General features: G+C 42.4%; 2 protein-coding genes and 1 non-coding gene across 10 annotated transcripts in view; all 3 read right to left on the reverse strand.

Annotated features, from left to right (window-relative positions):
• Positions 1–548: 548 nt before the first annotated feature.
• LOC128772559 (U6 spliceosomal RNA) lies at positions 549–654 on the reverse strand. Its single transcript, XR_008416739.1, has one exon. It is a non-coding gene; the product is annotated as a U6 spliceosomal RNA (small nuclear RNA).
• A 12,451-nt stretch (positions 655–13,105) lies between these two features.
• On the reverse strand, positions 13,106–54,756 carry ALDH18A1 (aldehyde dehydrogenase 18 family member A1). 4 transcript variants are annotated; one of them, XM_053909773.1, is made up of 18 exons: positions 54,587–54,756; positions 51,688–51,803; positions 42,899–43,119; positions 39,272–39,421; positions 39,077–39,181; positions 35,302–35,454; positions 34,792–34,882; positions 30,926–31,050; positions 29,369–29,513; positions 28,674–28,747; positions 27,438–27,531; positions 24,798–25,018; positions 22,106–22,243; positions 20,063–20,258; positions 19,836–19,957; positions 17,626–17,812; positions 16,511–16,606; positions 13,106–14,092 (listed from the first exon to the last, which is right to left on the reverse strand). In XM_053909773.1, exons 2-18 carry the CDS (start codon positions 51,773–51,775, stop codon positions 13,911–13,913), a joined length of 2,388 nt encoding a protein of 795 aa, XP_053765748.1. In that variant the 5' UTR covers positions 51,776–51,803; positions 54,587–54,756; the 3' UTR covers positions 13,106–13,910. The 4 variants fall into 4 exon arrangements, with proteins under 4 accessions (XP_053765748.1, XP_019300747.1, XP_019300750.1 ...); XM_019445202.2 differs by having other exon boundaries at positions 35,296–35,454; positions 54,587–54,755; XM_019445205.2 differs by having other exon boundaries at positions 42,899–43,113; positions 54,587–54,754.
• A 3,073-nt stretch (positions 54,757–57,829) lies between these two features.
• TCTN3 (tectonic family member 3) overlaps positions 57,830–72,089 on the reverse strand; it is a 25,738-nt gene continuing 11,478 nt past the window's right edge. For 3 of the 5 annotated variants that reach the window (XM_019445208.2, XM_019445207.2, XM_019445206.2), the window contains 2 exons: positions 71,299–71,436; positions 57,830–58,735 (listed from right to left, as the gene is read on the reverse strand). In XM_019445208.2, the coding sequence (XP_019300753.2) occupies positions 58,499–58,735; positions 71,299–71,436 (375 nt within the window). In that variant the 3' untranslated portion in view covers positions 57,830–58,498. Of the gene's footprint in view, positions 58,818–71,298; positions 71,437–72,089 lie in introns of those variants that run through there. The other 2 variants (XM_019445209.2, XR_002078834.2) reach the window with 2 other exon arrangements.

Consider the following 72,089-nt stretch of genomic DNA (forward strand, 5'->3'; position numbering starts at 1 on the left):
GTGTGACCCCCTCAATAGTCACATCTGTGTGACTCTGACCCTAGGCCATAGCTGATTACTCTTGGTGCAGACACCTCACCCAGACTCTCTCATCTGAGAAATCCTGATGGAGAGATGCAGAGACATACATTTCTGAAGCAGTCACATCAATGGCATGAGGTGCATGGATGCTAGCTGCTGAGGTGTCTGGAGTTGTCCTAATTCCTTCCTTGCCTAGATCTTCTTTGTTAATCTCTTCCTTTAATTGAGTGACACACTCAACAGTCTTTGAAAAGATTATTTTTTTGCTTATTAGTTTGCGCTAACCCAAGTTAGTTCCTATTGCCTGTGAGTGCATGCATGCACGCGTGCGTGCGCGCGCGTGCACGCGCACACACACACACACACACACACACACACAGAACCCTTAATTAAAACCATTGTTAGAAGGAGCACTGGGCAAGGAGCCAAAGCACCTGGATTCATTCCTTTACCTCTGACACCCCATCCCTATCATCACATCTATATCTATCTATCTATCTATCTATCTACCTATCTATCTATCTGTTTAAAATATGGAACGCTCATGAGTTTGGGTGTCATTCTTGCGCAGGGGCCATGCTAATCTTCTCTGTATCATTCCAATTTTAGTATAAGTGCTGCCACAGTGAACACTATCATCACATCTTTAAATGTCAGACTTATTATCCTCCCCTATAACCAGAGCTGAAACTCTAAGTGAAATAGAAATAATAATGATAAAAAGCAATGATGATAGCAATAATAATACCTGTAATTTCTTTTAGCACTTTTATACCAGGAACTGTGCTAGGTGCTTTACTTAAATTATTTTATGAACCGAATCCTCAAAAACAATATGGGCTCAAAGTAGCTTAAACATAAGGAAATGAGTTATTTTATTTGTAACGAGCAGTTCCTAGCAAGGGCAGCTTGAAGCTTGGTTAACTTAGAGGCTCATGATGTTATCAGGGACCCAGGTTCTTTCCACCTTTTTGCTCATTTGGCTCTGGTCTCCAGGGTAGTACCCCTCATGACTGCAGAATAGCTGTTGAATTTCCAGGAGCCACATGGAACAAGACAAAGTTTAGCAGAGGGATAGTGTCTTCCTTGCATCTCTTTTTTAAGTACAAGAAAAGCTTTCCAAGAAGCTTCCCCTGGATCATCCCTCTCATCTCAATGGCCAGAACTGCACCGTACACACATACCTAATCCAATCATTGACACGAGTAAGATCACTGCAATGGGCTTAGATGAAGCGCAATTCAACCCAAGTTGAGAGGGAAAGAAGTGAAACACTCTGAGAAAAAAAAATGAGGGCTCTCCCAGCAGAGAAGGGAAGAAACTGCTAGTTAACCAACAGTGCTTGCTACAAACTTTGTGAGATGCACAGGGGAGATAAAGTGACTTGCCCAAGGTCAGAAAACCAGTTAATGGCAGATGTGGGATTTGAACCTAGAGCCGTCTGTCTCTAAAACCTGCTCTCTTAACCTATGCTGTGGGAAGCAGTTGTTCTCGCTAGATTCTTTTGCCTTTGAGGAACTTAAGTCACTAAAGCTATCCTGGCTGCTTCTGGAGAAGAACTGGTGTGGGGACTACCAGTCAGTCAGATACAAGAGACTTAGCAACAGAGCAAACTTACCCAGCTACGCGGACACCTCATTCAACCCCTTCTCCCATGGCTTGCTCAATTCTCTTTAGCCACGGTGGGGAGCAAACATAAAACATGCCAACTAGCAAACAGCAGGCTTCAGTCTCAGATTTCTGGCTTTCTGAGTATCATAAATGAACAAATATCCCTTTCCATGTCCTTCCATTTTTCCTCTTATGCTGGTATTGCCTCCTTCAGGGAATTCTTCCTAAACTTCAATCATTTGGTTCTGGTAGGGACTTTCAATGACAGTGCCAAGAAGTGACATCAAAATACAGCAAAACCTTGGTTTGTGAGCATAATTAGTTCTGGAAACATGCTTGTAATCCAAAGCACTTGTATATCAAAGCGAATTTTAAGAACCATTGGCTCAGTTATGATCTCGTGACATTTGGCATAACATACTACTCATATTGCAAGACATCGCTCATTTATCAAGTTAAAATTTATTAGAAATGTTTGCTTGTCTTGTGGAATACTCACAGAACAAGTTGCTCGAAACCCAAGGTTTTACTGTAGTTGACGATGGGAAAGTACAGATGCCAACCAATCAGAAGGGACATTTGCATCAGTGGTGTAGCAGGTCCTGGAGGCCCCTGGCTGGATCAGCCCTAAACTCTGGAGTTGCTGGATCATGAGGAAGTCCAGGCTGTCCAGGGAGGGCCACATGGCCATGGAGGGGGAGGATAGGAAACTCAAGAGGCTTAGGCCAGTAGGTATTAATTAACAGGTATGGAAATATTTCTTTTAATCAGTTCTTAATTTCAGATACTGCATTTATCAGTTCTAGAATGTCTACTCGATTTTTATAAGATTCTAATTCTCTGTTGAAATTCTTTATCTTCACATATATCGTGTCCTTTTCCTTTAGTTTCTTAAACATGTTTTATAATACTTATAATAAAGTCCTTGTCTGCTAACTCAAATATCAGAATCATTTGTAGGTCTGCTTTCATAGTCTGATTCTTCTCTTTATTATGAGTCATATTTCCCTGCTCCTCACATGTCTCATAACTATATAAAGGAACCATAAATGCTGTAGATGATATTATTTCCCTCCAGTGGTGATTCTCTTTTTCTTCTGTTACCAGGTGGGGTAAGAGGCAGATTGTCCCAATCTAGTCAGGGATTCAGCCACATGGGGGCTTGACTGCAGCTTTATTAGTCCAGTCCAACACTGGGTTATCTTGTTACTTGGAGGGAGTCCATGCAAGGTTTTGATTGATAGCCTGGCAGGTCTCTGTCTTTCCAACGCTCAAAGCCTATAGAAGATTCAGTCTGTTCTTAGGAGCTCAGGCTCTTTGGTCTCTTGCCCCACACAGTTTAAAATTTTAGCAAATATTGGGGCACCTGGGTGGCTCAGTCGGTTGAGCGTCTGACTTCGGCTCAGGTCATGATCTCACAGCTCGTGAGTTCGAGCCCCGCGTCAAGCTCTGTACTGACAGCTCGGAGCCTGGAGCCTGCTTCAGATTCTGTGCCTCCCTCTCTCTCTGCCCCAACCCACTCTCATTCTGTCTCTGTCTCTCTCAAAAATAAATAAACATCAAAAAAAATTTTTTTTAATTTAGCAAATATCTTGAAGGGGACACCCATCTTATGTTTGATGCAGCCCTCCTCCTTCTAATAGGACTTTGTTTCCTATGTATTGAAAGTCTGGGAAATTTCCCTGTGCTATTAGATACTTCTAGTGCAGTGTCTCCCACTCCATCTTGGAATTCAGCAAATGTCCCCCATGGGGAAAACTAAGCGTGTGTTTAGAGCTACTCTAGATTCCACTATTAGGCTCCTCCAGATCACACCGTCCAACAAAAGCTCTACTGACTTCTTTGTCCCAGTAAAAACCTTATGCCTGGGTCAACCTCTATCCTTGGCCTGTGCCCAGTTTTGGCAATTTCCCCAAGGGGAGAAAGTGGTCAGAGATTATCAGCTCATTCAGAAAAGGCTCTTTTCTCTCCAGAATTTTAGCTCATCAGTCCTTGTTGCTACCAAAACTCTCTAATATCTTTTAAAATAGTATTTCTGTAACTTATCCAGCTTTTTTTCTAGTTGTTTCAGCAGGAACATTGAATTGTTGCTACCTACTGCATTCTATCCAGAAAAGTAAGTCCTATTAAATCATTTCAAAATTTAGCCATGGCATGGTCATAAAGGCATATGTGGCTGAATTAGCCCAGATCATGCCATGGCCCCTCTTCTGCATCTCTACTACAGCAAGGACAGGTGGCCCAAGTAGACCAACTAAAGTTCTTCTGCACTGGAAGGGGAAGCCAGAACCTTTTTATTTTTGCAGTAGGTGGGAGGTGTGGGACTAAGGCATGAGAATAAGTCTGGAATATTCCACTGGCTCAGCCTTTCATGCTCATGGAAGAAGCCAGTCTCCAGTAGGAGGAAATGAAGTCTTCACGCAGAAAGGAGAGGCATAGGAGCGCCCAGACGATGGTGGAGTCCCTGGTTACCTGAGCCACAAATTTCTTTTCCGCCTGAGCTAGTTCCAGTCTCTTGAGAGGCTGGGCCAGCTTTATGTTTTTGCCCTTGGCTTTATGAGAGCCTTTTCTTCTTAAGCAAGGTAAATGTGGCTTATGTTACCTGTAACTCAAACAGTCTTAGCTAAGACTGCTCCTTTAATGATGGGCGGGTGTAGAAGGGCCGAGTGAAAGGGGTCTCCCTCACTGCACAGAAGGAAGAAATGGAGGATGGGTGGTGATAGTGCTGAGACCTCAGTTTGAAATCATGAATCCTTACCCCAAGGACAGATGGTGCTTCTGGACTCTGTACACCCAGCCCACTGTGGGAGGAACATCAGACTTGCCCAAGTTATCTGAGTCTGTCTGCCAAAGCCACGCTGTTTTATGCTAACCAAACTGGGAAACTGTTTCCCACTCTCAACAATATTCAACAATGGGAAGGAATGGAAACAGGAAGATTCCCGTGTTTGCACATTTTATCTACTCCTAGGGCTCCTGACTTGCAGATGAGCCTGAAGTTTACACCAGAGGGTAAACAAGATAGCTATTTGGACATCACACACCACTTTGCCAGTTTCCGTTCTCTTGAATTATTTACCATCTAATTGTCTGCATTGAAACAGAATCTGGAAACACAGAGTCAGAGATGTAGCCTTATTTGTGAGTCAGAGAAGGAAAACTAGAGTCCAGAGAAGTACCTGGAGCAGGAAAACTTCATGGCTTATTGAAGTTCTCTTGCTTTGGGAGGGCTGTGAGTACAAAAGGGTAGGGGAACCAGAGCATTAGCTGATAGAGCCACAGGCTGGAATTGTCCTAGAACTAACTGGTTCGGTCTCTCCTGTGGGGCCACATTCCCTAAGCACCAGTCTGGACGTACCCTCTGAGCCTTGATTTCTTGTCTGCAAAAGACAGACTGCAAAGGGGGGTGGGATGGAAAAATAAGCCTCTCTTATTTGTTTGTTTGTTTGTTTGTTTTTAATATTTATTTATTATTTCTGAGAGACACAGAAAGAGAGAGAGAGAGAAACAGAGCATGAGCAGGGGAGGGGCAGAGAGAGAGGAAAACACAGAATTGGAAGCAGGCTCCAGGCTCTGAGCTGTCAGCACAGAGCCTGATGCGGGGCTCGAACCCACGAACCACAAGATCATGACCTGAGCCAAAGTTGGACGCTTAACTGACTGAGCCACCCAGGTGCACCCCTCTTTAGATTTAAAAGATGTTATGAAAAACTTTATTTTCACCATTGTACCAATAATTTCCCATAGGAATAGATACTAGTAGCTGTAAAAAAAAAGAGAAAAATATTCTAAAAATAATTCAAGCAGTAACACAGAAATTTAGAAAAGCTTAGAAAAGTATAATAATAAAACTCATTAGTAGTCTCATTGCTTGATAAGAATCAATCACTCATTATATTTTGATGTATTTTCTTCCAGTCTTTTTTTCTAACCAAATATCTATAATATAATTGGAAAATATTAATTATATTATTTAAATATTATTTAAAAATTTTTTAATTTTAGAAAGAGAGGGGAGAGGAGCAGAGGGAAAGAGAATCTCAAGCAGGCTCCACATTCAGTGTAGAGCTGGTTGCAGGGCTCGATCCCATGACCCTGGGATCATGACTGGAGCCAAAATCAAGAGTTGGATGCTCAACTGATTGAGCCACCCAGGCGCCCTAATATAATTATACTATTTAAAAAAATTATACTATTATATTGCCTAGTTTTTTCTATTCAACATTTTGTAGTGAACCTCCCCCCCCCAGGTCAATAAATATTCTTTAAACACAAGATTTTTAATGGCTAATTGTTCTCAAATAGTTGGTTGTAAAGAGATCTATGATTAAAATATTATTAGCTAGGATTCAATGGATTCAGTTTGACTTCACATAAAATCTAATTGGGGTACTGTGAAGGATGCTGATAATAATACGGAGTCACAGATTGGATACAGAGGATCAGGAGCAGAGGTGGAAATGACTCTTCACTACCAGGGCAATTGCCCTGGTGAGAGAGAGAACATGATGGATGGATGGTCAGGGCAAGGGGTGGATGTGAGCACCCAGGTGAGTGGGGAGCAGATCCTAGAAAACCCGTGACCCTAATCATTGGATTTAGTAATAAGTGCTATTGTGCTATTTCATATGCTATTATGGGCTAAAATCTAGAGTCCAAGTGCCACCTTTATATTCGTATTTCCTTCCAGTCTTTTTTCTAAGCATAATTTTTTTTTTTACATAGGTGTAACCTATACTATGAACATTTTTATTAGTTGCTGTTTTTTTTATTTATACATATGCAGTCTTCTAGTTTGACTTGTATAAGCTTAGGATAGGGGAAAAGATACTGTATATCAATAGAAAAAGACAATTTATCCATTTACTAGTTAGGGTCTTAGTTACACCAATTTCCACTCAAATCAACATGATTTTGAAATTTGCAAGGGAAACGGTCCACAATTTTTGGGAGGAGAGAGACGTACACATTGTGGAGAAGGCTGATAGTTCCTTTTCCTCATAGGCAAGTATGTGGAGGGAAAAGGGATAAGTAAAGGCATGTCAGGGAAAGGCAGAGAAGCATCCACACCTGCTCATTATATCAAATGTCTAGAGACTCTCTAAATAATTCAGGTGCAGCCAGCTCCCTCCAGGGGCAGGTGCTGCGGAGAGTTTCCAGACAAGCATCTCCTCTTGCAAAACTGGAGCAGACCTAGGATCTGATTACTTGAAAAGGGGTCTAGTTAGTAGCCATGGTAACCCCCTTCTTCAGCCTTACTACTTACCTTGGGTTAAGGTACAAGAAACTACTACTGCTACAGCCCGCTGTGATGGGGAAGAGCTCTGAAGCCCAGCTGCCTGGGTTCTAATCTAGGTTCTACTACTTCCTCACTGTGTGACCTTGGGCAATTTACTCAACCTCTCTTATCCTCGGTTTCTGTACCTGTAAACTAGGGATAACAATTCCTTCATTCACATTGTGTGACATCGTATGCAAGGCTCCTACTATAGTGCTGATACACAATAGCTATCTCCTTAGCGGGTCCCCAACCACATTTCCTAGGAAGAGATGTATGGACTTTAAATAAAAGAGGAGTATCCAGAATTAAGAGAAAGATATTCCTTAGAACAAAATAAATATAACAGCTAACAGTTATTGAAGGTTTACCATAGGTTGGACACTGTGCTGAGTGTTTTACATATAATCTCACAAAACCCATTTATGGGTAAGCATTATTAAAGTTCTGAGAAGTTAAGACACTTACCCCAGGTCAAACAGCTAGAAGGTGGTAGAATCAAGGCCCAAACCCTGTTCTGTCTCTTACCTGAAAAACGGCCTGCGTTCTTACCTTTTAGGTAAATTGGTTTCTGGAAGTTATTTTACTGTGCCAGCACTTCATCTCCAGGTGAATCATTTGAGGATGGCAGTGGGGTATAGGGCAGACCTCCTTAGGTCCATGGGGCCAGACTGCCCTCTAGTGTTAGAGGGATCTTAGGGCTAGACGGAAAAAAGAGTGAATTGCTTTTCTTCTGAGATGGCAGTGCACAGTCCTCCCTTCCAGCCTGGAGTGGGTCTGTCTAGTTTAGTGCCTTCCTATTAGCCAAAGAGTTCTCCTAGGAACGGGAGTCAAATAGGTGATAAACACTTGGAGTCAAGGAGAAGAGCTATCTTGGGGTAGGGCAGCAATTCCCTAGACAGCTTAAGCTTTGAACCATTGGACAGAAGGAGTGTCTCCTATTCTCAGCACATGGCACATAATAGGTGCTCGGTGAGTATTCAGTGATGTTTTAAATATCATTCTCACTAAAGAGGGAGTTCTACCAGCAAGAGCAGTTATAAAGTTGTTCCTTGACTTTTGGCAGAAGCACTAGCAGAAAAGACACTGTAACACGTAACCCACCTTCCACTCCAATAGACCCCAAGAGCATGTTCACGTTCATGACTAGATGAGAATGATGGCACTCCTCAGTTGTTCAGAAGTGAGTTGGGGTCAGCAAAGATGTATGATCATTTTAGGCTGCCACTCTCATACCAAGACCCTAATGGTCCAAGGGTCTCAGAGAGCACCCTCCCTCCCTTCCATAATTCTGCCAAAGTAGTCTGTTTCACTGGGTGGTCAGGGAGCACCTATAGGCATTGGTCCCAGCTGGGCTACTGTGGAATACAAAGACAGATACACCAGGAAGGGCCCTATTGCTAATTTTGTGGATAATGTTGATGGAGCCTCTTCCCTGAGCGGTGTGTTCAATCCATTGCCGGAATCTCTCCTGACAGGTAGGTGTTAGTCCTCTACTTGTTCCAAATAAGGAAACTGAAGGCCATTTTGGTAAAAGTAACTCCGCTAAGTTCACACAATTTATAGGTGACAATGCAGGTCAGTAGGACTCCCAAATGCAAGTTCTTTCCAATATGTCACTGGACTACTTCTGTGGAATAAGTGGACTCCTGTTACTGTTGCCTTTCTCTAAAATTTGAGAACCTCCAAGAGAATTACCCCCATGGAGCCATCAGTTTACAAACAGATGGCTTTTTTAATACTTTGGTGGTCTAGCTCTCTCTAGTCTAATCTCCTGCAGATCCTCAGTCTGTACTCTCTGCCTGGGGCAAGTCTTAACTCCCTTGCTACTCTCCAGGAGTGCCCAGGAATTTCGCCCTTTCTCCATCTCCTACAGAGCAATTAGGCTTTCCCACATCCTACCACAAAATGTGATTTACAAAACTCATCAATGAGCTCAAGGAAACAAAGGAGGCTTCTAGAAAAATCCACTCCTTAGAGGGGGTTTAAGGTAATTGTGACAAACAGTGCTAGTAGCTTACCCAATGGTTACCATTTTCTCTTCCTTGTGAAGAGGATCCTGATTTTTGTTCAGGTAGGAGTGTGCTCAATTGTAAAGCTGTATTTCCCAACCTCCCCTACAGCTAGAGTTGCCCACATGGCTGCATGAAACAGTTCCTCCCTATCAGCCATGTTGTTTAGGTGAATGGATCCCCCTTCCAGTTCCCTGAATCAGGATAATGTTCCTCCCCTACCTAATTTCCCTTCTTCCTTATCAATAGACTCTTACTTCTTGGTGCTACAATATGGCCAGGTAAAAAAGTCACTTCCCAGATCCCTTGTAGAAGTGAGGAGGGGTGTCATGAACCAGTTCTGGACAAGCAATTGGATGGGTCTTCCTGGAAAGTCACTTAGATGAGGCAGCTGGCACATACTCCTTTGCCTGAGGTTCCTCCTCCTTCCTCCTATCTGGAACACAGTACCGAGTGTAGGGATACCACTATCATGTGCAAGAGGGCCTTGCCCTAGGATGGAAGAGCAGAAACCAAAAGGAGCCCGAGTGCCTGATGACATCACGGAGCCTTCACCTCAGCCTCAGCCCTGGGATGCCTACCTCCAGACTTCTTACATGAGACAAAAAATGAACTATCAAGTTCGAGTCCCAGTTGTTTGGATTTCCTGTGACAATGCAACTCAATTCCTACATTTACTACAGTGATGGATTCAGGCCAGTTTAATAAGAGTGGAGCTTAGGACTTTTGTTGGATTGTAGTTTTATTTGATGCCCCCTCCCACCTCCCAATCCCGCAACCCACAACACAGCCAGCTTGCTGCTGGCAGATGTCTGGAACTGTGGTTCTCAAGGTGTGGTTCTTGGATTGGTGGTGGCAGCAGGAGCTGGAAATTTATTAGACATGCAAATTCTCAGCCCTTACCCCCGACCTACTGAATCAGTGATCTATTCTAATAACACTGCAGGTGATTCTGAGATTCTCAAGTGTGAGAACCACTGACTTATAGAGATCTATAGAAAAACAGAGCCAAACCCTGATCAAATCCTATCTGAACTATGTGTCGACTTCCTCAGTCATATAACCCAATAAATACACTTTCTTTTGTTAAACTAGTTTGAACTGAGGTACTTGTACCTGAAAACACTCCCACGGTTGCTGCCTCGTGGGCACTATCCACACAGGGCCCAAAATACTACCCAGAAATGTCTGTTCCAGGTACATTTGAGAGACAGAACTGAGTAGTAATCCTATCAACAACTGCCCCGAGTCAAAAAAGAGACCTGATTAAAGTCTTAGGCAAGATTGCCAGAGGATTCATCTGAATATGCAAAATCTTCGTGTTTGCTTGGAGATCTGGGAATGGATTTCGAGTTCAGAAGCACACACGCTGCACATATTCTACTTTGTACTGCAGCACTCACGTGTTAAGTGTCTAGAGACCCATGGTCCCTTGCTTTGCTCTCACCCCCTGCTCCTCTCGGACAAACAAGGACCACCTCTTCTTTCAGGCAGAGCATGACATTCACCTCTTTCCCAGACCCCAAATCAGGTCTCTGCTGCTCACACTGTTCTCAGTAGCATCTGCCCATGTGCTCTACATACTAAAAGGTTTGATCTCAGGCTCAGTGCTGTTCCTCCTTACTCACGTGGAGGGCAAGCTGGGCTTCTAGTGACCAGAGAAAGCGGGGATGGGAAAGTCTGGCTTCTGAAAACTGCTTTATGAGTAACATGAGAAAATTCTGGTTTCTTGTGGAGTACAGAGCCAAGCCCATAGCCGGGCACCCCCAAAAAATCACAGGTGATCAACTCGCGCCTATTGAGCGCTTGCTAAGTGTCCATACTGTGCCAAATACTTACACTACCACCTATGACATAGGAGGTGTTATAGTCCCAGAAAACCGAGGCTCCCAGAACCTAAGTAGCTTGTCCAAAGTCACTTGTTTAATAAGTGGCAAAGCAGGGATTTGAACACAGGTATATATATATTCTTAAAGTGTTTATTTACTTTTGAGAGGGGGCGGGCAGAGAGAGGGAGAGAACCCCAAGCAGGCTCTGAGCTGTCAGCACAGAGCCCAACATGGGGCTCGATCCCACGAACCTGCGAGACCATGACTTGATACAAAAATCAAGAGTTGAAGCTTAACTGACTGAGCCACCCGGGCGCCCCTGAACACAGGGATATTTATCCAGAGTCTTCTAAGATAAAGGGATAGAACTCAAACTCAAACTCAACCCAATTCAAACTAGCTTGAGCAAAAGAAAAGGAAATCATTGAGTCCCGTGGTGGATTTCAGGCACTGATGAAACCAGGTGGGCAAAGTCTCTATTTATCCCCTGGTTCCCTTTCCTGTGTTGGATACTTTCCTCTACATGGAAGGATGAGGACAATTTGTTTTTCCTAATAAGTGCAGTAAAAATTTAGTCTTACTAGCATGCCATTTGGCCAAGTTTAAATCATCATATGCCCAGTCCTGAAGCAATCAGTATAAGCAGGGAAACAGTACTCTGACTTATCAGAACCATGTGACTGCCACTAAAAATAGTGAGGGTGGGGGGGGGGGGGAGGGGCAGATCAGCATTAACCTCCCCTGAATCACAGAGACTGAGTGGGATTACTGCAAAATGCAGGAGATGATTCCACAAAATAAGGGATACACAGCAGACAAATAACACTTACTATAATCTAGTCCTTGGCTGCCCACCTTTCTCTCCATCTAAATACTTTTCTAAATGCCACATAATCTATGTATATACTGTATCACTGACATACTTTTGGCTGTAACAGAAACCCTAAACTCAAGTAAACTTGGCTTGAAGAACATTTGTTATCCCAGAGGGCTTTTTTTTCCCCATTGGTGGGGGAGGTGGGAGCTTCAGAACTGGTTGTTTCAACAGCCTGTTTGTTGTCAGGAGTTGGTAGCCAGGAAAAGGGAAGGCCCACAGGAGGGATTTCAGAATAAAAGCCAAACAAGTAAGTACTGAAGACTGCCTAGATGGGGGTACTTGTGAGGCTCTGGCTGCCTCCCAATCCTCCTTTGGCGATCTCTTCACTTTGGGTTGAAAATGGGAGACTGCAGTCTGCTCATGGCCTCTGTAGAAAAAGACCAAGCCTGAGGTTGCTCCACAGGGGAAATGGCCTTGTTGGATGACTGGGCCTTACCAGTGTTTTCCAGCCCAAACCCCATTCCCATGCCCTGCCCTAAGAAGGGCAGTCCCCTCGGGATTATACCCGTCTCAGCAGTCTGGGACAGAACACCTTTCTGTACACCGCACGAACTTCTGCCCCACGTCAGCGTATTCACTGCTCCAGACTTGTGTTCCATCCCTAGCTCTGGACTTCTGCCTGCACCAGTCCCCTGCCTGAATGTCCTGCCCACTCCTTACTCCTGTGACTCATCTTGCGCAGGGCCCAGATCCAGGCCTGCCTCCTCAGTGGAGTCTTCCCCAAGGGCCCTGGCCTTCTTGGGTCACTTTCTATTTTTGACTCCAGGGGTATTTGTTGTCTGGATGGGAGCTGATTGTGGTATTTGCCGTACAGTTAAGCAGGACTTTGTTTATTGCCTTTTCAGGCAAGCTATGCCAGAATTCCCCATTCAGAGGGCAGGGCAGGCAGGGTGGCTTGCCAGACCATCTAAGGGTCTGGATGTGAAGTAGAGTTTGGAACGAGTCTGGGAACATGTTCCACACGACACTGTAATTCCCGTGCTCATAAGACATCCTCAGAGGATAAGAAGCATAGAAGTGAGTGCGTATTTCTTTGGGAGGACCCCCGCGAGACAAGAAAGCTTTCAACTGCAGACTATCAGGCACCAGGGACCCTAATAAAACAGGAGCTAGATGGAGGGAGGGAGGGTCATCCAAAGTGAACTAAGGATGTCGGCTGGGGCTGTGGCCAAGTGGACGCTGTGTGGACCTTGGCACAATGGCAGCACATCTGTGCCGTACGTAGCCGCTCTTCAGTCCTTCCCGTTTTCAGTCCTTATGCTCCTGGGCTCCATCTCCTGTTTTCCTTCCCCTCTCTCAGTCTGGGTCCGTCCTGAGATCTGCCTGTACCGCCTCCATTGACACATGTAGCAGATGGACTCTCCCCAACCAACTTCCAGAGAAGAGCCAGTGCATAACAGTGGGGTATGAGGACCACGGGGAGGGCAAAGAAAGAAGAGGGCAACAAGTAAGGACGAGAACGTTAACCACGCACACAGGCTTTTCATAAGAACTTTATTTCTCAAAAAGGGGGAGGAATCCAAAGTATTAAAATAACCCTTTAATTTTTGTTTTGGAGGGAAAGGGCAGGAGACAAAGTAATTCATATAAAAATTTCAAGCATGATTGCTATAGATACTTCTTCCTGGGACTCGCAGCTCCAGGTTCCAACTGCATTCTGGGTAACGCCGGGTCCTCTGGGTCCGGACAGGGGTGAGCATCTGGAATGCTTCCGTAGATTTACTCCACAATAAATACAAAAAGTCAATCTTCCTGGTGGAAATGATTCAGTCCATTTTTGCAACTGTTTCTGATGAGAATGCCAAAAAGGAGAGCTGCCCCTCTTCTAAATTCCAAATCTTTCCTTTCTGAAACTGACTGTAAGCGTGAAGAAATGAAATGTGGAAAGACATATTAGGTGTGATGGGCTCTAGCACCAACCAAACGCCAGGGGAGACATTACCTCATTGAGGCGATAAAAAGGTAAAAGTGGCCATGATGTTCCATTGCCTTTTATGGGGGGAAGCTGCACCTTTCTGCTTCTATCCTTGCAGGGAACTGGACTGTGAGAAGCAAAGTCCCCGTCCACGGTGGTTATTTTCTAACGTAGAGAAGGGTGAATTGGAATACGCGCGTTAGCCAAGAGCGGTGTTGTCACACTGAGCCCAAAAGCTTCGTGGTACACTTTCCCAGAGGCAGACCCTTCTAGGAAGTGGGAGATGGCACCTGGCTCATCCAGGACACGACGAGATGCTTAAGACCATCTTAACTGTGAAGACCTCTTGAATCCTTCCCAGCTCTTCTCAGTTGGTGTTTCTCTGAGGCACAGGGAGGTTCTCGTGAAGATATTTCAAACTTCCGTGCTCAGAGAAATCGGAGACCACGTGGTCCTGCCCCCGCAGTAGCCACTTTGTAGTGAGCAGTCCCTCCAATCCTACTGGTCCCCGTGCGTGGATCCGTGACGTACTGATGCCCACTTCAGCTCCTGAGAAAAAGCACGGATGAGGCTGCGGCTTCCCCAGCCTCCGCTTCCTGTCCGTCCACCAGACCCACAGCTCTCTTCTCCCGACCTGGCACCCTCTCGCCCTGCCCACTCCATCCTCCCCAGACCCGCCTGAGTTCCATGGTCCCTGTCAATGTGCTCTCTGGTTACTATGAATCACAATGGAGTCCCCTCCTAATGAAACACACTGTGTGGGCCTCTTTTGTGCACTTTTATCCCAAATGCATTTTGACAAGACTAGGAGTGCTGGCTCTGATATCTGCTTAGGGTCTGGACTATGTATCACAATTTGACATTTGGGCATTTTTTGAGGTATACAACAATGTCCAGTATAAAGATGAAGAACATTTCCCCCAAACTTTAAGTTCCAGAATGTAAGGGACATGTTCTCAGTATCCCCCACAATTCTTAGCACATGTACTCATTTGACAGTTACTGAATACATAAGAGGGGACTGCTCGTTTTCCTTCTCTCTTGCTCTAGGCCTAGATTTCGGGCATTAAGGGGTCTTCCTGAGTCTAGGTGGGCGTTCTGCATGGTACACAGTGGAGGCAGGGTTCCCTTGTGTGTCACAACTTTACTGAGCAAGTACTATGTACAAGGCACCATGGTGGGCCTGGGGGAGGCAGTGGTGAATAAATGACGTGAGGTGGTGTTTTCATGGAGCTTATACTTTTGTGGGCAAGGCAGCCAAAGAACAGTTCAGCAAATAATTTCATGTGGTGATGAGAGTGCAGGGAAGGGTGCTGTGACAGACCGTGTGGGCAGGGTGGCCTTCACACAGGTGGAGTGGTTAGGGAGAGCCTCCGAAAGCTGAACAGTGACAAAGAGATGGGCAGGGCAGGGGAGGGGCAGGTGGAGAGGTGGTGCAGGCAGAGACCAGCAGGGGCAGAGACACCTGAGTGGGGATGTGTTTGGGGGTGGTGGGTGGCATGGACCATGTGACCACTGGATTCAAATTCTGCTTTAATAGTGTAGAGACCTCATGACGTCGGGCATGTTGCCTGTCTCTCGTGCTTCAATTCACTTGGAAAATGAGGAAAATAATAGAATCTGTCATGTAGAACTAAGTGAGACAATGCATGTGATATACTTAGCACAGTGCAAGGAATATGTAAATGCTCAATAAACATCGCCTGTCACTGTTATCAACGTGCTTCATAAGAATTTAACTCAACCAGCGTTTGAGTGTTTGCTCTATGTAGGTGATGGAAAGACAATGGACTTTTGCTCTCTGCTATCGTGGGCTTTCAGTTGAAACTTGGGCACCTCAGTCCTTGAAAGTATGCTGCTATTTCTTCTTCCAATAACATGGAATACAAAAATCAGTGCAACTGATATAATTAAATCACAAGCCCAACATAACAGAAACAGGCAACTAACGATAAAGGGTCTAATGATTAAGAATAACTGAGTAAAATTCTCTTTAACTACCTTCTGTAATTCAATGAGAAGTACTTCTCTAGGCAGATCATCTATTTAAGAGTTCAGAAAGATTAAAATGTTTTATTTTTAGTGTTGAAATAATGCTCAGATGTGTCATAAATGCCTTACTGGAGCTCTGTATAATGGCACCCCTGAAAACCAGAGACTGAAAAATCCTTACACTGGGGAATAGAGATTTTCTTTCTTTTTATTAAAAAAAAATTTTTTTTTAAGATTTTATTTTTAAGTAACCTCTATACCAATGTGGGGCTTGAACTGCCAACCCGGAAATCAAGAGTCGCATGCTCCACTGACTAAGCCAGCCAGGTGCCCCTGGAGGTTTTATTTCTAAACAGAAGGGGAGAGGGTGTCTTTCTGAAGCTTTTTATTTCAGAGGTCTGTTTTAGAAGTCACCCTTGCACCTCTGGGCTCACCTGTTTATTTCTGATGCCCAGCATACGTATTAACCCTTCTTATGTCCTGTCCTCATGGAGAACTCCTCACTCTCAGGCAACCTGGCTACATCTCTTTGAAGCAATAAGTCTGCCACAGCAGTGCTCTTGAGGGACCTTGGCATGTACACCTGTCACAACCTGTGCATGTGGACATGCTGTGGTCTGCCATACAGTAGTGGGAGCAACCCAGGCTTTGGACTTGTACAAGTTTGGGTCTAAAAGACAGCTGGGTGACTTTGGGCAAGTTACTTCACTTCTCTGAATCTCAAAGAACTATGAAAAAGAAAAGACAAGTACCTACCTTCTTAGCATGCAAAATGCTTACAGACAGGACTTCTCCTGGCTCATTGTTGTTACTATTCTTTCTCATCAACCTCCCTCCCACAATTCTGTCCCTATCATCTTGATCAAGCATGTGACTGTGACTGCAGAGGTGTCTCCTCCACCCTCACTATGCTCTTTGTACCACATAGTGATTCACAAAGGGTCTCCTTTCTCTCCTGACCATAATCTTTCTTACCCAGTCCAAAGCGGTAGCCATCAGAGAAGCGAGTGCTGGCATTCCAGAATACACAGGCACTATCTACGTGCTGGAGGAAGAACTCTGCTGTTTTCTCTGCAGCATAAAGAGAAGAAACCGAGTTAAGGTGACCCATGGAGAACATCCCTCCTTCCAGTCATGCACTGGTGACTGATCGGGGCTGGGCCCAGGCCCCTGAAGAGCTTCTCCACACATTAAACACGCAGACTTGTAAAAAATCTAAAGAGAAGAAGGTTAACCAGCTTCATCAGTCCCTGTTATGGAAAGAGTAGCTGCCTGGGAAAGACTGGGTTGGAGTCCAGATCTCCCCCTGTAGACATACCCTTGATGCTGCAATGGCCTGACTATATTATTTATAGGCTCCAGTGTGAGAATGCCTAAGTCTGAATTCCAATTCCACACTCAATAGCTGGGTGACCTTGGGCAGGTTTCTGAAGCTCTCTGTGCCAGAGAAAAATGCAGACTGGCAATATTACCTAGCTCATAGGGTTGTATAGAGGATAAAATGACTTGCCATCCACAAAGCACTCATCCCAGAGCCTAGCACATGTAAGTGCTCAGTAAACGTCAGCTATTCAAACCGGTGGTGTTGTGATTCCCCAATAAACCGTCTGTAGATCCTCTGAGGAGGCCATTTACCACTGGCTGCCTTTACTGCTGGGCCTCCAGTGCCTGATACCTACGTGTATCTCTCAGTACTTATCTGTGGAATGAATGAGTGTGGTGAGCTGCTCTGCCCTTAACCTCCCGAGCCTAGGTTTCCTCAGCTGTAAATGGGTTTATTCCCATAACCCGGAAAGACTGCTGTAGAAGTTCAAAGGTAATACCTGTGACACAGAGGGAGTCATCTTCAGAGTGGAGCTAACCATCTCTTCCCCACCTCCTCCCCTGGGGCTGCTGTGACAATATAATGTGGCAGATGTGAGAGCACGCAGCAGACCCGTGAATCCAACCAACGCCAGGTATTATCATTAGTGTATTCAGACTATGCTTTCCTGCAGCCAGAAGGGCTGAGAGGAGCTGGACCCCACGGAGACCAAAGCAGAAAAAGCAGGTGCTGCACACTTGAAGCACGTGTGCACACGCACACTGACCATTCTCCGTGACGATGACATCTGTGTGCGAGCTGCCGTACTTGTGGATGTGGTCGATGGCCTCCTGGACGCTGTCCACCACTTCAATGCACAATTCCAGGTCCCCATACTCAGTTCGGAGGGACTTAACTTCAGAGGGGCTGAAGGTCAGATAGGAGGCGAACTTGGGGCCCGCGTGAATTTTCACCTGGAACAGAGGAAGTCGAGGGGTAACAATATAAACCCAAGAGCAGTCAGTCAGTTCACTCTTCTTCGTCTAGAATCAAACAGCCAGATGAGCCTGCAGGGGAGGAGCCCGTGGCTGCCGTGGCCTGGACAACGAAACCAGCCTTCGACTTCCTTTTAGGAGCCGCCCACCACCCTCCAGGATGCTCTGCTTTCAAAAATGCTGACTGGCCACTTGCCAGCAATGGGCCTTCAGTAAAACTGGAGCAGGGATTTAAGCAGGAAGCCTTTGAATGTTAAGAATGTGCAAGGCATTTAACAGGCTACTGACATAAGCCTTGACTGCTGGCATCTTACTAAAATGAACACTTGGCTATAAAAATCCCATTCCCTGCATACGGGACACGTAGTCCTGGACTCACATGGAAAGGAGGAGATGGCCTGTATATATTTCTACTCCCTTCTCTCTGGATAAGTCCTAAGTGTGCTTCAGAGGAAAAGGGCACTTGGTAACCAACTGCCTCAAACCATGGTTACCTGTCAGATTTCCAACTTTGTCAGTCAGGCCCCAGCTCTAGGCTCAGCTCAGCACCATCCTGCTCCTGGCTGGAGGAATTTAAGAACTGGAGGCTGGTCACTGAAGGCCCCAGTCATAAGTCTGATCCCACTTAGGCTTCACTCTCTGAGACCTCCCATGGCTTGGTTCTTTGGGACCAAGCTTTTGCCTTTGCTCAAGTTACAACAAGCAGAGTATGTCCTGTTCTTGTTGCTCCTGAGGCCCTTCTACCTGCAACCCCACTTTCTCCGGGCCTAGGGTCCAACCACCTTTTTCGTGGACAGGAAACCCATCCCTGAGCCCTCACTCTGGGCAAGTCACCCTGCTGGTTTACCTCCTGCAACACAAAGATGAAGTACACACATTGACTGATGTTGATCTGAGGAATTTCAAGGCAATCTTGACTTGAATGACTAAGAATATCATAGGTTTGTGTCTGAATCAGGACCGGAGGGGTTTATTCCTGGCTAAAGGAGAGTTTCCTCCTGTCTAGTCCAGCCCAGTCCAGTGTGGTATTTGGCATACATAGGTGCCAGTAATGTCAAGTAAGGCTCCAAACATGAGTGATCATGTGATCTGACCCCATTTTAATTTGTGGTGTATTTTCATTTTCAAAACAATCCTTTCAGGTTCTCACAGGGACCATGTCCATTTACAAGCTGACTAGAGCCTTCTTTTCCAGCTAAAGGATGAAAGGGAAGCGACACACACTCAGGGTCAAGGCAACCAAGGCCAGCAGCCACTTTATCCAGATACTGTGTTTATTTACATAATTCTGAAAGGGTGCCATGGCATCAGATATTAAAGCTTACAATGTGTTCTGCCAGAAAACTTAAGACTATGCATTTTTGCCTGGAGAGCATCATTTTTTTTTTTTTTTTTTTTTTTTGTGCAATTAGGAACTTAAGATGGGACATACACTTGTGTGAAACTTACTGGCACTGGTTTTTATAACCTCAATGGAATGGTAATAAAATATTCCAGAGAGAACATCATACAAATTGTGGACTCCCAAATACCACTGTATTAAGTACATTAATATTGGTTAATTAAAGGCCCTAGTGGCAAGGTGGACACATATAAATTTCTGGTTTGAAAACTTTTCTGCGCAATCTTTTCAAACCAAATCCAACAGAAATGCGTGTTCAGAAACATAAACTTTAAACTATGCCGCCTGAATAAATGGTTCCAGAAACAGTCCTTTTAGTGGGCTGCCATGTGATGTCTTATCTTTGACCTCTCTTAGCACTTACCACATTCCACTTTGTAATACAGCTATGTGAGCATGGGTTTCTTCTATCTACTAGACTGTGAGAAGGCAGGGATAGGTTTTACTTCTCTCTGTGTACTTAGCACAGAACTCCGTACACAGCAGATGCTCAAAAGTATTGCTTCTTAAATTGCCTTAAATGGTAAGGCAGCTACCCACAGGCTTCTAAATCTCAAAATGGAAGACAGGAAGGGACACAGGAGTGCTGTGGACTTGTACCTGTTCCACTCTCAGCATGTCAATGATCTGGTCAAATAATGGTGTTCTCAGCAGATCTCGGTGAATTAACAGAGTCTCCAAAGCATTACAGGCAGCTGGATATTCACATTTAGAGTCTCGGACTGAAAGAAGGAAGACAAATAATTGTTTCTATTAACATGCTCCCAAGTCACAGAGGATCTGCTAAATATTCTGCCTGCACACAGCAGAGGCCCCATCTAGCTCACCCAGTCTGGTGGCTTTATCGACGCTGGCCTCTGAATCCACATACATGTGGCAGATCCCCTCACTGTGTCCCATCACCGGGATCCCCTTAGCAGCTTTCTGGATATCTCTGACCAGCTGGGAAGAGCCACGTGGAATAATCAGATCTATCATTTTATCTAGGCGACAAAGATCTTCCACTTCTTCTCTGGTATTCACCTGAAGAGGTAAAGAATAAAAACAGAAAAATGACATCTGACCTCATGAAATACAAAGTAGCAGCACCCCTTTTACGGATAAAAGTCTGTACCTCGAGAGAACTAAATCAGGTGCTGTGAAAACTTATTCCAAAAATAAGAGTCCTGATATCATCTACCAAATACTTAACCAAACACTACACATTAGGTGCTGTGCTCTGCATTACAAAACAGGAGGACATATCCCAGCTGTCTAAGAGCTCAGAGTCTAGCAGGAAAGATACGACTAGGACACAACGCACCGCAACTCAGGGCAGATAATTTTCAAAATGGTACCAAGGTACCAAGTGCTACCTCTGGAAGTCAGAAGAGCTACAGATTATGGCTGGCCAGGAGGATCACAACGGAGGTGCCTGCCCTGTGGCTTCTCCAACCACAGCCTTCAGGACCGGCTGGGTCTTGCTAAGGAGTCCTGGTTCTCCACGGGGAGCTGCTGACAAGCTCTCCCCTGGGGTGAAGCCCTGGTTTCAGGACACTGAGATGATGATGACCTTTTCTCTTCCTCTTGATTTTTAATTTACCCATATGGTCATGTTATTTACAGGAGAAACACAAATACATACGTATGAGAATGTTTGGAAAATTTTTTTCTGCATAACCCAAAACTAGAAACAACCCAAAAGTTAGCCAACAAAAGAAAGGATAACTGCAGTATACACACATACATGGAATACCACATGGTGATAAAAAGAAAACTACTGCTGGATGTAATAATATGGATGGTTCTCACAGACACGAAGATACACAAAAGAAACATAACACGGAAGAGTGTATTTTGTATGATTCCATTTATAATGAAGTTCAAGAATAAGCAAAAGGTGAATGTGAAAGAAGTAAATAAGGGGCTACTTGGTGGTGGTAGGGCATACTGATCAGGAAGGGCACAAGGGAGCCTTCTGGGGTGCTAGAAGTGTTCCACAGTTGGGTATGGCTGGTGGCTACGTTATGTGTGTACAGGGATATTTGGATAAAGTCACAGAGTTTTTCAGGTAAGATTTGTATACTTTACTGTATGGATGTTATACATCAATAAGAAGAGGGGTGGGGATGGGAGGAAACCCATCTGATTAAGGTAGGATGTGGTAGAGCTGGGATCTGAATCCCTAAAATCTGTGCCCTTTCCACCCCCTGTGGTGACATAAAAAAAAACAAAAAAAAAAACCCCAAAAAACCCAATTCCTGTTAGGGGGCACGTAATGCAGTGGGTTTATAGACACTGCCCCAGCAACCAGCAGAATCCTGGAATGTCAGAGTAAGTAGGCCTTGATGGAGAAAGAGAAGGATCTGGAATTAGCCCAGGTTCAAATGTAAACTTTACAACAGACTGCGTAATTTTAGGTGAGTTACTTTCACCACTGAGCCTGTTTTTCCCCCTCATTCTGATGGCACATTCCTGTTATGGTTTATGTGAAGACTAAATGAGACAACGGATGGGAATTGCCTTGCCCACAGCAAGTTTTCAGTAAGCTGTATCTACTACTGTCTAGTTCAAAAACACCACCTGATGACTGAGGAGAGTGAGACAGTGGTTAAAATAATGAGCATAATAACAATAATGATAATAGCATGACCTCATTCTTACATGCTGCACGATGGTTTATGACAAACTTTCATAAAATCTGTCTCATCTGACTTGCCCTAAATCACTAAGCCACTGAAGACCCATGTGGACCAGGAAGCCCCTGTTCCAGTCAAGCTTGCCTATAAAAATGGCTTGGCCTTACATGACCTAAGTAAGCTTTGCTTCAAACACACAAACGCCAAACTCAACTCCTCTGGGTCTGATGTGGCTCATTCCCAGGGACCTACCAGCTGTATGGCCTCCTTGACTCCATGGATTGAGAGGGCCTCTTGGGCCAAAAGATGAAGAATCCGGTTGCTGTGTGTGGCCTCCTTCCCTCCTTTGAGTAATAAGCCATTACCACTTGCTATAGCCAAGGCTGCCACCTGCAGATCAAAGGGGAGAGAGCAGTGAACCAAAGAGAAACGCAGTAATAGTAACAGCATTCACCGAGCACTTTATATACTATAGTGATTATTATATAATATAGTAACAGTGTTTGCTGAGCACTTTTATAAGGACTGTCATTGGGCCCTTATAAGGCCTAATCTGTTCAAACTTCATGATATTCCAGTGAATTAAATACTTGTTTTATCTCCTGCTTTACAGATAAGGACACTGAAGCCCAGAGAAGTTGGTGACTCCCCAAAGTCTCATAGCTTATAACTGGCAGGGCCAGAAGTCTTGACTCCACAGCCAAAGCACCCAATCTCAGGAACTAAACTATACAGCTTCCTTAGCACCATTAGCAAAGTAACCTAAGTGGTCAGCGTCACATGGCCCCCTCCCCACTTGGGCCCTGGTGGAGGACAGGGAGCTTAGCTGCCTCTGGCTGAGGCTGGGTGGCCTCTCTGGCCACATCTTCCTCTGGCCCTGTAACTATTCTGAGAGCTCTAAATGTTGGTGCTGAGAACCTGGAGCAGACTAGAGACCCGTCAGACCCTGGACAAGCTGTGGTGGAGATTTCTGGGAAAGGAGCACAAGCAGGGAGCACAGGGTGAGCACAGGATCCTGAAATGCTTTGCGGTGAATACTCCCTGACATGACCTAAAACCAGCTTGTTCACCAAGGACTCCCATACCACGGGATCTGTCCTCAGCCCCTGGCTGGTGCTGGCACATGGCCTCTCTGGGCACACACCTGTTTGCAGAAATACTCCAGTGAAAAAGCAGACCACCCAGGAGGAGGGTTAGTTACCCTCTTAAAGCAAAGAGTTAATGATTCTGACCTGATCATCTAAGGCCTAAAGCTTAACTTTTTTTTTAAAGTTTATATATTTATTTTGAGAGAGAGAGAGAGGGAAAGCACACATGCACTCACACGTGGGGGAAAGGCAGAAAGAGAGGGAGAGAGAGAATCCCAAGCAGGTTCTGCACTGTCAGCATGGAGCCCAATGTGGGGCTCGAACTCACGAGCTGCGAGATCATGACCTGAGGCGAAACCAAGAGTCTAGGATGCTTAGCTGACAGAGCCACCCAGGAGTCCCCTGAAGTTTAACTTTCTGAATGTTCTTGGGATGAATGAAAATCTTCCCATTTTTATAATGTAATAAAAGGAACTTTACTAAAAAACCTTGCCTGAGCATGTTAATCTCAATTAGTGGCTCTTAATCCTTTATTGGTTTTGTTGCTCATGGACCCCTTATAAAAAGTAATGTAAATCTTCTCTATATAAATGCACTAGCACACAGAACTGCATACAATTTTTTATAATTCATGGATTCTGTGATGCCATCCAGAGTTAAGATCCCAGGTAAGGAACATGAGCCGTAGTTGGCTAGAGAAGAAACCTTTCTCCACGTGAAGTATTCGTTAGTACGGATGAAAGGCAGCAAAAAAACATCACGTACTCCTTCCTACTAGCAGATTCGGGTTCTACAGTTTTCACTTGGTATTTCTGCAAACAGGTGTGTGGCCAGAGGGGGCAGTGTGCCAGCACCCACCAGGGGCTGAGGACAGACCCCGTGGTATGGGGTGAACAATCTGGTTTTAGGTCATGTCAGGGAATATTTACCACAAAGCATTTCAGGCTCCTGTGCTCACCCTGTGCCCTATGGCAAAGAGGTGCTATTTTTGTTTTGTTTTTCTTTAGATATTTACTTATTTTAAGTAGGCTCCGTGCCCAACATGGGGCTTGAACCCACAACCCCGAGATCAAGAGTTGCACACTCTACTGACTGAGCTGGCCAGGCACCCCTGTTTTATGTTTTTAAATAGATATTCTCTTTGAGATTTTGAGGCTAGTGAAAAGAAAAAGCTGGTATCATCCTACTGGTCAGTCTGGTGGGAAAATTGTCCCCAAATTTTAAAGTATTTAGGGTAACCAGTGGGACAACCCTCAAATGCCACCCTGTATCAAGGCATGGCTTCTTGGAAAAAATCTTTTAAACACATGATTTCTCAACATTAGCCTGTAATATGTCAAATTCCTTAAAGATGGTTGCATTCTAGTTTTCATTAACTACTGGAAGTTCTTTTTCCTGAGAGATTTACCTACAGGAGGCCATCTGTGACAGTGAGAACAAAGGGGTCTTTTTCACATGGGTAAAACCAGCTACAAGATGAATGACCTTGCAGTAAGCTAGCAGGGGTTCTGTGGTCAGGGAACACAGTGCCCCAGTGAGCGAAGACATACAGAAATGTGCTCCTGCACTGTGCCAGGGAAGATGCATCTGTTATAAGTGTGACAGGAAGAGTAACTTCTATAAGCTTCAGTTTCTTCAACTGTAAAATGGACATATGAATACCTACTTTAGAATCACTAGAAGAATCAATAACATAAATTACTTTAAGAACCACCTGAGAAGTCTCAAAAACTTATCTCTGGGGGAGAAAAAAAGATAAGAACTTCTCACCAAAAAAAGAAAAAAAGAAAACCATCTTTGGAAGATTTTGGGTCCTGAAAATATATTCTTTCCCTACCCCAATGGCAGGCACATACCTGGGGTAGACAGTCTGGGCGAGACTCAAAGATGACCAGCAGGACTCCAATTGGGACAGTCACTTGTTCTAGCTCCAAGTTTTTGGCAATTCGGGTTCGACGCAAAACACGCCCCACGCTGTCCTGTGAGGAGGCTGCGATCTGCCGTAGACCGATGGCCAGGCTGTTCAATTTAGATGTGGAGAGGCTCAAACGTTTCAGCAGAGGAGCTGCGAGTCTCCCTGAAGAGGTGTGAGGAACACATGATAAAGGAGTGGCTCTGGACAGGCTGCAGCTGCTTTACCGAACACACGGCACTGTGTTAGGAACAGACACGAATTTAGCGGGTCTTGAGAAGACAATGACATGCCACTTAGTTTTTCTAGGGGGCTTTCGGTAGTATATTTCACATGTAAAGGTATGTACACCAATACCCTCTGTGCCAGCAAATTCAATTCCAGAAATTTGTCATTCGCATGAGCAAACTTGCATGTAAAGAGGATATTTGTCACAGTATTTACGTAATAAAATCAAATTCTGCTTAAACATTTAGACAATGAACTACCAGGCAGTTATTAGAAGTATCTATATGTACTGATATGGAAAGCTGTCCAGGATATAGTTTTTGAAGAAGATAAACTACAAAAGAGCATGTATGATAATATCCTATTTATCAAATATTGCATATATGCATGTGGAGATGTCTGGAAGCCATCAAGAACAGTGATGATCTCTTTCTGCATTATTTTAATTTTTTATAACGATTGCCTTATTTTTATAATCAGAAGCAATAAAGATGTTTCCTTTTGAAATAAAACTTAAATAGAATTATAGTAAGTTCACTTTTTCTTCTTTTTTTAAGTAGGCTTCAGTGTACTGAAGTGTACACTGTGTACACTGTTGGCCAGTGTAAAGCCCAACATGGGGCTTAAACTCATGACCCTGAGATCAAGACATGAGCTGAGATTAAGAGTTGGATGCTTAACCAACGGAGCCACCAAGGTGCCCCTAATAATGGTAAGTTCATATTCAGAATTTTCTTTTTTTTTTTTTTTTTAACGTTTATTTTTGAGACAGAGAGAGACAAAGTATGAACGGGGGAGGGTCAGAGAGAGGGAGACACAGAATCTGAAACAGACTGCAGGCTCTGAGCTGTCAGCATAGAGCCTGACGCGGGGCTTGAACTCACGGACCGCGAGATCATGACCTGAGCCGAAGTCAGCCGCCCAACCGACTGAGCCACACAGGCGCCCCCAGAATTTTCTTTAAATTTAAATACAACTGTTTGCATGGTGTGATTCTCTCTGCACACACACACACACACATATTCATATATACACATGTATATGTACCAGGGAAAATTGTGTGGAATCACATATCACAAATCATTACTATGGTTAATGTTGAAATGAGATGATGAAAAATTTCTTTCTTTTTTATAGTCACACCCACCAAGATAAAATAATACAAAGTTTTCTACTTAGGAAAGGAGGAACCTATCTTGTATTAAGAAAAAAGCTGAATCATCATTTTACCAACCAATTATATCAATCCGTTTTCTTCACTTTTCCCTATGTGTTAATATCAAGTTTCAAACACAGTGCATGTTAAATGTTACATTCTAGTTTTCCACCTCACAATGCATATTTGCTTTCCACGTTGCCAAAACTATTGTAATTACTACTACATACTCCACTGAGTTGACACAGCTTAACACATTTAACCAGACCTATGTTGTTAAACACTGAGGTTGTTTCCAGTTTTCAGTGTGATAAATAACCCTGCTCCAAGAATCTTTACACACAGAGCAGTTTTCTCTTCTTGAAATAGTTTATGATAAATTTCCTGAAAAGGGCTTAGCAAGTCAAAGGGGACCACCATGCTCATGTACAGCCAGGACTTTGTTCGTAAGCCACTGTGCGTCCTTACGAATTTCCAGAGAGACAGAACTGAGGTCAGAAGTCAGACTTCGGCCAATAACTAATTGTGTGACCTTGAGCAACAGCTTTAACCTCAGTGGGTCTTAATTCTTTTACTTTAAAGAACTGTATAAGATTATCATCAAAGATTTCTTCACACAGAAAGGCCTTACTTAGTAGGTGGTGGCTGGTATTAGTGAAATGTCTAAAATAGTCCTCAGTATTTTTCTTTTTTGTCCTGAAACTGCAATAGTATCCATGGCTCATGATCTGTGGGTACAGAAAAAGCTCCTTTGGAGGGCTGTACCAGAGTATCTGGGAAAGGAGCTGGAGATGGTATGCATAATTTGAATACTAGCAAGCTGCCTTTAATAAAAATGATGCATAATATAAGATTTCTTCTATAACAATCTTTTTTTTTTTATATTCCAGAAGTTTTTATTTATTTATTAAGAGAGAGAGAGAGAGAGAGCATGAGGAGGGTAGGGGCAGAGAAAGAGTAAGAGAGAGAATCCCTAGCAGGCTCCACACAGCGCAGAGCTTGATGTGGGGCTCAAACCCACGAACCATGAGATCATGACCTGAGCTAAAGACAGACGCTTAGCCAACTGAGTCACCCAGGTGCCCCATATAACAATCTTGTCTTTAGGCAGACTACACTGTAAGAATTATTAGTAAAACAAAGAACAAAAACCAAAACCAAACCCTCCATAACACTGACTCCAAATCGTGTGGTCCTTACCCTCTGCCTCCTCCAAGTCTTTCTTGTTGGCTAACAGGATCTCATCACGCTGGTCCGTCAACAGATCAGCCAGATGATGGATAATCTCTGCTCTCTAGGAAGAAAGGTAAAACAAACAAGCAAATACATTAATCCGAGAAGAACCCATACCATTAAACCTACTCCTCTGAATGAGCCGGGCCTTGCTCCTAAATCCAAAGTCATCATTGACTGAAATCTCCTTACATCCTATCAACCATTACACACCTCAGCTCCCCTCATTTTTTCCTCCCTCTCTCACTACTAATCTCCTTCTACTTCTTGTATTTCTTCCTCTTTTACCATTCCTGATTATTATGATTAGCAGACCACGGCCCAGTAGTGGGGAAAAGGCACAATGAATTATACAATCAGTCCCCAAACCCAAGATGGGGGCTAGCATTTTGAATTGGCATGATACATACATCTCTGCATACTCAGTTTCACTGGCTATATAATTTATTAAGTAAATTTTGACAATTACTTATTTTGACAATTACTTATTTAATGAATTCACTCAAAGGGGAAAACCCAGTCCTGGATGCTTGAAGGGATCTCAATCCTTACCCACCTAGGTTAAAAAGTGTGGCAAACCAGTGTGATTACTGAAGAAGCCAAGGGAAGTGGTTTAGAGAGACAGGCTAAGCTCTTCCTTTGCTTTCCTTTCTCTACTTGTAGTTATTTAAAATTTTCTTTTTTCTCAGGCCAAAGTGCTCCCCAGAAAAAATCTAAACACAACATCCTTAACAACACAGGCTTTGAGAAGCCAATCCCCAGCTTCCGTGACTGCCTTGTTTCCAGACTTGCAGTGTCTGCCACTTCACTGTGGGCAGGCCTCTGACTAGAGGGCAGGCTCTGGAGCTTCCATCTAATGGGTAAGTCAGGGGACTCAGATGTGTGAGAATAAGCAGTTTTCCTACATTTCCATGTCCAGTATGTGGCAGGCTTAGGAAACCTCCTTGGTCTCACCATGTTCATGATATTTTTGATCAAAACAAAGTGATAAAAAGCTACCTTAGGCCACAAACTACAAAAGGCAAAAGGGAAAATAAAATTTAGAGAGAGAAAAGGCAGAACAAATCTGAATCTCACCTGTAACTAGAATAACTCTGTGGGGACAAGAGGAATGGAGGGGGACATGGCAGCCTTGACTGTGCACTAAGCCTCACAGCATGACTCAGTCTGAAAACCAACCGAACTATTAGCTAAGGTTATTACCTGCTCAGGTTCCAAAGTGGCCAACATCCTTCCTCCTGCTCGAGCCATTTCTCCCTGCTGTTCAACGGTAGGACCTGTAAGAATATTTGCAAACATCAGATCGTGGACAGCAACCCAGCACGTGCACAGACTCATAACGTGCATGGAATGAATGCTCAGTGTCTTGGTGTGCTTGCTTCCTAGAGGTCACTCAGACAAATAAAATGGCAAAAGAATACACTAGATTAACTCGGGCATAAACACAAGAAACTTGTCTATATTTCCGGGGTAAGTTACATCTCGTAGAGTTCTTTTCAATTCCACTTTAGCTTATATTCTCTAATGTGTTTGCATTTCTGAATGTAGGTTATATGGCAATATCTTTGCGAACAATTGAGAGTACATACCATGTCTTACTGTCTTAAGTGTCTTTGCATTTCTAGGCCTCTAGCATAGGCCTAGCAAATGTTTCTTAAGAAAATGGATGCTCATATTCTTTAACATAGTGGTTTTAGAGAGAATGGGAAGCCTAGTTGGGCAGATTCGCTAAACTTTTACAAAAGCAAAGCAAAATCCAATTTTGCAAAGAGTGTCTGAAACAATACCGTACTTCAGAATATCAACATGTCAATTTTGTGATCTCTATTCCTAGAGGAGAGCTCAATCTTCGGTCTCATTTAGGCCATGGTGTGACTACTCAATAAGGAACTACTTACCTGCAGGCTTTACTTCAGAAAAGAAGGTGCCAACTTTCTTTCCCTCCACGATGTCTGTGATGACATGTCCAGACACCTTTGGGTGGGTTCCGTTGGCAATAACCACAGAAGTGCCACCTTGCAAAGCCCAGAGGGCCGCTTTCACCTAACAGGAGAGGTTAGATCCCAACATAACATTCAGACTTTTGCAGGGTCTAGTCATCCATACTTTAAACTCGCAAAAAGAAAATACAATGTGATAGTGAGCAATTGAAGTATATGCAGGAATGTTCTGAACAACTCAGAAGCTCTGAAAACACACTCAGCCCTTGCTCTCTCTCTCTCCAGCCCAACTCTGGTACGTGCTAAAGATGAGCCAATCTGCCTTTTGTGCTCAGTGTTCAAAGACTCTCTAGTACTAGGACTCATAACTTCTACACATGACTTACTGTGCCTCGACATAGTGTCCAGCCTGGTGTTTGACCAGAATCTGATCCTGAGTTCTTTTAACTTTTGTAGATCTCTTTTGTAGGTCTTTGCCATTCCTACAATTGATGCTGTATCTTAAGAGTATTACTTTTTAGAACAATTAATGCGAGAGAAAAATTTTTGGAAGATTTCGTAAGAAATAGTTGAGCGGGGGCACCTGGGTGGCTTCCTCAATAGAGCATGTGACTCTTGATCTCAGGGTTGTGAGTTCGAGCCCCATGTTGGGTGTAAAGATTACTTAAAAAAATAAAAAATCTTGGGGTCCCTGGGTGGCTCAGTCCATTAAGCACCTGACTTATGATCTCAGCTCAGGTCATGATCTCACAGTTTGTGAGTTCCAAGCCCTGCATCAGGCTTTCTGCACTGACAGTGCGGAGCCTGCTTGGGATGCTTTCTCTCCCTTCTCTCTGCCACTACCCCACTCACACTCTCAGTCTCAAAATAAATAAATAAACTTAAAAAAAATTTAAGAAAATCTTTAAAGTAGGGGGTGCCTGGGTGGCTCAGTCAGCTAAGAGTCCAACTTTGGCTCAGGTCATGATCCCACAGCTCGTGGGTTGAAGCCCCACGTTGGGCTCTGTGCTGACAGCTCAGAGCCTGGAGTCTGCTTCAGATTCTGTGTCTCCCTCCCTCTCTGCCCCTCCCCTACTCGTGCTGTCACTCTCTCAGAATAAACTTAAAAAAAAAATTATATATAGAGGGAGAGGGAGAGAGGGAGCCTGCGCTTGATGACTTTATAACATGAACACACTATGTAATATTAATGAAGAGAGTAAATATACAGACATGACAAAATATAGGTACACAATATGCATCATACCTGTATTTAGACATGTGTACATTTAAGTGTGTATGTGCCTAGTATTTTAGCCATTAGCCCCCAAACAATCACAAAAGTCAAAAGGGTAGGGGCACCTGGCTGGCTCAGTCGGAGAAGTGTGCAGCTTTTGATCTTAGGGTCGTGGATTCTAGCCCCATGTTGGGTGTAGAGATTACTTAAATAAATAAAACTTAAAAAAAAAGCAAAAAGGGTAAAATATTGTTTGGTTTTTTTAGCTGTTATAGGCAGTAACAGCATCAGACCCTTACCTTGGCTTCCATGCCACCCATGCCTACTCTTGACTTGGTTCCAAAGGTCACAGACTGCTGATCTCCGGGATAAAATATATCAATGAGCTTTGCGTCATCTGACCCTGGGGGGCTGTCAAAGAGACCTAAAAAGTAGACAGGAGTTGGCAGTATTGCTTTAATGGAAGGCATGCCCCCCAAGACAGACATCCCCCTGGGCACTTGCCAACCACTCTGTACGTGACTGATCCAGATGAAGTCTGTGTTCTACCAGCTCTAACCAGAAAAGAGAACAAGTGATCTGTATAGTCTACCCATGCTGAAAAGCAGCAACAGGACTTTCCATACGTACTTTTATATTCTGTTTGCCAGCATCACAGCATGTCCATATCCTTGGTGCAACACTTATCAGCCCTGCCCACTCCACTGTCTACTGGGAAGCTGTCCTCACCTCTGCCACTGCTACTTAAGATGCTGAATTAAGGAAGTAACTGAAAAAGATGAGTGGCTACTGCAGAAACAGTGTAGTAGCCATATACTATAATGTGACTATTTCCAAGTGGGATGAAATGTGAGACAGGTTTTCATGAACTCTCACAGCATCCTTTGAAACAGTCACTAATTATAATCCCTGTGTTATGGGGAAGTCATTGTGAAGGTTACGCTGAGTCAGCAGAAGAGCATACAACTCTTGGCATTCAGTCTGGACTTATCACCATAAAGCCTACGTCCCTTTTATAGTTGAGTAGGATAACATAAAATACGAGTTACATGAAATGTTATATGCATACAATCCAAGATTAAAAATCTTCACCATTTCACTCGTAAACACAGCCAGTCGGAGCCTTGGAAAGAAAAATGAAGGGCCTGTGAAAATGGAGTCACATCAAGGCCTAAGTACAGGGAGGAACTGCCTGGGGTTGGGGACTGGCTCAAGGACATGTGGGCAGGGATGTTTTTGGTTTAAGTTACTACTTTTCCCATGTGAAAATACAGCCCTCTCTGCTTCATATTCTAAATCTCTAATGCAATACTGCTATATGCATCCCCTCCAGGAAAAGGGGAGTCAGAGGAGTGAGGGAATCAGGGTCCGATATAGAATGCAGCAATGCTAACCATGGGCAGCAATTACAGGGAGAGAAAAACCACCTCTCCAACCTCTGTCCATTGCAACCCAGCACTCCATGGCTCCTGGACTCAGGGATGGAATTTTCTCAGAAGGCACTACGATATGAGGTCACAGGCTTGGATTGTGACGCTGTTTTGGTTTCATACAAAAATAACATGGGCAAGGTTATGCAATCCTAAGCCAAAGCTTCTCCAGAGATGCTGACGAGTGCCTAGAGTTCTAATAGTCTGCCTACTCTTTTTCCCTTATAGCAGCTTCTTAAAGCCGCCAAGAGCATATTCAAAATTCTATTATTGCGCTAAAAATCAACATTCAATGGATAACTAATTAAGAGTTAATAGCACAAGCCTGTTTTTTATACATTCATGTACATTTGCACACAAATGTTGATAGCAGCATTAGTTATAAATGCTCACATGTCTATCAACTGATGAATGGGTAAATAAAATGTGGTGTATCTACATGGTGGAGTATTGTTTGGCAATAACAAGAAAGTACTGACATATGCTATCAACACTGATGACCAATTTTGGTGTTCAAGGCTACATTAAAAATGTTTACTAGCGGGGCACCTGGCTGGCTCAGTCGGAAGAGCACGTGACTCTTGATCTCAGGGTCATGAGTTCGAGCCCTTGTTCAGTGCAGAGATTACTTTAAAAAAAAAAAAAAGTTTACTAGACTCTAGTTGAAATTGGGCTTTATGTATTAATCTCTCAAACTCATGTCCTTTACCTTGCAAAGCAGTATAGAAGAGAGGAAGAGTGTAGATTTTTAAACTGAACAGATTTAGTTGTGAAACCAGCCTCTGGTACTATGTGAATCTGGATACACCATTTAATTGGTGTGAATGTAATTTTTAATTTCTTCATCTGAGTAACTAAGCTAAGCTACCTGCTTTGCAGGATTGCTATAAGGATTCAATAAACTGACATTTATAAAGCACCTAACACAGTATTTAAGCACAGTAGAAATTCAATATAAATCTGTTGAGGGGCGCCTGGATGGCTCAGTCAGTTGGGCGTTCAACTTCAGCTCAGGTCATGATCTCATGGTCCGTGGGTTCGAGCCCTGCATTGGGCTCTGTGCTGTCAGTTCAGAGCCTGGAGCTTGCTTCGGATTCTGTGTCTCCCTCTCTCTCTGCCCCTCCCCCACTCATGCTCTGTCTCTATCAAAAAATGAATAAACGTTAAAAAAAATTTTTTTTTTTAAATGTGTTGATTAACTGAAAAGCCTTCATCTCCAGAGTGGCTCCCTCTTACCCCAACCTAGCTGTTCCTGTCCTGAGATTTCAAATTTACAGTGGATAAACATGGTACCAAGATTTCTTATAGGTAAAAATACTGACATGCAAGTATGATATATCGAACTTCCCACATGGGCAGAAGACAGATCAACCCATCTGTATCTGCCTCTGCTTCCACTAGGCAGGCCCCCGCCCTTAATCTTGCACCACTAGAGTGTAAACTGGAAAAACAAGTCCTGCCAAAGAAACCTGCCTTGGGTATGGGCTGGAAACTAAATAGGTTTTCCTGATCTCCTGGGAATGTAATGGTGGACTTTTGGGATCCTGTATGTTTGGCCTATTTCAGACACAGCTACCATATTCCTTATGGGTCAAAATGTAAAATGGACATAGCTTAGGAAAGTGAGAATAGTGAATGGAGAGTCAAATTGGAGCCAAGAGGGACCCTTCTTTGAGGAAGGGGAAAGCAGAGAAAAACAGATTAACACATGAGACCACGATGGCCACATAGCTTGGAATTCTGCAGTGGCTCCCATTTAATGTGTCTCATGATTTATGTTACAAACTGAAAGTGATAAAAACCACAATGAAATAGCATTTCACACCCACTAGGATGGCTATAATGAAAAGGCAGATTATAAGGGTAAGTGTTGGCAAGGATGTGGAGAGACTAGAGCCCTCATATGGAGCTGGCAGGAATGTAAAATGATGCAGCTGCTTTGGAAACCAGGCTGGCACTTCTTCAAAAGGCTAAACACATACAGAATTACCAAATGATCAATTCTGCTCCTAGGTAAACAAAAAACATGTTCACACAAAAATGTGTACATGAATGTTCACAGCAGCATAATGTCTATCAACCGATGAATGGGTAAATACAATGTGGTGCATATACACAATGGAGTATTCTTTGAGAATAAAAAGAAAAGGAATACTGACAGATGTTGTAACATCGACGAACCTTGAAAACATTATGCTAAGTGAAGAAAACCAGTCACCAAGGATCACATACTGACGATTCCACTAATGTAAAACGTCCAGGATAAGCAAATCCACAGAGACAGAAAGTAGATGAGAGGCTGCCTAGGGCTGGAGAATTTGGGGGGAAGTGAGGAGTGATCACTGATGGGTATGGGGTGATACAATGTGGTGATAAAAATGTTCTAAACCTATTGTTAGGGTTGAGCCACTGTATGAATACACTAAAAATCAATGAACTAAGTCTTAAATAGGTGAACTATTGGTTCACTATGGTATGTGAATTATACCTGTATAAAGCTGTTCTAAAAAAACAAAAGTGCCTGGAAATGACAACATTTCAGCATTCAAACTGCATCTCCCAGACTCCCCCACCTTCTTTTGAGCCATAAAAACCCTCTGTCAGACCATATGGCTCAGAAAATAAGGGTCTATATTTTAAAAAAATCAGAAGGACTCAAAGACGGGAATTCATGTGCTCACGCATTTAGTATTTAAAACAAAAGTTGGATAAAAGGAAAAGGCATTACTTTGTACCTTCTACATCTGAAAGAACAATCAAGAGGTCAGTTTTCATTTCCACAGCCAGACGGGCAGCCAGGCTATCATTATCTTTAACACTAATAACCTGGAATGCAGGTAAAAAGTCATTAAGTGAGTGAACTACACAGTTCAAAAAGACATTCACAGAAGCACTCTGCTAGGTTCTGGCAGGCAAAGTTAATGATGGAATGCACAGATGACAGCTCTTGTAGGCCCCCTCGGTCTGCAAAGCACTGCGCCTCCTGGCCACCCCACTTCCAAACATGCACCTGGCACACACAAGCCACGCTCATAGCACCATCCGAAATCACTACTGCACCTCACCCTGTTGAATGAGACCCCCTGACTTCAGAAGAGCTTATGCAGCCCCCGCTCCATGAGGCCAGCTTCTCTCCCAATCTTTCCATCTTGTTTATGCCAAACTTCCAGTGTTAGTACATGCAGCATAGCGTGGCGTTAGTCTCCAGCATGCTCAACCCTTAGGAATATTTTACCCACATTTACCCCCTGGAGATCACTATTGGGCTCAGCTGGGGGCACGACAGCATCATTTGTGTTGACAATGGGAACGATGTTCATTCGGAGGAGCTCGTGAAGTGTCCCATTAAGGTTCCGGCGCTTCTGCTCATCATGGAAATCCAAGTTGGTCACCAAAATCTGAAAGTAATTAAATGCATCCAAAAATGCAGGAAGGAGGAAAATTACGAACTTCCTAGCAACGACACACAAAAGATGCTAAGAGGAGAGGAGTTAAACTCTAGATTTCTGGATCCCATACACATCGGAATGGAGCACACCTCTTTGGATGCTCATCCAATTCTTTTAGAGATGGAAAAAATTAATCACTTGGGATATTAAAGGATGCTCAAGACTTCTTGTAAAAGTACTTCAATTCTCAGAGAGCAACTAAATCTTTTCCATTTATAGGATTAAGAAAATTAACCCGTAAGGGGCACCTGGGTGGCTCAAGTCAGTTAAGCATCTGACTTCAGCTCAGGTTATGATCTCATGGTTTGTGAGTTCGAACCCCACATGGGGCTCTGTGCTGACAGCTCAGAGCCTGGAGCCTGCTTTGGATTCTATGTCTCCCTCTCCCTCTCTGCCCTACTCCTGCTTGTACTCTGTCTCCCTCTGTCTCTCAAAAATGAATAAACATTAAAAACAAATTAAAAAAAAATTAACCTGTGAACTTTATGGGGCACCTGGGAAGCTCAGTTAAGCATCTGACTCTCGATTTCAGCTCAGGTCACGATGTCATGGTTTGAGTTTGACTCCCACATCGGACTTTGTGCTGACAGCGTGGAGCCTGCTTGGGATTCTCTTGCTAGCCCTCTCTGCCTCTCCCCTGCTTGCACATGTGCATACTCTCTCTCAAAATAAATAAACATTATAATTAATGTATGAATTCTAGAGAGATACCCTTTGGGGTAAGTGATTAATTGCTAAAATATCTCGGTATCTAGCATCTGATTCAGGGGCTGGCCACAGAAGGCACTGAAATATTTGGTGAGTGAGTCAAAGAATGGTTTGCTCTGTTCGGAGAAGTGTATGAGACAAAATGGAATAGGCCTGTGTGGCCACTGTTGCTCGGCAACTGACCACTGGTGCCGTTAACACAGACTGTGTTTGAGCATGTGGGATTGGTCGGAGAGATTTATAGAGGTGAGTCTTTGTCACAAACTGAAAGAAGAGCTGGATGTAACTTAGTTCAGCACAGGGGATGAGCATAAGGTGCTCAAAGGTACAGTGGCGAGCTGGGTATGGGGGTGGGCAGACAGCTCTGCTTCCTTGCTTACCTCAGAGTATTAGGCAATAGTTAGCAGGAGAGAAGGTAACTGAGAACAACAGCAAGAAACTAATGGCAATAAGCCCTGAAACTCATAAATCAATGTTTCAATGAAATCCTTCAAATGTTTAAGGAAGAATGCTTCTTGCAATGTAGGGCAGGTTGAAGAAGGAAAGGCTGCAGGCAGACTGTCAAGAGGTAAGGTACCCAAACAGTAACAGTGGGAATGGTTAAGCCCTGAGCTAGGGTCTGGCTATGGGAACTGAGAAGATAACAGCAGCCTTAATGACATATAAAATGTAGGTGAGGAAGATAAAATGGTAACATGACTAAAGGAAATAATTCACTCACTCAAAATTTGTTCAGTACTTTAGAAATGTCAGGCCCTTCATGAGCTGCTGAGCTAGAGAATAAAACTGTTGACGGTTTGGGGAAAGTGGAATGGGGCACATCTTTTGTAAGAATAGATCATGAACTCCTTTTCAGGAAAGTCCAGTCCTGCAGGAAAAACAGGACTGGGTCAAACAGAACATATAGACTCTAGCCATGCAGGTGAAAGGTCAAATGATAAAGTAAATGTGTGTAGGAGAGGCAAATAGGAGGTATAAAAGTCCAGTGAAAATACTTGTTGCTCAAATAGTTTAACAAAAAAGGGATAGATGACAAGAGCCCTAAAGAGAGAAAAGTATGTCTGTGGAGAAGGGCAGTCTGTTAAGATGCACATTAATTTTATTTCTATGAAGAAAAAATAAGCTGCTGTACTTGAGTCTTTAACGTGACAAACAACTTAGTGGAGATTTCCAAAAGCCACTGATAATGGTCTTTACAACAGGATTACTAAAGACAACAAGAAACCATAGGAGAAAGTACAAAGGGCAAAGATTTCTTGCAGTAAGATCCCCAGGGAAGGCAAACATGTGACAGAGAAGGGCCCATGGATGGATGCCTGCTGGAATGGAGGGGACAGAACTCTTCCACATCAATGTTAATGGAAGCCATGGCTGACATGCAGTGACTTTTAAAGCTACTTTCATTACAACAAACCAAAAAACCTGAAAAACCATCATACATGGGAAAAAAACAAAAGCACAGATCCTAGACCTAAGTTTCCTCATCTGGCTCCAGGCACTTATAAAAAACATTAAAGACTGAGACTGTCATTGGATTGTGCAAAAGAAAGCTGACAATAATGGGTGACAGAAATGAAGATTTCTATTGTATTCATACTAACAGGAAAAAAAAAATCTAAGACAGTGGGGTCCTCAGCTATAGGCAACAGGTGGACAAGTCCATGACTTTCTGTTTCAGCTCACTTCACTCAAGGACATTCTGGCACAATACCACAACATCACTGTGGATAACACTGTGAAGATTATGGAGAAAGAGAAGAGCAGCAGGAAATGAAAGAGCAAAACCTGAGAGGATATATACATATAACATCACCTATGCCAAATAACATCTGTGTAAATGTGGGATCAGAGGCAGCAAAGGTGTCTGAAGATAGTAACTTGGGGAGTTCAATTTTTTCAGTTGTTTTGTGAAGTGACTATTAGCTGCTTTGTAACATTTACATGTTTCTAGTGTGTAGTTGTATCGATGATTAAAAATACAATTGAAAAAGTACAATGTGGAAAGAAGGCTCTAGAACATTTGGAGCAACCACTAAAAATGTAGAAGTTCCATAAAGACTGGAACCATGGTTGATTTGTTCACCACAGTATCCCCAATGCCTAGCATACTTCTTCGTACACTGTAAGTGCTCAATAAATATTTGCTGAATGAATGAAAACCCACCAAAAGCATCTTTCTTTCCTTCAGTGTTTATTAGAAATTTATTGTAGAAGGCAACCAGGTGCAAAGAGAGGCAAGCCACCTGAAGTCAAAGAAGCCCATGAAATAAAGACATCTAACTTTTCTGTCTTCGGGAAAAGTATAAGCACTTAGAGTAGTAGCTAGAAGAATTATCAGTATAGGGGCGCCTGGGCAGCTCAGTCGGTTAGGCATCTGACTTCGGTTCAGGTCATGATCTTGTGGTTAGGGATTTGAGTCCCATGATGGGCTCTGTGCTGACAGCTCGGAGCCTGGAGCCTGCTTCCGATTGATTCTGTCTCCCTCTCTCTCTGCCCTTCCCCTGCTCACTCTCTCTCAAAAATGAATAAAAAACATTAAAAAAAAGAATTATTAGTACCATAACAAGTACTAATAATTACTGAGAATGACACTACATTAAATGCTTTTCATGTGACTTTCTCATTGACTTTTTCCAAAAACCCTCTCAAGTAGGCACTGATACTATCTTCTTTTTTCATATGAGGAGACTGAAGCACAAAAAAGTTAGACCAAAAGACTTTCTCCAGGTTTCCCAACTAACAAGTGATGGAGTTAAGACTGTATCTTGGCAGTCTGGCTCTAGAGCCCCCGCTCATCACCCTCTTGCTCCACGGCAATCACTCTCACGGGCCCCACACCTCTCTAAAAAGGTGAGTCTCTCACCTGGGCGGCACAGATGCTGTACTGGGTAAACATGGCCTCATACAAGGCCATCAGCCCACTCTGTCCGGCGGCTGCACAGGCTCGTGCTTCTAAGACTGGAATTGCCTGTAACACACAAATAGATATGGTGTGACTGGGAGTGAGGGAAGGAGGCCTGCGGACCCCTGTTACAGGGTGTGGGGAAGCACCACTCACCATCTCTTTCAACTGGTTCTGCCCTGAGTGCAGGGCCTGTCGCACGCTCTGAGACAGAAGGATCTCATGGCGCAAGCGTTGCTTGCCAAAGGCCACGGCTCCACTGGTCACCAGCATCATCTCTCGGCCTTGATTCTGTAGCACTGACACCTGACATCGACGAAGGAAAAGGCACCACAAATCACTGTTATCATGTCCTTCCTCTCTTCAGAGAGGTAGAGTCTACCTTACCGGCACAAGAGACTCAGGTAGGGTAGACAGACAATTGGGTGGATCCCAGATGCTGACTTATGGACCAGCTGGGCTGGCTGTGGAAGAATCACCCAGGTTGTTTGGTAAAAATACAGATTCCTACATGCTGCCTCAAATCTGATGAGGAGGTAGCAGAGATCAGAAATTTTTAATAAGGAGATTCTGGTGTGCAGGCAGATTTGACATCCACAGAACTTGATGGTATCTGTTGGAATCTATAATGCAGAAGGCCTAGTTGTTCCAGAAAAAGAAGTCTAAGAATTGCAGTGTAAACTTAGCAGATGGCTTCTTAGGTTCTAAGGTATAACCTGGGAGATTGAGGCTCTTTCTGTGGTATGTTGATCCCTATGAGTCCCCTTGGGCTAAAGCAGGGACAGATGCTGACCTTGTCCTGCTCTGTCTACCTAGAACTAGCTGTGGTCACTTTGTTCCCTACTTTGGACAGATCTACATTGAAAGAATCAAAGATTCAAGCTGCAAATAGAGTCCATATTCCTAACATGTCCATTCTTCCTGATGTTTGAGCCCTATAAGCTGGCTCAGGAACTCACAAACACCTGTGATAAACCATGATTATAAAAAATAACTTTTTATAGTAGAAAATTTCATACTTAACCATAGTGGTAAAAACAGCTTTATAAATCCCCATGTACCCATCACCTAGCTTCAACAACTATTTCTCAGGGCAATTTCCCACTCTCTAGTACTGCCTTTACAGCTAGCCTCCCCATTATTTTAATACAAACAAATCCCAGGCCCTAGATATATTATTTCATCTATAAATATTTCAGCAGCACTGTAATTGCTAAAAGACAGGGAATATATATGCATAGCCTCCCCCCAAAAAAGCCACTGTCACCTAAAACATTTCAATTAACTCTTTAATATAAAAGATCCAGGGGCTCCTGGGTGGCTCAGTTGGTTAAGCGTCCAACTCTTGGTTTTAGCTCAGGTCATGATCTCACAGTTTTTAAGTTTGAGCCCCACATTGGGCTCTGTGCTGACAGCATGGAGCCTGCTTGGGATTCTATCTCCCTCTCTCTCTGTCCTCCCCTCTGCCTCTCTAATCCCTGTTACTCAAAAATAAATAAACATTAAGGAAATACATATATATAAAAGATCTGATCAGTGTTCACACTGACCCAATTTTTTTAGCTTGTCAAATGACTGAGGGGACCAGAGATGGGAAGTTCAAGCGAGAGTGTAGTTATTCTTGAGGCCTCCTAGGAGAGTTGGTACTAAGCCTGAGCCTTCATGAGTGGTAGGATTTGCACCAACAGAGGGGAAATGTTCCCTGCTGCTAAGTGCACAGTGTGAGTGGTGCCCATGGAGTTGTGTGATTCTAAGGAAGGGGAGGCTCTAAGAGTGAATTCCAGGTGGGGGACAAGGACAGGAATGAGTACGTCATGTTGGTGGGCCAGAGAGGAAGTAAGCCTGAAAGTGGTGGTGGTCTCACCAGGGAGAATGGGAAATGAAGTGGATCATTTCATTAGGCAAGAAGCCATGTAGAGGAATTGTGGTGGTCTCCAAAGCAGACTGAAGATATTGTGCAGAGGAGAAACTTGATGAAAACAGTGGGAAGACTCCAGTAATGATTTGCTTAGGTCGCCAGATACCCACAGACCTCATGGAAGGGCTTTCTAGATCAGGGCACTACTAATATGCAGAGTCAACTGTCTTATCCAAGGCATCTGACCATGATAGACAGACTCAGGAGCCAACAAAGTGGCCTCCACTGGCTGGCCAAAGATTGCAAGATACAAACATCAATAAAGGTTTGGGCCCACTTGCTTGATTACTTACTGCCTTGAACAATCACCTAAGTGCTTTGGAAGTCCTGATTCTGGCTCCCCAAGGGCAGAGATAACAGTTACACGTCTGTGAAGTCTCTCACAATGTAGCCTTTTTATACATATCTGTTCAACTGAATTGATCTGATGGACTAAATCCGAGAGGCTGACTTGATAAAACTGCTTAATACAAAAAATATTGAAAAGAAAATTCCATCAAGTTTTAGTTAGCAGTCACCAACTCATCAGAGAAACTGTTTTTTAAAAACTAAAAATATGGTCATGGAGGACACAGTTGAGTTACAGATAGAATGAAAAAGTTCTAGTTTTATCTCCATAATGCCTGGATGTCTGGTTTTTGACTCTCGGTCAGGAGCTGGCAAACTATACGCAGCAAGTCAAATCTCACCTGCACCTGGTTTTGTAAATAAACTTTTTACTAGAACACAGCTATGTCCATTCATTTACATATTGTCTATGGTTGCTTTTGTGCTACCATGGTAGAGACATGTATTTGAGACAGAGACCATCTGGCCTACAAAGCCTAAAATGTTTACTATCTGGCCTTCTGTAGAAAAAGTTTCCTATAGAAAAGTTTACTGATACCTGCTCTTGGCAAAGATAGGTAGTGGATCTGCAATGTGATGTTTGAAGTCTAAAAGTCCCATGTTGACCCCTAAGGTCAGTTTCTTTACTGATAGTCTACAGTCAGCCTGGCTTGTTGGCATAGTCAGTGGGACATAAAATCCCCAATGGAAACTTCTGCTTGGAGCCCTTCCAAAGGTTAAGTAAGATTCCCTGTACAAAGATCTCTTTGTGATTCGATGTGAGACAGACTGTGCAAATAAATACCTTGGGGGGCTTGTGCACAGATGTCTCTTGGACACCCGATGCTTGCTTGTACTCTCTCTCTCTTGCTGCCTTATAACCTTTGCCTTTAAATGAAAGTCTTACATGGGTATCCCTGTGGAGTTTGATAAGTCTTTTCAAATATCTGAACTTGGAAAATCTTTGCAATGATAGCTCATATTTATTTCAATATTATTGGCCTAATTAAAAAATAAAAGGCTTAGCAAAACAGGAACAAAAAAAAACCTTAGCAAAACAGGAACAAAAAAAAGCTCAACATCCATCTGGATACTCAACCCTGACTACATGTTAGTCACCCAGGGAACTTTAAAAATCCAGGTGCTTGAGCCCCACCCCAGAGACTGAGCGTGAAGCCAGGCCCCTTAGACAATTTTAATGTGCAGGCAGAATTAAGAATTACTGACATGTACAGCTCCTTATCACTAAGAAGCCTGAGGCATGAAATGTATGAAATCAATTTTACTCCTTGACATCCCCCTTTGCTTGCCCTGGGATGTGGGGTCCACTGGTACCTTCACTGGCAAAGGGAGTTTTCAGATTGTGTTAAATCTATTACACTCAGAATACTTTTACAAGCTGATAAACCTGAACTGATGGTTAGGGTGGGTTAGGAATACAGTCAGGGTTGAAAAAGACAAACAAACAAAACTGAACTGAGAGCTTAAAAACTCCATTATTATTTTTGTTCACCAGAATTTTCCATCTTGGCAATTACCTGCTCAACAATAGATGCCAGGCGCCCCAGTGCAAGGCCACACTCATCCCCCCGGGTTACTACGGCACTTCCAAGTTTCACCACGATTCTCTTGGCATGCTTCAGCTCACTGCGGTGGGCAAAAGACTTGCCATGTGTACGACTGAGGGGGACAGTGATAAAGGGGATGTTGCTCCAAGAACGAACATGTCTGATGGCTGAAGGCTGGACACGGTCTGTAGCTCCCAAAGTCAAATGCGAGCAAAAAGAGAAATGTATAACTTCTCATTAAAAAGATAAATATACAATATTAATCAGTTTAGCCAAAAAAATAGCTTTATCATTCTTGATGGAGTAAAATCAGTATATCAAAAGGCAGTATATCCAGCATGTTCTTATTCCAGTATTGTGTGGAGTTTACACCCAGTACAGGTCCCAGATACACTCAAACACTGTGAACAATTTAAACAAAACAATCTTTCCTGAAGACATGTTGGCAAAATGTATCAAAAGTCTTAAAAATGTTCACATCTTTTGATGTAGTAATTCTAAGTTCAAAAATTTATTCTGGGGTGCCTGGGTGGCTTAGTTGAGCATCCGACTTCGGCTCAGGTCATGATCTCACCACTTGTGAGATCGAGCCCCGTGTTGGGCTCTGTGCTGACAGCTCAGAGACTGGAGCCTGCTTCGGATTCTGCGTCCCGCTCTCTCTGCCCCTCCTTCGCTCATGCTCTCTCTCTCTCTCAAGAATAAATAAAACATTAAAAAAAATTTTTTTTAATTTATTCTAAAAGACCAACTGGAGATGGAGACAAAGAGATTTATCACAAGCCTGTTCATCAGTGTTATACATAATAGGAAAAATCACAAGTGGAGTAAACACCAAAAAAAGTCAGAAGGATTAATGAACTTTCTAAGAATTTTTAATAACATAGGAAAACGCTCATGATATGTTAGTTCCCCCTATGTGTCTAAATGCATGGAAAAAAGATGAAAATAAATCAAAATGTTAATGTTTTTATTTTTTATTGAATTACAGGTGATTTTAATTTTCTTCCTAATTCTTATCTATGTCTTTCAAATTTAAGCAACAAAACACATTGTTTTCATCATCAGGGAAAAAAAAGCGTGCTTTTAAAGAAATCACACCATTATAAAAAAGAGAGTGAGCCTGACTAGCAAAGACATTAAAGAACAAAGTAATTGGTACTGGCACAAAAACAGACAATCAGATCAATGGAACAGAATAGAGAACCCAGAAATGGACCCACAAATGTATGGCCAACTAATCTTTGACAATGCAGGAAAGAATATCCAGTGGAATAAAGACAATCACTTCAGCAAGTGGTGCTGGGAAAACTGGACAGCGACAGGCAGAAGAATGAACCTGGACCACTTTCTTACACCACAGACAAAATGTGATGGAAGACCTAAACGTAAGACAGGAAGTCATCAAAATCCTCGAGGGGAAAGCAGGCAAAAACCCCTTTGACCTTGGCCGCAGCAACTTGTTACTCAACACGTCTCTGGAGGCAAGAGAAACAAAAGCAAAAATGAACTATTGGGACCTCATTAAAATAAAAAGCTTCTGCACAGCAAAGGAAACAATCAGTAAAACTAAACGGCAACCGACAGAATGGGAGAAGATATTTACAGACGACACATCAGATAAAGGGTTAGTATCCAAAATCTATAAAGAACTTATCACAGTCAATACTCAAAAAAACAAATAATCCAGTGAAGAAATTGGCAAAAGACATGAATAGACACTTCTCCAAAGAAGACATCCAGATGGCCAACCGACACATGAAAAATGCTCAACATCACTCATCATCAGGGAAATACAAAGCAAAACCACAATGAGATACCAACTCACACCTGTCAGAATGGCTAAAATGAACAACTCAGGAAACAACAGATGTTGGTGAGGATGTGGAGAAAGGGGAACCCTCTTGCATTGTTGGTGGGAATGCAAACTGGTGCTACCACTCCGGAAAAGAGTGTGGAGGTTTCTCAAAAAATTGAAAACAGAACCCTACAACCCAGCAATTGCACTACTAGGTATTTATCCAAGGGATACAGGTATGCTGTTTGAAAGGGGCACATGCACCCCAACGTTTAGAACAGCACTATCAAGAATAGCCAAAGTATGGAAAGAGCCCAAATGTCCATCGATGGATGAATGGATAAAGAAGAAATGGTACACACACACACACACACACACACACACACACACACACACAATGGAGTATTACTTGGCAATCAAAAAGAATGAAATCTTGCCATTTATAACTGCATGGCTGGAATTAGAGGGTATTATGCTAAGCAAAATTAGAGAAAGACAAATATCATATGGCTTCACTCATATGAGGACTTTAAGATATGAAACAGGGAAGGGAAACAAAAATAATATAAAAACAGGGAGGGGGACAAAACATAAGAGACTCTTAAATATGGAGAACAGAGGGTTACTGGAGGGGTTGTGGAAGGGGGGACGGGTTAAATGGGTAAGGGGCATCAAGGAATCTACTCCTGAAATCACTGCTGCACTATATGCTAATTACTTGGACGTAAATTAAAGAATAAACAAATTAAAAAAAAAAAGAACAAAGTAATTGGTATGAGTGGTAAAAAATCATAACCAATCCACCTATAAGTTTTCTCTCCGACATGGTAGCCTGATTTTAGGTGTCTATAACAATGATTAAAAAACCTGACAGCTTTCTAAAGGACAAGGAGTGTTGGAGTCAGACACTTTCAATCCCTTTGGATATCTGCTTAAAAGCAATCCTTTCCTGATTCTTTCTTCTTGCAACACTACACAGGATTTCTAAGGAAGCAAATATTGCGCGCGCGTGCGCGCGCACACACACACACACACACACACACACACACATATTGCATAAAGTCAAAAAAGTAAATCAGTAAGAGCTGAATGGCAAGCACTGAATCCCTTCCCCACTTCTCACAGATGTAACTCCTCCTCCTGGCTGCTTAATAATTACCCATTAGCCCTTTCTCTCACAAATTAAGAGACTCTGAGCAGAGCACACCGCCACCAGTCAAAAAACTATGTTTCCCTAACTTTCTTGTACAGCTAGACACTGCCATGTGACTAAGTTCTGGTTAATGAGATACATATGAAAATGTTATGGGGATTTCTAGAAATTTCCTTCAAAAGAGAAGTGCTTCCTTCTTCCCTTCATCCATCCAGCTGCTTAGAACACGGGTATGAGGCTGGAGCTCCAACATAATTTTAGACTGTAAGGAAAACATCAAGAACTTTGGAGTAACTAAAAAGGAGGAGTGTGGATGCCTAATGATTTCACAGAGCTATTCTGAAAGCCCTGGATTGCCTCCCTTCTTAGAGAACCTCAGGTTCCTTTCAAAAGAGAGAGGGATGCCTGGATGGCACAGTTGGTAGAGCATATGACTCTTGATCTCGAGGTTCTAAGCTTGAGCCCCACGTTGGGTGTAGACATTACTTAAAAATAAAAATCTTTAGGGGTGCCTGGGTGGGTCAGTTGGTTAAGCATCTGGCTCTTGACTTCAGCTCAGGTCATGATCTCATGGTTCATAAGTCTGAGGCCCACATTGGGCTCCATGCTGGCAGTACAGAGCCTACTTGGGATTCTCGCTCTCCTCTTTCTGCACCCCGCCCCCCAAAATAAATACATACACTTAAAAAAAACCTTTAAAAAAAAAAAAGAGTGAGAAACAGACTTCTATCCTGTTTGAGCCATTTTAATTTGGGATTTTCTATTATGCACACCTGACCTAACTGTAACTGATACTGAAGAATGAGTGCACAGGCAGAAAGGCAAATGAAGCCTTGCTGATGGATGGTCTTACTCACAGCAAATGGACATTCTCTTGGTGGGACTCCTTGATTACAAGAAGGAAGTCAAGATGAGTAATACAGGTCCTCAACAGGACTAAACTTTATGTACCTCCTCCTCAAAGAGTTCTCTATGTGTCATTACAGGCAATTCATAAAAATTTGAATGAATTACTGTAGTAATCATTCCAAGCCACTTTTTGGACCATTATTCTAAAATGGTACTATTGCAAAGTAACTTACTCCACTCGAATCAACCATTATCACCCTCCTTTACACTGACAGACAGATTTCCCAGCTATCTCTAGACCCACCACCTCTAACTCCTGACCACTAACTTCTCTAACTATAATGTGACTTCTATCATTTTCTCTATGCTGTAACAACGGTGGGTAAAGCGCGCAGAATCTTATTCTCGTGGACCAGAAGATCATGTGTGTTCTCCTCCCCTCTGCTTCCTTCACACACAAATCTTAGAATGAACATTTTTAATGAAGCAGTAAAGAGTCCTTTTTTGTGTCTCTTAAATTACCATTTTTAAAAGTGATTATGCTTCAGCTTTGTGGAGATACAAGATGATACGGTCTTTTTTTTTTTTTAAAGAATTTTTTTTTAACGTTTATTTATTTTTGAGACAGAGAGGGACAGAGCATGAACGGGGGAGGGTCAGAGAGAGAGGGAGACACAGAATCTGAAACAGGCTCCAGGCTCTGAGCAGTCAGCACAGAGCCCAACGCGGGGCTTGAACTCACGGACTGCGAGTTCGTGACCTGAGCCGAAATCGGACGCTTAACCGACTGAGCCACCCAGGTGCCCCAATATGGTCTTTTTTCACAACAGCTTGCAGTCTAGTTCCTGGCACAAAGCTGCTCACTAGGTCCATCCTCTGGGATAGAACTGGGACTCGGCACCTTACTGGACGCACAGGTGAGTTGTCTCTTCCTGCTGTGGGAGTCCCAGGGACTGCAGGGCTGGTTTGTGTTGGGGCTAAGTTCTGTGGAGAGTTCCCTTTTTTCACTGAGTTCACCAATACAGGTACTGTGGCTCAGTTTCCAGGGATATTATCACAAGCAACATATACATCTAGGTTTAAGCTTAAAAGCTGTACACATAATAATTCTGGCCTCAATGACTTATAGACAGGGGGTGGTAGAGGGAGAGACTTACTCCTCTTCGGTGTGGATCTGGGATCATTAGCGACTATTTACAAAGCTCTGGGCTACACCCAAGTATCATGCAACCCTTTGATAGCTATCAGGACTAGGACTGATAGCCATTTTTCTTTCCTGTCCCTGAAGGGCTTATCCTGTCCTGGAGAGTGCTGAGCATGGGTGGGGCAGCGTAAGAGGGTACCTTAGGGGCACAGGTAGTGACAAGCTTGTCAGTCCAGGTGATCAAATGGCAGAAACCAATCACAATCTAGCAGACCAGGTTAGCATGAAAAAGGTTCCTGACCCACAATCTTTATCAGCAGAGATACTAGCACACCTTGGTGCCAGGCGGTCAAGGGTCATTCTGGCTGCAGCCAAGTGGGTCACAGCCGATCAGAGCTGACAAAGTTCAACAAGAAGAAACAACTATGAATAAGGTTTCAAGCAAATGAAGCCTCAGTCACATCCAGTGGATTCTAGCACCAGGGAGAGTTCTGTGGGACCCAGGGCTTTTTGGGTTTCCTGTTCAGCAATGCTTGTACCCTGCCAGATTGACCCTACCCTTCCTGGGGGCATTTTTTATGTTCTAGAGTATCACACTTTTTAGGGTCCATACTGAGGACCACGAAGGCCTTGATTAGTTAGAAAAAAACCTAAGATTACCCTGGATGGGTAATCTCTTCCCATCTTCTAAGGAACCTTTAGGGTTCTAGGTTCCTCAGAAAAGCCATCTCCTCCTGGTTAGAATGAGGGGATACTGAGTGTGTGTGTGTGTGTGTGTACATGTGTCTGGAGTGGGGTGAGAAGAAGGTTGTCCATATTCCTCAAAAGTGCCACACACCATACACCAAGGGAAGAGAAGTAAGCTACCCTTTCAGCATTATGCACTGATGCTCAGCAATCAATGAGCCTGTGTTCCAGGCCTGAACAAGAGGGGACCCTGATAGGATTTCTATCTCCCTTCCTGGCCTTCCATTTCCTTCTGTGTTTACATGTACATACTTTCTCACTTTGCTTTTCTTATTTCTTTTCTGCTCTTCTGCTTATCATGTCAGTGAACACAGGGCTCCAGAATCCAGAAAAATCTGGACACAAAATTGAAAAATCTAGGGAAAAGATCAGAAAGTGCCTCTTTCTGTGAATGAGACCAATGAGAATAAGCAATAGTAAAAACTATAAAAATACTGAATATTTAGTATATACAGAGAATTGTGTTAGGTATTCACACACCTTTTACAGAGGCAGAGGATATATAAAAGGACGAGTATAGGTTCTGGAGCTAGACTGACTGGATTGGAATCTCAACCCTTGTGCTTATTTGCCATTACCTCACCTGTTGTAGGGGATAAAACAACTTGATGCATGAACAAAAACTGGCACAAAATAAAGACTCCATAAATATTAGCTGGTATTATAAAAAAAGGGTGTCAGCTATTGTTATCAGCATCACACTGAATTCTCGTGAGTTAAGTATTATTACGAGTTAGTTGTTAGTATTATCACTCATTTTATAAGTAAGGAAACTGAGGCCCAGAGAAGCTGAGTAACTTGTTAACATTACCAGACTGCAAAAATGGCCACAATACCTTAAAGCTTCTCCCATCAACAGATGGATTCTGTTTTCCCATCCTGACTCTGGGCCAGCACTATGACTTGTGTTGACTACTACAATGTAGCAGAAGTAACACTGCATAAATTCTGAACTTAGGCCTCAAGAGGTCTTGTGGCTTCCCTGCATGTTCTACTTGGGAACCCTGAAAGCATCATATGAAGAAGCCGTATTTAGCCTGCTGGAGGATGAGAGGCCACATGGAACAGAGATGATTCATCATCCCAGCAGAGGCTACCCAGACCTCAACAATCAGACCTGAGCCAGTGAGTTCTGACACAGACACAGAACCACCCTGCAGCCGAGCCAGGCCCAACACAAAATTGTGACCTAAATCTACAGTTGTTTTATGTAACTAAGTTACTTAGTAAGTAAGTAGCACAGCTAGTTTTAAAACTCAGGGAACCTGGCTCTAGACCCTGATCCTTTATCCCTTATATTCTTCTTTATGTGAATGGGAAATAGAGGGTTTTTTCCTCTGGATAGTGATAAGTTTGATTAGTTGATAAGTATGACCTCTTACAATAAGATCTAGAGACAGATTACTGATAAGATTTACTTGATATCAGGGAAAACAGCCCCGCAAAACATGACAAATAGCTTTCCAACAAACGCTGCTGGAATCACTAGATGTCCACAGGCAAAACCATGAACCCTGACCTAAACCTTACACCTTCTACAAAAATTAACTCAAAATGGATCACACTTCTAAATTTAAAATGTAAAACTATAGAACTTCTAGAAAAAACACAGGAGAAAATCTTCAGGATCCAGGGCTACACAAAGCTTAGACTTGACCCCAGACACACAATCAGTGAAAGAAAACACTGATAAATGGGACGTCATCAAAACAAAAAGACCTTTCCTTTGTGAAAGATCCTGTTGAAGGACTGAAACAACAAGCTATGTGTAAACTGGGAGAATATCCTTCAAACCAAGGGTCTGCCAAGGACTAGTATCTAGAAAGTAAAGGACTCCAAAATCTCAACAATAAAAAAACAATCTATTTAAAAATGAGAAAGAAATGTTTCACTAGAGAGGATATAAAGACAGCCAACTAGCACAAGAGAAGATGTTCAACATCATTAGCCATTAGGGAAAAGCAAGTTAAAACCACACTGAAGGTATCCTTTCACACCTATCATGATGGCTAAAATCAAAGAATGACAACATCAAATGTTGGGGAAGATGAAGAGAAAGGGCACTACTCATACGCTGCTGGGGTGAATGTAGACTGGTACAGCCATTCTGCAAAAAGTGTTTAGTAGCTTCTTATAAAACTAAACATGCAACTACCATATGACCCAGCAATTGAACTCTTGGGCATTTATCTCAGAGAAATGCAAACTCTGTCCACACAAAATCCTGTACACAAATGCTCACAGCAGCCTTATTCATAACAGTCAAAACTGAAAACAACCAGATGCCCTTCAATGGATGAATAGTTACACTAACTGTGGTATACTCATACCATTAAATACTATTAAGTAATAAAAAAGAACCAACGTGGATGGCTCTCCAGAGAATTATGCTGAGTAAAAAAATCCATCTCCAAAGATCACATACTGTATGACTTCACTTACATAACATTTTTTGAAATGACAAATTATAGAAATGGAGAATAATTAGTGATTGCCAGAGGTTAGGGATGGGGAGGAGGGGCATAGCTATAAAGAGAAACGTGAAGGATGTTGTGGTGGAAACATTCTTATATTGACTATATCAATGCCAATATCTGGGTTGAGATATTGGAAAAACATGTAAAGGGCATCAGGATCTCTCTGTATTAGTTCTTACAACAGCACATGAATCTATAATGGGCTGAAAATTCAAAACTTAGTTACAAAAAAAAAGTAATGAACAAAAATAGCCTGTAGAAATTTTTGGGAGAACTACAGGTAACACCTTACTTGAAAAACTTTTAATTACTTAATCAGGCAGAAAAAACTACACAAAATTAATGTGTACAACTTAATGATTCTGTAGATAAGTATATACCTGTGAAACGATCACCACGATTAATGCCATAGAGCTATCACCTCCAAAAGTTTCACTTTATTGATAAGTACAAACACTTTCACCAGTAGGCTGCTTCCTTGCTTACTGTCTTTGCCCAATTCTGCCAAGTTACTTTTTTTTTTCTCCTTTAAAACCTTGCTTGAAACACACTTCCAAACTTCTCATATATGTCTAAGTTTTCTATGGTACATACGAGATCTGGAGAGGGCTGTGGACTGGACCCAGGGCAGGAGATGCTGGCGGAAGGCCTGGAACCCAGAGCGGTAGACCTGACTCAACATGATGCGATGTGGTCACTGATCAAAGTATCTGTCGAAAGCAGTTTTAAAAAAGATGAACGTGAAAACAAGACACAATTAATTTTATTTTCTTCCACTTCCTCATACTCTCAGAGCAAGAATTGGACTCTTCTGCTCCAACTCCTCTGTATCAGGGACACTTCCACCTGCTCTGTATGTAGAAAAGAGACAACAAATGGCTCCTTCCCAGGTCCCAACTCTATCCTTCCTTTCCTAGGACCTTAGTTTTTATGTAAGCAAATGAAAACTACGGATTATAAATGTTTATAAATGTTCGGAGTGGCAAAAAGGTACAATGTTGCTGTATGGATACTTAATCTTCACTACAATTCCTACACGATTAGGGAGTCTTAAACAAACAAAAAACAGATCTAACATGCAATCAGTGGCCTTCTCTACCTTCCTGCTATCACCTCCCAAAAGAACTCTGTAAACCATGTATTTCAAATGTCTGCTTGACCCTAGCTGACACAAGAAGAGGCTGGAAAGGCCAGAGGCTACTGCCATCTTTGTCCCTCCTGCCCACAGAAATCTAAAGCACACTCTTGCATCCCTGGGAGGGGGTGCCATGCCTGTGAATGACTGGCATTTCAAATGACTACGGGCACATCTTGTGGAGGATGAGCACATGGCTAGAAAAAAACGAGCTGGGAATATGGTAGTTATGGATTATGGTTAGGGGCTCCCTCCTACATATACTCAGAGAATAAGTCACTCATTATTGCAGCTCTCATGCTAAAGAGAATTGCTGTTTTCACAAGATAAGAAAGATACTGCACTCTCTTTGCTTGCAGGCTTCTTTTTAGCTTTTGCTGTATAGATTGGACGGATTTTTTCCAACCCTCTTGAATGTGTTTCAAAAGACCAGCAGTCAGCCCCATAGTAAAGTGAAACAAGGAGTGGCATGTGTTGCTCTACAATTTATACTGCCCAAAGGCACACAAAGGGGAGAGAAGAGATTGGCAGGATACATCTATTGTAAAAGACAGGTCATCCAATAGGCATCAGAAAGTGCTAAGTGCTGTGACTTCAGCACTTTGTTGACTTCAGTTTATGACAGTCTGGAAGATCCCAAGAGAAAATTATTTGCATAACACTGAGCATGACAAAAGCCCACGGTCTTGTGTGCTGCTTATATAAATCCCTTCAGTAATTGTTGCTAAACAATTATTTACATACAAATTCTCTAAGAGGAACACCAAACGAGTAAAATAATCAAATTGTGACACTAAAATTCCAGTTCCATCTCCTTCATGAAAACTTCCTCGGCAACCCTAGCATCCGAGGTTGGATATAATTCTACAGATCGGCTTGTAACTGCTTCATGTATTACTGTTGCTTTTCCCAACAGGATCATAAAGTTCCCACTGACAGCATGGTAAACTGTACAGGGAACATAGATTTTGGAGTCGGACAGATTTGGGTTCCAGCTCTGCACTTGCTAGCTGTGTGCCTTTTGGAAGGTTACTCACCTAGATTTCTAAGCCTCAGTTTCCTCTTTTGTAAATCAGGAACGGTAACAGTAAGGACCTCGTGGGATTATTGCGAGAATTAAATGAGACAATACGTGGAATGCGTGGGAGCAGCACATGCTCAACAAATGTCAGTTGTGCTCCTTCTTTGAGGCACTAAGGATGGCCTACCACTTCCTCTTTATTTCCTTCAGGATGTGTCACGGGCACAAGAATTCAATAAATATTCTGACAGACATAATCACTAATTATACTGACTGTGTACCTCTCTCTTATCTAAGAGTAACTGAGAGCTCTGAAAGTTCAAGGTCACTAACTTACTAGGTTCAGCGCTGACCTAAAACCCAGCCTTCCTGGCCTCTCCCCTGTAACACACGGCCTCTGACTGCAATGGATGCTCTCAATAAGCAGACAGCTGATTCCAGGGAGCAAAGGGTACGTTGTGTCTGTGTGTCTAGACTCCATGTCATCCATTGGAAAAAGTTTCCATGTTTTGACTCAGGACATTTCTCAAGTACCTCTTTTACTCGTTTTAAACAGAATGCCCTTATCTTACTGACTTAGAGAACTGAACCTTAGTCCCAACAAACTTCACCCAGGAACACGGGCTTGGTATAAGGCTCACCACTCCAAGACAAAGACCCGGTGACACATCTCGCCCCCTCAGAGAGCAGGGGCGAATGATGCGGGGGGGGGGGGGGGGGAGGGAAGGGGGCGGGGAGTCTGGCGCGCCCTGGCGTGCCACACTGCAAAGGGCGGTCGTGAGCGAACTCCCCCGCTGCTGGGGGCCTGGTTTTGAAAGGGAGGGGGTGACGAAAGCCCAGGCGGGCCGCGGGGGACCGCACACGGAGGCCGCCGACAGTCGGCGTGTGGCCAGTTACAAACCAGGGCACATCACCAGCAGCGAGGCAGGTGCACTGGAAGCTGGCTCCGGACTCGCGGAGCGAGAGGTGTCCGCCGAGCCTTCGGGCCTCCACTGAAGGAGCCCTCAGCTCCTCCGTGTGGCTGTACTCAAGGGCGACCGCGGAGGTCGGGTGTCCCAAGCTCCTAAGACCCTAAGGCCTCCCCGCCCGGCCACCTGGGAGCGTCCCGGCGGGCAGCGCGCCCCGGGCTGCTCAGCCAGCCGCCATCGGTCTGCGCGCGCCCGCGCCCACACCCACACCCACTCGCCGGGTCGGCCTCCCGCCCGGCAGGAGCCCTCGCAGCCCCCGCGGGCCGGCGCGCACCCCTTTCCCCGCAGCGGGCCAGGCGCCGCATCAGCCCCCGCAGAGGCGCCGGCGTCGCGCCATCCCCGCCGCCATCCCCGCCGCCGAGTGCCTACCTCACAACCAGCACCCGACCCCGCCGCACCGCCGGCACTGCACGCCGGGCCGCTTCTGGCGCCGGCTTACTCCCCTTTTGCTTCCGTCCACGTCCCGCAAGATGACGTTACGTCAGCGGCGGTGGAGTAAACGCAGGCCGCGGGGCCTCCGCTGCTGACGTGGGGCGAAGGGCCAAGCCGGAGCTACGCCGCGGCAATCGCGTAGGCGCCTTGGAGAATACGGTCTGCGCTCCACGTGGCGCGCCCCGCCCCGCCCCAAGGCCTCGGCAGACGCCGGGAGGCGGGGCTCCACATCTCCGGTGCACGTCCACGTCCCTTAGGGAACGGGGGAAGGGGCGGGGGGCCCACGGGGCTTCCCAGGGAGGCGGGAAAGGAGCCTGACTCAAGTAGCTGCTGGTAGGTACGCCAAGGAGTGTTTGTCAGAGTTGACCTCCTCTCCCACGCGCACCTTAAATAGGTTGGATCAACTTGCACATACCTGTATTAACAGAACCCACGCTCTTTTGCTGTTTAAATGCAAAAATGTCACTGTGATAAAATGACTTGCCCCCTAGTCGTTGGGGGTTTACCCAAGTGTCCCAGCCCAGTGCTTGTTCAGCAAGGGCACTGGTGAAGTATTGCATTTAAAAAGTAGTAGTTAATCCCTGATAATTGGAACTATTCCAAAGGCGAATGCGGATCTACCCTTAAAATTAGAGTTCAGCGTCTTCCTCTTTCCTATTTGCTGTGTTTTTGTCACAGGGTACGTTTTGTATAGACAAAGGTGTAGGGGCGGGGGGGGGGGGGGGAGGGTAGGGGCTGCACAGCACTTGACGCGAGGCCAGTGACAAGGAAGGTGTCTACCCCTTCTCCAGAACATTGCTGGGCCTCCTTATTCATTTCCTTATTCATTAAACATTACTTACTTTAGGTGCGGCTGGGTAGTTCACTCAGTCCGTTAAGGATCGGATTTTGGCTCAGGTCATGATCTCCCTGTTGGTGGGTTTGAGCCCCGCGTCAGGCTCTGTGCTGACAGCTTAGAGCTTGGGGCCTGCTTCAGATTCTACGTCTCCCTCTATCTCTGCCCCATCCCTGCTCATGTGTGCTCTCTCTCTCTCAAAAATAAACATTAAAAAAAATTTTAAACAAAACAAACATTGCCTACTTTATGTGCTAGGCATTAGCTAGACGTGGAGGCAGACATCCTCCCTTCCCTAGATGAGTTCAGTCTTTTTTTAAAATTTCTTTTTAAGTTTTAGTTTTTATATTTGAGAGAAAGAGAGAGAGCACGAGCAGGGGAGGGGCAGAGAGATGGAGACAGAATCTGAAGCAGGCTCCAGGCTCTGAGCTGTCAGCACAGAGCCTGTCGTGGGACTCTAACTCACAAGCAGTGATACCATGACCAGAGCTGAAGTCAGACGTGCAACGGACTGAGCCACCCAGGCGCCCTGATGAATTTACAGCCTTATAGGAGAGACACATATGTTACCAAATGATTACAACACTGTGATTTGTGCTAGAGGAGGAGGCGCCCAGGGATTTCAGGCAAGGCTTTTAAAAGAGAGTGGACATTCAAATTATGCTTTGAAGGCTAAAAATGAAGTCGTTCACCTAGAAATGGGAAGCAGGATCATATGAGGAAGAGGGAATGCAATAAGCAAAGGCATGAGATGTCCCATGACAAGAGGCTGCAGGTGGGACATGACAGGAGAGGTGTTTGGTAGGGGCCACTTTGCAAAGGGATTTCTGTGCCATGCTAAAGAGCTTGAAATTTATCATCCCCAAAGATAGAGACCCATGACTTTTAAAGTACTGTATCGGCTGGGGCGCCCGGGTGGCTCAGTTGGTTAAGCATCCGACCCCGGCTCAGGTCTGATCTCAAATTTTGTGAGTTCGAGCCCCATGTCGGGCTCTATGCTGGAAGCTCAGAGCCTGGAGCCTGCTTCAGATTCTGTGTCTACTTCTCTCTCTGACCCTCCCCCACTCACACTCTGTGTGTCTCTCTCTCTCAAAAATAAACATTAAAAAAAATAAAGTACTGGAATGGCACAATGATGAGATCTGTGCGTCAGAAATCAGTAAAGGGATAGAAGCAGAGAGGCCGGTTAGCTAGTGCAAAGGCCCAAGTAAGAAATGATGGCTGGCAAAAAGACTTCAGCAGTGGGCATGGGGAGCAACAGATCGGGGAGAGCTGACAGCACTTACTACTTTAAAGTGGGGGGTGGTGTGAGAAGAGGAGGGATTCTTGCGAATCTAGTGGTGCTGCAGTATAGCGAGTTAGGAAATAGATGAGGGGAGTTCTTTGAGGTGAACAATGAGAACACTGAACATGGGCTAGGTTGTCAGCTCTTTGGGTTTGAAGTTGGGTGGAGGATACAAAAATAATAAAAGTGCTTTCTAGTAAGTTTCATCTGGCACTTCAGGTTTTAAGATTCTCACCATGAGCTTAGAACAAATTAGGTAACTGTGGGTATAGCTATAGCCATTAAAAACAGTGGCCTTCTCCACTTGGGAAATCCTATTCTAGTTCTTTTAAACCACACATCACCTTATGGTAATTGCTTGTCTGCCTTCCCTGCTAGAATACAAGCTTTTGAGAGTAGAGAAGTATGTTGCTGGCACATAGACAATAAATATTTGATAAATGAATGAATGAATTTCTTTGGGCTTAGTTTTCTAAGTGTACAGATGCACTTCCTCCTACATTGGTAGTAACTGCTATGGGAACCTTGCCACTTTTCTCCAGGGAGGTAGGTTCCTTTCAGGGTACTTTGGAATGGGACAAAATGATTAACCCATCAGAGATGGTGTTTACAATGAGCATTTTCTGCTCATGAAGTGGGACTTATTATATCTAAGTACATGCTTTTTTAAAAGGCAGTTTTAGATTCAGATCATTAATATGTTGTGGAAAAAAATAAACTCCCCCAGTTCTCTCTGCCTGGCTTTCAAGTCCCCATATAATGAGTTCCCATCTTTCTTATCCCATCACAGCACCTATTTTGCCCATTCAGTGTTCCTACTACAGTCATGTTAGTCTCCCCAGGAGTCTCCTCTGGCTCCTGGCATCACCTCCACCCTCCCACACTCCCTCCCCCCTATCCTGCTATGTTTAGCTCCAACCCCAGGAAAAGAACCACGTTCTTTGATTTGAATGCTATTCTGCCATGTATGAAAGGTCCCCCCCCCCCACCGTTTTTAAAACTCACACACAGATAAACTATCACGAGGTGATCACATGTCAGCTTCTGTGTGCTGCTGGAATTAGTACAACAAAGCTCTCAATCAGTTTTATTTCCTCTCACCACAGTGGAAGGAAAAATGCAGAAATGAGTGGTAGGGTCATTTGCTAGTGAAAAAAGGGGGACCAGGATTCCACATTCATTTTGGAAACTGACTAGAAACAATCGCTCTCCCCACTCATGCCCAGGCAAAGTGTGTGGCCCAAGGGAGTAGGGAGGGGCCGGATGAAATCTATAGACAGCAGTTTTCTGTGAACAGTCAGCTGCTCTCAAGTCCAGAGGGCATCTATTCCCAAGTTCATCCAGGGGACAGCAGGAGCATGTTCCTTTTTATGTTGGGCCCATGTGTGGCTGTGAGCAGGTGGATGAAGATCTTGCAAAACTTCAGTCACGTACAACACAACCTGAAGGGCTGGAGGAAGGGCTCCTGATGTTCTTCTCAGCTTGAGAAGTAGAGAACCTTATGTGTACTTGGTGGTCTGCACAGTCCTAAGCAGAGAGCCAAGACAAAGATATTCATGTTGCTTTTCAAAAATCCCTTCTTTCATATACAAACATTCCTTCAGTTAGGTCCTCTGTTATCCTGAATGCTCTCCTCTGGTCATGAGCAGGTAAGGGCCTATTTTGCCAAGATAAGTAGGCTGTCTCAGAACTTCCCATAGGGAAAACCAAAAATCAGATACTTCTTGTTTCACTTGGTCTCTAGCTTGAGAACTCCAAGTACTAAGAGAGACAGGATAAGGATGAGAGAGGCTGAACCTTTTTGAGAGTCTACTCCTCTGCTGAATGCTATTTTCAAGGGAAAAAAGAAGTCGAATGGTAGTTTCCAGTCTATTCTGGGTTGGCCCCTTGGAGGCTCTGGCTTCTGGGTAATGTCCACAAAAGTCACAACAGTTGTCAAAGCTACTTCTGCTACTTGTTGGGAATCCTGCAGGAAGAAAACCCAGGACAGGTGAGTGCTTGGTATCCATTCATGTAGCTCTCTAACTTGACTGTTATTATTACTTTCCCTGAAAAAAGACCAAAACCAAATTGCTCTAAGCAAGATATACCTTTTTCTCATATTGGTGCTACATAGTTCTTGTTCTATAATATACAAGGAAATGAATTTCTTAGCAGCAGTCCATGACACCAGAACTGTGAACAGTTACACCTACCTAAAGTCTGAAAGACTGATTCTATAGTTTCCCCCAACTGGGGAGCTGGCTGATATCAGAGAGGCCACATGGCAAAACTGCTGCTATTACGCTCTTAGCAGCTTCACCTTATCAAGTCCCAGAAGGCTCCAGGCTCTGAAGCAGAACACATGTGGAAGGAGTAGTGGCAATTCTATCCGTCTTCAATTGCAGAAAGAAACGTGAGACTTCAGGAAAAAACAAAGAACTCCGTAATGTAGATAAAAAGCCCATTAGAGTCACAGAATCCCAGGGTCAGAAAGGATCCTCTAAACCACCCATCAACTCAAGTCAAATGAAACAGATGCTCCCAGAAGGGACCTTGTCAAGCTAATTCAAGTATCTGGTCTAATACACATAGCTTTTGGTAGATGTCGTCGTAGCCTGATGACTGGAACATGTTTATCTAAAAAGAATTCCTTTTGTTCTAAGTCTGTGCTTACCAAACTTCTAATTATAATTGGACAGTAAATAAATACCTTGTTGAACCAGAAAGGAGTATTTTCTCCACTTACCTTTGTTTACTCCGATGCTACATATTCTCTACTGTGGTCTTTGGCAACAGTAAATACTAGCTGTGAGAACACAACTTGGCTTAGAATAACCTTTCTAGGTACTTAAAAAAATGGGTATGGGGCCAGTGCTGTGATAATCTTGCAGGTCATATTAATTCTTTGGAATCTTTTTTTAAACAGTGAAGTTCATGAGGGACTTGTCACAGAAATAATGTTACTTCTGAGGCACTGAGAGAACCATATATATTCCAGAACAGTCAGTGTAGGCTAAAGCTGACGAGGGAATCCTGATTCCAGCCAGGCATGGAAGACTGGCTGAAACTAACCAGACAAAGAAAATGGGGAGGATAGGATATAACATGGAGGCACGGATGAGGTAAGGATAGAAAGTGATTCCAGAATGACACCCCCCTCAGTGTGATCATGCAACTACTCCTTCCCCACCTCAACAAGAGATTGGACAATTACACAAGGGAAATTCTGGATTCAGGGACAGTGGGCATAAAGAAGGACAGAGTGATGTACGGAACTAAAAATGGGGAAATTCTTCTGTATAATGAAATCCCTTCCCTCATCTAGTTCCAAGATGCTGACAGATGGGTCTTACATCCATACCCTTCAGTCAGGAATCAAGAGGCTCTTTTATGAAGAAAATGATCAGTTCCAGCAACAAGACAAAAAGATAATGACATCTGGCAGTTCTATAACCCCAAAAGCAACTGCACCAAACTGCTCTACTGTGAAGGTCACCAGTCAGCAAATCTCACTCATGATGATCACAGAGCTTTCAATGAGCTTAACAGCTTACTTTTATGTTAGACAGCTAGAGATTGCCAGATGTATGGGGGAAGCTTCTCACATTAAAGAGAAAAACTGTACATTGGTGCCTGGGTGGTTCAGTTGGGTGAGTGTCCGACTTTGGCTCAGGTCACAATCTCGCAGTTTTTGAGTTCAAGCCCTGAGTTGGGCTCTGCGCTGACAGCTCAGAGCCTGGAGCCTGCTTCAGATTCTGTGTCCTCCTCTCTCCCTACCCCTCCCCTGCTCACACTGTCTCTCTCTCTCTAAATAAATAAATAAATAAACATTAAAAAATATAAAAAAAAAAAGAAAAACTGTACCAAATGAGAATAAACAAACTCAGAGGAAACAAAGAAAGATGAAGATGAGAAGTTGTTAAGATCTTTACTTTTATTTTTTTAAAAGTTTTATTTAAGTAATCTCTACAACCCAGCGTGGGTCTTGAACTCATGACCCTGAGATCAAGAGTTGTAAGCTCTTCCAACTGAGATAGCCAGGTGCCCAGAAGAAAAGGATATTATGAAATGAAACAGAAAATAAACGCTCCTAGATATTAAAAATGTGAGAGCCAAAAAAAAAAAAAAATCAGTAAAAAGGTTAAAAAATAAAGTTGAGGAACTCTTCTAGAAAGAATAAAAAAGTAAAGAGATAGATAATATAAAAGAAAAAAAATCAGAGAACCAATCTAGTGACTCTGTAACAGATTAATAGGAGTTACAAAAAGAGAGAACAGAGAAAATAGTTGGGGGAGGGGGGTCTGATTATTAAAAAAATAGTGAAAATTGAAAATTCTCAGAGTAAAAAAAAACAAAATTGTTTGGTATAATTAAAAATGAATGAAGGAAAAAAACCTGTCCAAGGGCATAATATTATAGAAGCTTCGGACTACTAGGAGCAAAAAGATCTTAAAATGGCTTCTTAACAGTATTGGAAACTAGAAGACAATGGAAGAATGCCTTCAAATTGTGAGTGAAAATCTAGAATGCCTGGTCAGGTGACCAATCATAATTGATATGATAAAGATGATGGTTGAATAAAGCTATCCTTAGACATGTGAATTAAAGAAAAAATGTACATGTGCATTTTTTTTTTCAGAGGTTATGAGATTTTAAGCTCCACAAAACAAGAGAGTAAACCAAGAAGAAAAAAGTAGTGTCTAGTAAACAGTGAATCTTAACATAAGAAGCAAGAGGAATTCTAGGATGACAGGAAAGGAAAGTTCCATAACAACTACTGGGCAGTAACTCGTTTACACTACCTCAGGTAATAGAGGTCGCCATGAGGAAAACACATAGGAAAAAGTAGAACTGATAACATCATATGGCAAATTCAACTGTTTAGAAAACTGCATTGAGAGAGATTTTACGGAGATGTTGGAGAGTGTGAGACGTTTTCGCCTTTAGCTCAAAGAAAACTAAAACAATGATAATAATTTCAGAATGAATAAAAAATTTTACAAAAATTTAATGAGTTGGCTCAGCATATTTATAAAATCATAATAATGAGACACTGAATATTGATTTAATAAAGTATTTTTTTTAGAGAAATATAGTCTTTTTAAATGTTTTTTTTTTTTTTAATGTTTATTTTTGAGGGAGAGGGAGTACAGGTGGGGGAGGAGCTGAGAGAGACAGACTGGGGATCCAAAGCAGGCTCTGTGCTGACAGTAGTAGAGAGCCCTATGTGGGGCTCAAACCCATGAACCATGAGATCATGACCTGAGCCCAAGTCAGATGCTCAACTGGCTGAGCCACTGAGGTGCCTCTGATTTAATAAAATATTTTGATGTAATAAAATATTTTGATGTAAATAATAAAATATATTGGGAGAGTGGTGAGAGGAGAAAAACAGAGCTAAACTCATCTACCAAAACAAGAATTCAATAGATAACCTATAAACTCATGATCCAGGAGGTAATTACTCAATACTGCTTAGAATCAAGGCTAGAGGGGATATAACATTTTAGTTTTTGTTAAGATATCCTCTTTTCTGGCATTTTTTGACTTTAAAAACATGTATTATTTTCATAAATTACACAATTACTAATTAATTTGATAATTTATACCATTATCCAGCATTAACCCAATCTGCAGGGGAACTCTGAAATATAAGGTAGGCTTCACGGTCCCAACAAGTTGTGTTGTCTCAACCCAAACAAAGTAAGGAAGCAAGGGAGGTGAGTTTTTCTTTTCCTTCCCTTTCTTTCTTTTTAATTTTAGAGAGAGGGTGGAAGTGGGGTAGAGGGGCACAGGGGGGAGAGAGGGAGAGAGGGAGAGAGGGAGAGAGGGAGAGGGAGAGGGAGAGGGAGAGAGAGAGAGAGAGAGACAGAGAGAGAGAGAAAATCTTAAGCAGACTCCATTCTTCGTATGAAACCCATTACGGGACTCCATCCCATGAACCATGAGATCATGACCTGGGCCAAAATCGAGTCAGACTCAATGGACTGAGCCACCCAGGCGCTCCAAGAGCTGGGATTTTCTATTCCTGTATCCTTCAGTCATTGGTTAAGGGCCATTTGGGAGATGTGTATTTCAAGGCACTTTACAGGTAAAGTGGGTCTAGTAGCATGAGGGCAGTCTTTCACAACAGACATAACAAAACACAACAGAAAAGGGAAGAAAACCTTAGGCATACCCACCAAATTAAAAAAAGGAGAGGGTGAAAAATAGAAAGGTAAGTGCAGAAAGCAAAATTACATTTGGTAGTCAACAGGGTATCACATATAAAATAGAAAAGAAATGAATGGGATGCCCAAACTGAAAACATATCCATTATCCTTGACTCATTCTCCCTCAACCTCTGTATCCAAGCAATCAAGTCCTATCTGACACCCCTAAATCTCCTGAACTCTACTTCCTGCAGCCCTCACAGCCTCCACCTGGGCCCAGCTATCAGTGTCTCCTGATGAATTTCCGTAACAGTATTCTAAATTTCACCTCAGTATTGTCCTTCACTTTCCATAAGCAGGGATGATGTTTATCTTGTTTACCACACTTTACCTAGAGCAGCAACCATGGTATTTGGCACAAAATAGGCATTCAATAAAGTTTTTTTTTTTTGTTTTTTTTTTTTTGACAAATGAGTAGAGGTATTTTGGATAGGACACTAATATAAAGTAACAAGAGATAATAAATCATAAGGAAAAAATTATGCCATAGCTATTTAATAGTAAGTACAAATCACTTTGACCCCTTATCCCTCCCACAACACCCTAATTAGGATCCTTAAAGTTTGTGCTTCCTTCCTTCCTTATTTGTTTATAAACTAATATTTCAAATTAAATGCTTACTCTTCATATATTAAGAATATTGCCTCCATAATTGTGTGGAAGCTTGGAACAAACACCATCTAATGGTCCAATACTTAAAAGCAATTTGAATGCACTTATCAGGTCATTGGATAATACTGAATGTTACCGACTCATTTTAGAATTTGTGTTTTAGTACCACATGAAGAACAAGGTTTTTAAGTTCAGTGTGTTATACGTAAATTTTGAAGACTAAAGTTTTTCTGTTTGCATTTTATCTTTTTTTTAAGTTTATTTATTTATTTTGAGAGAGAGAGTGTGAGCAGGGGAAGGGTAGAGAGAGAGAAGGAGAGAGAGAATCCCAAGCAGGCTCCACACTGTCAGTGCAGAGCCCCACGCAGGGCTCAAACTCAGGAACCATGAGATCAGGACCTGAGCCGAGATCAAGAGTTGGATGTGTAACTCCGGGTGGACTGAGCCACCTAGGCGCCCTCTATTTGCATTTTAAAAGTGATGTATAAGCAAAATTAGAGAATTCACTGTTTAGTGAATGTGTAGCAAGGACACTGGGGAAAAAAAACAATACTCAAAGTCTAGTCATCCCCTTTCTCTTATCAAAACAAACAAAAGACACATAGCCAAGTTAGCACAGTTCTTTTACTGTGGATCCATTTCTGTTATGTATGATTAATTTATTTCTGCCTTAAACTATCATATTTTATGATATTTACTTCAGAAATTACCATCAACAATTCTGTTTTAACACTTTGGGAGGTTTAGGAGCTTTATTTGTTTCAATCCAGTTTATATTGAGCGAAATCCTTTGTCCCCAAATAAGATTTACTTTGTAACAATATGAAAAGTTCAGATTAGGTTTTGCTTGGCTTTGGTGATAAGAAGTACACCCGATATATTACTGTATTACATCTTTATAATCACAAATTATACATATATATATATATATACATATAATTTTTTATCTTTATTTTTGAGAGAGAGACAGAGTACGAGCAGGGAAGGAAGAGAGATAGATGGAGACACAGAATCTGAAGCAGGCTCTAGGCTCTAAGCTGTCAGCACAGAACCTGATGCGGGGCTTGAATTTACAAACGGCAAGATCATGACCTGAGCCGAAGTCAGATGCTTAACTGACTGAACCACCCAGGTGCCCCTAAACCATTGTATGTTAATCCTCTATGTCAAATCATTACAAATGAAAAGAAACTATCATTATTAGAAATAGAGCCATGAATACCATCCCTTAGATTTATGTTTTTGTAACTACACATTTCATCAGCTAGAACTATGAACTGGAACAAATTCATCTTTGCTCAAGTGTGTAATTCATAACTGAGCTCTGAGAGCTCTTTATTCTACATACAAGAACCTTGTCAGAAACATTTATTGCAAATACTTCCCCCTGATCAGTGGCTTTTATTTTCAGCTTTCCTGTGTCTTTTTAACTTTTTATTGTGGTATAATTTGTGTACAATAAAATGTACACATCTTAAGTGTTTGGTTCAATGAGTTTTGACAACTGTATATGCTGTATAGCCCACACCCAAAACAAGATCTGCAATATATCCATCATTACAGAGGGTTCCCTTGTGTCTCTTTCCAGTCCGTCTCCCAGAAGCAACCACTTTCTTTTATCACTAAAGATTATTTTTGCCTGTTCTTATACTTTGTATAAATGGAATCTTAAAATATTATTTTTGTGTTTAGATTCTTTCATTCAAGACAAATGTTTCTGAGGCTCATCTATCCTGTTTTGTGTACAAGTAATTCATTGTTTTATTGTAAGAATTCCATTGTGTGAATATATCACAATTTTCCCATTCTCCTGATAATGGATATTTGGATTATTTTCAGTTTTGCGCTATTATGAATAAGGCTGCTATGATCATTCTTTATAGGTCTTGTTTTGGACATATGTTTCAATTTCCTTTGGGTAAATACCAAGGAGTAAAATTGCTGAGTCACAGGGAAGATGAATATATAAAAGACTAAATGGTTGTACCATTTTCATCCCCATTAGCAATGTGTGAAAACTGAGATTTCATGTTTTGTCTTATTGATTTTAGTTATTCTAGTAAGTATTATACTTAATTTCCTAGTGAGTGCTATCTCATGGTTATAATTTGCATATCTCTAATGACTAATGACTTTGAGCAGCTTTTCAAGTTTACTGGCCATTTGTTTATTTCCTTTTGTGTAATATCTGTTCAATTTTTCCATTTTTAGTTAATTAATTTATTTTGGTCCTTGATTTATTTGTAGGCATTCTTTTTATATTTTGGATATTAATCTTTGGTCAGATAATGCACTTGAAAAATATTTTCTACCAAACTACAGCATGCATTTTCATAGAGGTGTCTTTGATTAGCAGTTATTTTAAAGTTTGATAAAGACCTATTTATCAAATTTTTAGTTTTATGGTTTGATATTTGTTTCTTATTCAAGAAATAATTGCCTAATTTAAATGTGCAAAAATATCCTCCTATGTTTCTTTTAAAGCTTTGTGACTCTGGGTTTTATATATAGGTTTACGATGCAAGCATAAGTACTTTTTGTGTATGGAGTCAATTCATTTTTTCCCCTATGTTTATTCAGTAGTTTCAGTTTTATCCAGTTGTTTCAGTACCAACTATTTTTTAAAAAGTCCTTTTCTCATTGAATTGATTTGATTTGTGGATCTATTGTTGGACTCTATTTTGTCTCATTGGTCTATTTGTCTTTCCTTAAAAAAATTTTTTTTAATGTTTATTTTTTGAGAGAGAGAGAAAAACAGTGTGAGTGGGGGAGGGGAGAGAGAGAGGGAGACACAGAATCCAAAGCAGGCTCCAGGCTCCAAGCTATCAGTCAGCACAGAGCTGAACGCAGGGCTTGAACTCGCGAACTGCGAGATCATGACCTGAACTGAAGTTGAACGCTTAACCAATTGAGCCACCCATCCACCCCTATCTTTAAAAAAAAAAAAAAATTTTTTTTTAATGTTTATTTTTGGAGGAGAGACAGAGCATGAGAGGGGGAGGGGCAGAGAAAGAGAGACACAGAATCCTTAGCAGGCTCCAGGCTGTGAGCTGTCAGCACAGACGCGGGGCTTGAATTCAAGAACTTCGAGATCATGACCTGAGCCGAAATCAGACACTCAATTTACTGAGCTACCCAGGTGCCCCCATTTGTCTATCCTTATACCAGTACCACACTGAGATTTAGAGTATATCCTGAAATCAATAGTTAAGTCCTCCAACTTTGTTCTTTTTCAAAATTGTTTTGGTTATTCTCTTTGCATTTTCATATAAATTTTAGAATCAGGTTGTCCATTTCCACAAGAATGCCTGCTAGGATTTTTGGGGGTTTGCATTCATTCTGTTAGATTCATTTGGGAACAGATTATCTCAATGCTGAGTCATCTTCTCCATGAACATGGTATATTGCTTCATTTCTTTAGGTCTCCTGAAATTTCTCCCTATAATGTTTTATAGTGAATAGGTCTTTTGCTCTTTTGCTAAATTGGTTCCTAAGTATTTTATATGTTTTTCATGTTATTGTAAATGAAACTGAATAAATTCATCTTTAAAATAACATCTAGTTATTTCTAGGTGTTTTCCTAGTGACTTCAAGAAAGTTTAATTACAGGGGCACCTGGGTGGCTCAGTTGGTTAAGCGACCGACTTCGGCTCAAGTCATGATCTCGCAGTTTGTGAGTTCGAGCCCTGTGTCGGGCTCTGTGCTGACAGCTCAGAGCCTGGAACCTACCTCGGATTCTGTGTCTCCCCCTCTCTCTGCCCCTCCCCTGCTCACGCTCTGTGTCTCTCTGTCTCTCAATAATAAATAAATGTTAAAAAAAATTTTTTAAAAAAGGAAGTTTAATTACAAAAGCAGTAAATTATAAAAAAGTTAAGACTATTGGTAAGTAAAAATGAGAAATAAAAACACCATATTTCCATCTCTAAGAATACCAGCATTAACATTTATATCTTGACCTATACATACCTAGATCCATATATATGTTTTTAACCATGTGAAATCACATTGTTCAGGCTGCTTAGAAGTTTCTTTAAAAAAAGAAAAAGAACCTCTACCTTTTCCTGTTAGTATTTCTTTCTAAAATGTAGTCCATACTCAAGTTTCCCAACTATTAGAAAATGTGATTTACAATTGTCCAAATCAGAATCCAATGCAAAAAAATGAACTGTATCTGATTGTTTACTCATGAGTTTCTTTTAATCTAACACAATCAGATATGGTGATTTCTATTATGATGATTAGAACTTATTTAACTATAAAGCATATTATAAATATCCATGTAAAGGTAATTTTTCCTCATATAAGTACATGATCTTTAAGAAGTTAGCTGGTATCTGATATTAATTATGATTTTGGGGGTGGGGGAGAGGGGAAAGTGGGTGATGGGCATTAAGGAGGGCACTTGTTGGGATGAGCAATGGGTGTTGTATGTAAGCCAATTTGACAATAAATTATATTTAGAAAAACATGATTTTAGGAGAACTAATGATTTAAATAAAGTGAAGTTAAGGAAATAATTTCTAAAAAAAATAATGAATTATTTATGTACAATACTCTGCTAGATAATGTACACATTAGTTCTCCATGTTTTTTGGGGCCAAATATATATTTGAGGGAGAAGCCAATTAAAAATTTTAAATTCCCTCAGTATTTTAAAGATGTCAGTGAAATTATCAAGATTTTCAAATGAGTCAAACAGAACTAATACGTTAAAGAATAAATGTGGTTAAACATTATGTATCAGGGAGACACCTCAAGTGGGTATACATTTTAACATATGGAACAATGAGCATAACTTTCAAAAGTTCTTAAAAAAAGGTAAAAAGAAAACAACCCAGTCAACTAAGTAAGGTTCTTCTATAAAGACTATTAAGAAGTACAGAAAGGGGTCAAGTGCTTCTATAGTCTTATCATTCGTTAAGAGATAAAGGCAAATGGTGGTTGATTGATCCCTGAAAAGGAAAGACTTCGGTGATAGAAACTTTACAGACTGTCACAGTGATCCAATGGTGATGATATTCTCTAAGACCTCAATAGGTAAGAGAAATCCCAATCCAGCCACTTCCTAGCCCTTTCCTTTAAAGCAATTGTTTCTAAAATCAAGTATATTTCATTTTTATTTAGTTTAGTGTTCTTTACCTTTCCTAGTATAGATCTTGGCTTAGCTTCAAGAAATCAATAAATCCCTTGAAACTATATAAAGAATATTGCATGTCTGTGCATTTTTCTAGTAAGTGAATAGCTTTCAACAGATTCTTAGTGGGGTCCATAAGATTAAAAACCACTAAAACAGATTGGGAGCTTGACTGGCAGTTATTCTAGCATATGCTATTTGACTGAGATATAGAACACTGCCAACTTTCAGTTATAATGAATAAAATAAATTAGTAAATAAAACAATACAATTAGCTTTAAAACGTAGTCAGAGATGTATTTTCTTTTTCTTTTTTTTTTTTTAATTTTTTTTTAACCTTTATTGATTTTTGAGACAGAGAGAGAGAGCATGAACGGGGGAGGGTCAGAGAGAGAGGGAGACACAGAATCTGAAACAGGCTCCAGGCTCTGAGCTGTCAGCACAGAGCCTAACGTGGGGCTCGAACTCACAGACTGTGAGATCATGACCCGAGCCGAAGTCAGACGCTCAACCTACTGAGCCACCCAGGCACCCCCAGAGATGTATTTTCTAAAAGTGTTTTTCAAATTGTAAATTATGACTCATTAGTGTCTAGCATTAAGAAAAGAACAGAACAGGGCGCCTGGGTGGCTTAGTCAGTTGAGCGTCTGACTTCGGCTCAGGTCATGATCTCGCAATTTGTGAGTTCAAGCCCCGTGTTGGGCTCTGTGCTGACAGCTCAGAGCCTGGAGCCTGCTTCGGATTGTGTCTCCCCCTCTCTCTGCCCCTAACCCACTCGCATTCTGTCTCTGTCTCTCTCAATAATAAAAAATAAATAAACATTAAAAAAAAAGAACAGAATAAACTACAACAGAATAGACAACATCACATTGTGCATTGCATAAAAACACTGTTTTATATTTCATTTTTATATATGTGTGTGCTAAAAGGTAGATTGTTGTAAAATACATAGAGACTAGTAATTTCAGTTGCTTCTGTGGAAGGGGCAAGTTTCTCAAGTCAGCCCTTAAGGTGAAAATTTTTGTATAGTCACAATTCCCTTTGCAAATCCTTTAAATCATCCTAAGTAAAGGCACATGATTTGGTATATCCCATACTACTTCTCAGTAAGTTCAACACAGTTAATTTTTGCACCATGACTGGAAGAGATACTGTCTTCAGTTATACATGAATGAAGCACAACTGAAGTTTTCAATTGTCAACCAATTAGACCAGTTAGATGTGACTGACTGCAAAGTGTGATTTTGTAGAGGGGGCAAACTAACCCAAAAAGCCAACTTCTACTAAATACTAGAAAAAAGATAATGATTAAAATATCTAGATAAGAGATAAGCCACTGGGTAGCTTCCATGCCTAGGAGAACAAGAGATTCAGAGAGAAAAGAACAGTCCTGTGGGTATCTTCCCAAACTTGCAAATAAATACAGTTTAGAAAAACAAAACCATATGTTCAGTGCAGGATCTCTAACTGATTAAATGAAGCTTATAGAAGTAGTGCTATGTTATTCAGTAATACAGAGAAAAAATGGAGTGCCTTCACTAACAGTTTCTGGTAACCTGAGTTTTAACCCCATTTATAGGCATAGAGAGCTAAGGTACTCAACTCTGTCGTAAGAAGGAGCTACAGATATTTTACTTCTGGCCTACATGCAATCTCTAGTTCATTTCTTTTCTGGGATGTAAATGCAATGACATATAGATAATAATTTCAGTTAGTTTTAAGTATCATTAAAAGTTGATACACTGGCATGCCAATTTATATGTGAATCAGTTCACCAGATCTTAATCATTTCTCTGTTTTTGCAATTTTAAAGCTAAGGATTATATACTAAAACCAAGGCAGATGTTAAAGTGGCTTAACACACATCATAAACAATAGGTATATGTTTACTGCACTACTAAAATTATTTATCTTAATGGAATGCGATCAACTAAGAACTGATGACTACAAACTAGCCACAGCAATATCTCTTTAAGCAATCAACAGGCTCACAGACTCTGATAAATGTGTGACTATCATACTGAATGCACAGTTATGGAAAATGTTCTCTGTGGTTAAATCAACCGGTATAGTAACACTGGTATGATAATTTTTTAAAAAGTTTATTTGTTTATTTTGAGACAGAGACAGCATGAGTAACGGAGGGTCAAAGAGAGAGGAGACAGAAACCTAAGCAGGCTCTTTGCTGCCAGTGCAGAGCCCAACATTGGGCTCGAACTCACAAAACCATGAGATCATGATCTGAGCCGAAACCAAGAACTGGATGCTTAACAAACAGAGCCACCCAGGTGCCCCACACTGGTATGATAATTGCAATGAAATTAACCTATAAGATAGTCTGGGTTCAGGAAATTAAAAAAGAAAACAAACTGGGGAAAAATATATACACTGTATTTATCATGACAACATGCTAATTTCAATAATCAGGCAGGGAGGTTGACTTGAAAGTTGTGTCAGCTCTCTCTAACCAAATGTTGGCTGGTAGCATAAATTGGCTCTCAATGTTAAAAAGTGATCTGCTTCTCATATAGCTGGTAAGACCATGTAGGCATTTCAAGGCTTAGCAGTACTTTATGAGCCATAACTTACCTTTATAGACTGGCACTGGTATAGGAATCGGGCTCCTGACACATGAGCTTGTGGGTTGGACTGGAGGCCTGTATATGCCCACAATACCTGGATCTCCAAGGAAACTGGTATGACACAGCAGGAAGTACAATGCATAGCCTGTAGAAGGGTAAAGAAGCATCTGCTTGAATTGCTGATGGTTGCCTACAATCAGTTACCATGCATTAAGTAGCCATTGTTTCTTAAAAATTATACACAACAAAGGAGGTAATAGGACTTAGAGAAAGAACACAAAAGTTCACAATAGACCCTACTATTGTCCTTGATCTTAAAAAAATTAATATTCTAAAATGGAAATGACTAATATAGAGATTAATAAAATGTGAACCCACGTACAAGGGTTATAAGAAGTGCTCAGTAGCGGTGCATAGTGCTGTGGACTGCCAAAAAAAAGCCGTTTCTGGCTGAGGATGGCTTCACGGGACTGGGATGAGTAATGTGTGACTGGAAGAAATGGTGATTAAAGGAAAATTCAGGTAGAGAGATGGCACATAAAGAGGTGTGGAACTAGGGGTGCCTGGGTGGCTCAGTCGGTTGAGCGTCCGACTTTGGCTCAGGTCATGATCTCACGGTTCATGGGTTCGAGCCCCGCATCAGGCTCTGTGCTGACAGCTCTGAGCCTGGAGCCTGTTTCAGATTCCGTGTCTCCCTCTCTCTCTGCCCCTCCCCCACTCATGCTCTGTCTCCTTCTGTCTCAAAAATAAACATAAAAAAAAATTAAAAAAAAAAAGAGGTGTGGAACTAGACCAGCA

This window comes from Panthera pardus, unplaced genomic scaffold, assembly GCF_024362965.1.
Source record: "Panthera pardus isolate Hobbes unplaced genomic scaffold, ASM2436296v1 HiC_scaffold_22, whole genome shotgun sequence".
Taxonomy (NCBI): Eukaryota; Metazoa; Chordata; class Mammalia; order Carnivora; family Felidae; genus Panthera; species Panthera pardus.

Bases quoted from the DNA above. Each gene is read 5' to 3' on its own strand.
- ALDH18A1 (XM_019445202.2), bottom strand. From the start codon at position 51,775: ATGTTGAGTCAGGTCTACCGCTCTGGGTTCCAGGCCTTCCGCCAGCAT. The intron at 35,455-39,076 runs GTGAGAGACTCA...AATTACTTTCAG, and splicing joins ACAGCATCTGTGCCGCCCAG to ATTTTGGTGACCAACTTGGA. The intron at 17,813-19,835 runs GTACAAGTCCAC...CCTCTGTTCCAG, and splicing joins ACATGCTGAGAGTGGAACAG to GTGAAAATTCACGCGGGCCC.